Source organism: Artemia franciscana, chromosome 5 (assembly GCF_032884065.1).
Source record: "Artemia franciscana chromosome 5, ASM3288406v1, whole genome shotgun sequence".
Lineage (NCBI taxonomy): Eukaryota > Metazoa > Arthropoda > Branchiopoda > Anostraca > Artemiidae > Artemia > Artemia franciscana.
Window position 1 is genome coordinate 60,483,255 of NC_088867.1, and position 68,818 is coordinate 60,552,072.

Here is a 68,818-nt window from a genome sequence, read left to right on the forward strand (position 1 = left end):
CTATTGTTTTTACCTTGTATTGTTTGTATATATATATATATATATATATATATATATATATATATATATATATATATATATATATATATATATATATATTTATATTTATTATTATTTCAATGGAGTCTTTTCAATCTACTAATCTACTTAAATTAATTTAGTATATTCAATCTATTTATTTTTGTTTTTATTGTTTTTATTTATTTACGTTTTCTTTTCTTCTCCTTTTTGTTCTTCTCTCTGTGAGTAAGTGATTATTTTAATTTTATTATTTTTTCTTATCTGAGTAAGTGACTCGTTTGTCTTCCCCCTTCTTTATAGACCAAAGGACCCGCGGGGGAATAGTAAAGTGTAATATTGTATGCGTATTCCGTGATGAATAAATCCTATCTTATCTAATTATGGAGAATTATGGGATGGCCACCAACATTTCGAGAACGAAAGCCCTACGCTGCTTGCACAAGCCTGAATCACAGGTAAATCTCAGCTTTCAACTCAGTGGAGATATCATTGATTGGGTGGAAGACTTCACCTACCTAGGGAGCTTAATTACTTCTCATAACAACCAACACAAAGACATCAAGAGACGCCTGACACTTGCGAGCTCCAATTTTAAAGCCCTGATGCCCGTCTGATTTATCAACTATTCTCAAAACGAGACTTTTCTACTCCCTCATTATTCCGATTGCCATCCATGCCTTTGAATCCTGGATGCTTAAAGAAGACAACCAGTGTCGCCTAGCTGCCAAAACCCAAATCCCAACCGCAGGGTTGAAACCAAAACCCGGCGATGCATCGCTGGTATCACCTACCACCAAAGAGTCTCCAACTCCAAGCTTCTCCATAATCTGAAAGTCAAACTTACATTACTCGATGAAACAAAACTACAACAACTCAAACGGCTAGCGTATACTCATCGTATGGCTAGCACATGTCTCCCAAAGATAGCTTTCGATGAACGAGTACACAATTCTTGCCCCAGGAGTCGCCCCCCGAAAAGACGCAAAGAAAAATTTTCACCCTAAGACATACCACAACCCCTCTACCTGGCCGACAACGGAAGCACCTACAGGAGGCATATCAATGAACTGGTTAAAGAAGAGGTTCTAAAACCACCTTCGAGGAGGTTTGACTTGAATTTCAGTCAGGTCAAGTTATTACTCTGAAGAATAAAAATATTCCAACAAAATTATATAGATCAAATGTTGGTGAAAAAAAAATAGAAAGGGGTCATTCAGTCACAAATAAAAAATCATATTAACCAAATTAAGGGTCAAAACCTTATGCAAGACCAACAATGGGTCAACACACACTCTTTTAAAATTAGTTTATAGTTTCTGATTTCCAGGGGGCTTGGTCGTCTTGTACTCTCCCCCTCCTTCCTCCTCATTTCGCGTGATTAATGACTTTAAAACAAGCTTTTTAAATTAACACTTGAAGTTTCAAAAATAAATATCGCCAGGAACTTCTAATGTCTCATTCAAGGTCGTATCCAGGATTTTGTTTGGGGTGATGGAGGTTTGGAGGAAAATTTAAAACGGATCAAAAACTTATTTTTATTACGTTTTCCCAAGTCGGTTAAATCTTATTTTATTTTTTTTTTGGGGGGGGAGGTACACCCCCCCCTTTCCTCGAGGACACGGTCGTGGCCTCATTTCTTTATTTCATAAACCACACTTAAAAATTACCTTACCTCTGTTTGAGACCATACGAAAAAAACACTACATAATATGTCAAAATCACGCAATAACCTAGGTCAGCTTTCCACCAAATTCTTCAATCATTTCAAACAGTTCGAGGTAACAAACTGTATAAAGGAATGACCTGGCTCAATAGTAACTGAAACTCTAAAAACGAAATTTTGATACCAATACATACAACAACATAATTGAATTTTTATGCTGATTTTACATATATAGGTTTCATTAAGTTTAGTCTTACAAATCAAAAGCTAGGAGCCTGAGAAAATTTACCTTATTTTTTTTTAAAGGGCAAAACGCCCCCCAAAAGTCATAGAATCTTAATGAAAATCACACCTTCAGATTCAGCGTATTATAGAAACCTACTGTGCAACAATGTGGAATTTTGTATTTTTTGTCTGAGGAAAGATCACAGATGCGTTTTTATTTGTTTTTTTTTTTGTTTTGCATTTTTTTTTTCTAGGGATGATCGTACCGATCCAGTGGTCCTAGAATTTCGCAGAGGGCTCACTCTGACGGAAATAAAAGTTCTAGTGCCCTTTTGAAGTGACAGATAAAATTGGAAGGCTATTAGGCTCCCTTCCACCCAAACCGTCGAAAAATCTACTAAGTATGTCTTTGAGGATGGCTTAATCCCCCACAGTTCCATGGAGAAGGTCTGTAAGTTATGAACTTTGCCCAATGTTTACATATAGTATTGGTTATTGGGAAGTATACAGACGTTTTCATGGAGGATTTTTTCTGGTGGTGGGGGTGGTTACGTGAGAGGATCTTTCTATGGAGGAATTTATCATAGGGGAAAAGAATTTCCATGAAAGGGGCGCTGGATTTTTCAGCAATATCTTAGACAGAGAAAATAAATAAAAAAAAACAATTTTTTTCAACTGAAAGTAAGGAGCGTTATTAAAACTTAAAACGAACAAAAATTATCCCGTACCCGAGGGGATTTGTTGCCTCCTTCATACACAGCTCTTTACGCTATAGTATTTTTAATAATTTCAAAAGAGCTATTTATTCTAATTAAACAGCCTTTGTGATTCAGGAGTCATTCTTAAAAAATTGGAACAAAATTCAAACTTTAGTGTAAAGAACGAGGTATTGACGAGGGGCGAACCCGCTCATACACGTAATAAAAATATACGAATATAGATGTTTGTTACCTAAGTGAATTTGTAAGTTACGTATATTTATTACTAATAAAACTTTTGTAAATAAAATTAAAAGTTCTAGTGGCCTTCTTAAGTAATTAAAAAAATTGGAGGGCAACTAGGTCTTCTCTCCCACCCCTTTTTTCTCCAAAATCGTCCAATCAAAAATTTTAGAAGGCCATTTCGCCAAAAAAATTAAATTAATATGTAAATTCCGTTTTAACTATTCATGTACGGTGAGCCAAAATCAAAACCTGCGTTAATTCAAAAATGTTCAGAAATTAAATAAAATACAAGTTTTTCAAGTGAAAGTAAGGAGCAACATTAAAACTGAATAGGAATAGAACTTATTTCGTGTATGAGGGGGTTAGTTCCCTCCTCAAGACCTCCTTCTTTACGCTAAAGTATTTTTAGTAATTTTAAAAGAGCTATTTATTCTAATTAAACGACCTATGTGATTCAGAGGTTATTCTTAAAGAATTGACGTATGGAACTGACGTATGAAAAATAAAAAGAAAAAATTCAAATACAAACAATACAATAGCCTACAAAAACAATACAATACAAAAAACAATAGCCTACTTACAAAAGCTAAGATATAAACCCCCAGCATTCAGTTATCAAACAGTTTTTGGTAACGAAAAGGAGCGACCCGGCTTAATAGTAACCGATTTACCCATCAAAAGCTACGAGCCTGATAAAATTTGCCTTGTTTTAGAAAATAGGGGGAAACAACCCCTGAAAGTCATGGAATCTCAACGAAAACCACACCATCAAAGTCAGCATATCAGAGAACCCTTCTGTAGAACTTTTCGGCTCCCATCTACAAAAATGTGGAATTTTGAATTTTTGCCAGAAGACAGATCACGGATCATGTTTAATTTTTTTTTTCCAGAGGTGATCATATTGATCCAGTGATCATGCAATGTTACAAGAGAGCTCATTTTAACCGAAGTTAAAAGTTCTAGTACCCTTTTTAAGTGACCAAAAAAATTGGAGGATACCTAGGCCCCCCCAGGCTCATTTTTTCCCAAAGTCACCGGACCGAAATTCTGAGATAGGCATTTTGTTCAGCATAGTCGAAAAACCTAATAATTATGTCTTTTGGGACGACTTCATCCCCCCCAGTCCCCGAGGGAGAGGCTGCAAGTTACAAACTTTGACCATTGTTTACATATAGCAATAGTTATTGGGAAGTGTACATATGATTTCAGGAGAATTTTTCGTGTTGAAGGGGGGAGAGGTTGGTCGGGGGAGTGAGATTCTTTGGAGAATCTTTGCATGGAGGAATTTATCATGAGGGAAGAGAATTTCCTTGAAGGGACTGCAGGATTTTCTAGCATTATTTATCATTATTCTTATTTAGCATTATTTCTATCATTATTTATTTGTTTTTTTAAATTACTCCGTATGTGAAAGGGGTAGTTCCCTTTTCAATGCCTCGCTCTTTACGCTAAGGTTTTTTTTTTTTATTTTTTTAATAAGTGGAGTTGTGAGAAAGAGTTAAACTTTAGCGTAAAGAGCCAGCTGTTGAGGATGGGACAATCCCCTTTAATATACGAAATAATTTCTGTTCGTTTTAAGTTTTAATGTCGCTTTAACTGCTTAACTTGCAGTTAAAAAGCTTGTTTTTTATTTAATGTTGAGCAAGGCTGAAGCGTTGGACGGGTATTCTTTAACAATGTCGACAGTTTTGAACTTGGTTATCAAACACCAAATATTTAATGCCTTTAGACTGAATTGTTTATTAAAAGTAACGCATTATCAAAGTAGTTTGTTAAAAGTAAAACATTAGAATTACTAGAAAATAGGGGTATACACCCCTTAAAAGTCATACGATCTTAAAGAAAATCACACCGTCAGATTCAGCGTATCAGAGAACCTTAATGTAGAAGTTTCAAGCCCCTATCCACAAAATTGTGGAAATTAAGAAAATCGAAGATTTTTTTTTTAATTGAATATTTTTATTCTAATTTTGAATACCGAAAACCAATATATTCGACGCGTTTATACTTGATAACTGTAAAAAAATTAAATCTTTTTCTAAGTAACAACTTGATAAATACAATTACTCCTGGAAAAGAATGATAATAAAACCAAAAAAGCAAAAAAACGTATCCGTTTAGAATGAAAATACAAAAATTCCCAGCGTTCCGTTCAGGAGAAACATTTCTGATTATAGTGGCTTCATATATCAGCTCATGGGTACTCCTACAATGCAAGCAAAAGTTGGCGGCATATTTTTACCGAAATCATCCCTTATTAAGTTGTTTCCTTGTGTTTTCTATAATTATACGGACTTTCTTGTGAACTAATTACTAATAAACAAACACATATTTAGGATCACCTTAAAAAGCTGATTCTTTGATTGAATGTTGTCAATAGTTAGGCTCTTATACTTCCGCTATTGACAAGGATCTGTATTTACTGACCATCCATTTCTACAATTTTTTTTTGGCTCCAACCATATCATATAAAACAAATGTTTGTGCCAAACTGGAAAGGAGTCACTCAGTCACAAACTAGAACTTATATGTTCCTTATTATGGATAAAAGTCTATTAGCAGGCAGCCAAAAAGGGAGCACACATTTTTTCGATGGTTTTTCCCTATTCAGTTCTTTTTCCTTTCGTTTCCTTATATTTACTTAATAGTCTCAAATTTCTAGGGGGCCGATGATCAGCCCAGCCCCTGCCGGTACCCATGGTACTGAGAAGGGGGCAACCCCCTCATATTTGCAATAATTTCTGTTTGTTTTAAGTTTTAATGCTGTTCCTTACTTTCAGTTGGAAAAAAACTTTTTTTTTTACTAACAACCACAAGCCGAAGACATACGATATCTATCATTTTTTATCACGTAAAATCATAATTAAGAAGCTGCTTATGATAATTATAAATGCTAGGATTGGCCGAAAAATAACATAAACAAATTACTGTTTATATCGGCCATTACTCAACGAAATTCTACCTTTAGCGTAAAGAACGAGGTATTGACGAGGGGAAGAAACTCCCTCATATAGGTAATAAGAAGGGGGCTCAACCCCTGGTCAATACTTTGCTCCTTATGCTAAAGTTCGAATTTTGTTCCAATTCTTTAAGAATGCCCCCTGAACCCCAAAAGCCTTTAATTAGAATATATAGCTCTTTTGAAATTACTAAAATACTTTAGCGCAAAGAGCGAGGTATTTTCGAGGGGGTTAAACACCTCATACACTTAATAATTTATGTTCGTTTTGACTTTTAATTTTGCTCTTTACTTTCAGTTGAAAAAACTTTTATTTTTAATTTAATTTCTGATTATTTTTAAATAATGCTGGGAAATCCATTGCCCCCTTCATGGAAATTCTCTTTCCCCATGAAAAAATTTCCCCTGCCAAGATCCTCCGAGGTAATCCTCTCCCCCCGACCCCTCACCAGAAAAAATCCACCCTAAAAATGTCTGTATACTTCGCAGTAATCAATACTATATGTGAGCAATGGTTTAAGTTCATAACTTGCACTCCTTCCACCGGGGACTTTAGGGAATTCTGTCGTCCTCAAAGACGTAGTTATTGGATTTTTCGACTATGCTGAAAAAATGGCTGTCTCACAATTTTTGACCCAGTGAATTTGGGACAAAATGAGCGTGGGAGGGGGCCTAGTTGCCCTCCAATTTTTTGGGTTCTTTAAAAGGGGCACTAGAACTTTTAATTTCCATTCAAATGAGCCCTATTACGACATTTTAGGACCATTGAGTCAATACAAACACCCCCTAGAAAAAGAAAAAAAAAACAAATTAAACACGCACCAGTGATCTTTCTTGTGGCAAAAAATACAAAATTCCACTTTTTTGCAAACAGGAGTTTGAAACCTGTGTAGTAGGGTTTTCTGATACGCTGAATCTGATGATAATATTTTCATTAAGATTATATAGCCTTTAAGGCATGTTTCACCCTTTTTTCGAAAATAAATCAATTTTTCCTAGCATGTAACTTTTGATGAGTAAGACTAAAATTGATGAAACTTGTATATTTAAAATTGCCATAAAAATATAATTCTTTTGATGTATCTATTCGTATCAAAATTTCGTTTTTTTTTGAGTTTCGGTTACTATTGAGCTGAGTCGCTCCTTAGTTACAATTCGTTACCACGCACTGTTTGAAACGCAAGTTAAATAGATTTTGGCTTCCTAGGTCGATTTTAGACACAGTTTTTAACAAGTTTTAATAGCAGTTTTTCATTATGGAATTTTGTTTAGTTGAGGATGTGAATCTTACTCAAACAAATGAAACGGAAATTTCCTTTTATCTATAGAGCTGAAGACAATCTGACCCCCCCTTCTGTTCAAACTGTGAAAAGAGACGAATATTAATTCATCATCTTATTACAGAAGATTTATTGGCTTATACTCTTTTTTACTGCTAGTTTATTTAAATAATTATATCTTGGTCTTACTGAATCAAATTCTATATTCTTGGCAAAAGCATTTTAATTACCCATGGTGGGGGGGGAGTCTAAGTATGTTCCCCTTGATAAGGGTGTTATTTTCATTTCAAAAATATACTACCACTACTAACAACAACTCAACGCAGCACCATGCCACCTGAGGTCAACACTACTGCCCATATTCGTCCTCCATCCCAATCTCAAAGCCTCCCTTCCAGAAAGTTCCCGTTTCCTTTAAATCTTTCCTTATGATATCCTCCCACCCAAGCCACGGATAGCCTGCTCTCTTTTTAACCCTAGACGGTTGGCCAAAATGGACGATCTTCGGCAATCTGTCAACCTTCATCTGCAGAGCTTGCCCTATCCATTTCAACCTTTCTGTGATTATAGCGCTAGAAAGCGGGATTAAACCACATTTTACGCCTGAATAATTAGTCTTATAGACATGCAGATATTTTCGGGGGAGGGGTTTACAAAGAACTCTAAAAACGCATCAAAGTTTTTTTCTTATATTCATTTTTGTTACATTTCTACGAGTCGGACAGTCTCTTCGAGGGGTTCAAACCCTCTACCTACCCCTTTGGATACGGTCTTGAGTATGTTGTTCAATTTCAGTTTTTTCAGCTCAATTGGCTAAAATTAATGTACAAGAGGAACGGCTTGCCAGTTTATATATCAACTTCAAATTCAGTTTTCTAAGCTCACTTGTCTATTTTTGCGTTTCAACTGAAAAGAAATTTAAATTAATCACCCCCATGCTCTTTTGTATCTGAAACATTCATACCATATGAGTGTCTCTTATTGGGATTAAATAAGAAATCTAGTTTTTTTAACTTAAAGTAAGGAGCGACATTAAAACTTAACATGAACAGAAATTACTCCGGATATAAAATGGGTTGTCCCCTCCACAATCCTTTGCTCTTTACGGTAAAGTTTTTAATTGTTTTAAAAAGTAGAATTGTGGCAAAGAGTCAAACTTTAGCGTAAAGAGCGAGGGATTGTGGAGGGGACAGCCCATTTCATATACGGAGTAATTTCCGTTCGTTTTAAGTTTTAATGTCGCTCCTTACTTTCAGTTAAAAAAACTATATTTTTTTATTTAATTTCTGAACATTTTTGAATTAATGCAAGTTTGATTTTGCTCTCCGCACATAAATTATTAAAATGAAATTTGCATATTAATTCTTTTTTGGCTAAATGGTTTTTTCTTAGTTTTGATCAGACGATTTTGAGAAATAAGGGGTGGGGAAGGAGGCCTAGTTGCCCTCCAATTTTTCGGTCACTTAAAAAGGCAACTAGAACTTTTAATTTTTAACGAACGTTTTTATTAGTAAAAAATATACGTTACTTAAGAATTAACTTACGTAACAAACTTTTATATTCTTATATTTTATTATGTATATGAGGGGTTTTATCCCCTCGTTAATACCTCGCGCTTTACACTAAATCTTAAGTTTTATCCCAATTCTTTAAGAATGATCCCTAAATCAGAAAGGCCTTAGAATAAATAGTTGAAATTAGAAAAAATACTTTTGCATAAAGAGCGAGGTATTTATCTCCTCCTAAATACCTCGCTCTTTATGCTGAAGTATTTTTAGAACCCCTCATATGCGTAACAATCTCTGTTCGTTTTAAGTTTTAATGCTACTAAGCAAAAAAGCAAACTTTCGCATGCAAACCGATTAGGGTTCGCGTAGCGCAGGTGCCGATCTCCTGATTCTCAGCCCTCGGCCGGGGTGCAATGCGTGGTTGGGGGCAAGCCATCCGACGCTTTCCCGTGCTTTTCCCTAGATTTCTCTAGGTACCCATTTGAAGCTGGGTGGACTTTTGGCTTGTCTTACGGGGAAACGCCACTAACCCTCGTCCTAAACCAAACGGTCGGCACCACCGAGATTCGAACCAGCGACCCTTCGCTTGTGAGTTCGGCGCGTTAACCACTCGGCCATGGACGGACAGTCCATGCTACTCCTTACTTTCAATTGAAAAAACTTTTTCCTGTTTATTTTTTCATTGTTTTTTTTTATAGTAATGCTAGAAAATCCAGCGTCATTTTCATTGAATTTCTCTTCCCCCCTGACATATTCCTCCAAGGAAAGATCCTCCCACATATCCCCCTCCCCTCAACCCCACCCTCAAATCAAAAAATCCCCCTGAAAACGTCTGTACACTTCCCAATAACCATTACTATATGCAAACACTGGTCAAAGTTTGTAACTTGCAGCCCCTCCCCCAGGGAATTGTGGGGGAGTAAGACATCCCCAAAGACATAGTTATTATGGTTTTCGACTATGTTGAACAAAATGGCGATCTCAAAATTTTGATCCGTTGACTTTGAGAAAAAATGAGCGTGGGAGGGGGCCTAGATGCCCTCCAATTTTAAAAAGGGCACTAGAACTTTTCATTTCCGTTAGAATGAGCCCTCTTGCGACATTCTAGGACCACTTGGTCGATGCGATGACCCCTGGGAAAAAAAACAAAAAAACAAATAAACACGCACCCGTGATTTGTCTTCTGGCAAAAAATACAAAATTCCACATTTTTACAGATAGGAGCTTGAAACTTCTACAGTAGGGTTCTCTGATGGTGTCATTTTCGTTAAGATCCTACGACTTTTAGGGGGTGTTTCCCCTTATTTTCCTAAATAAGGCAAATTTTCTCAGGCTCGTAACTTTTTATGGGTAGGACTAAACTTGATGAAACTTATATATTTGAAATCAGCATTAAAATACGATTCTTTTGATGTAGCTATTGATATCAAAATTCATTTTTTTAGAGTTTTGGTTACTATTGAGCCGGGTCGCTCCTTACTACAGTTCGTAGCCACGAACTGTTTGATTACAAGGGGCTTAAACAGCCAAACAGGGGCTTAAACTCTTTCATATACGGGGTAATTTCTGTTCGTTTTAAGTTTAGATCTTTCTCCTTACTTTGAGTTAAAAAAAAAGCTTTTTTTTATTTAATTTCTGAACATTTTTTGAATTTAAGCAAATTTTGATTTTGGCCCTCCGCACATGAATACTTAGAACGAAATTTGCATATTTTTTTTGGCTAAATAGCTTTTTCTTAGTTTTGATCGGACGATTTTGAGAAAAATGAATAGGGGAGGGGGCTTAGTTGTCTTTCAATCTGTTGGTTACTTAAAAGGGCAACTAGAACTTTTAATTTTTTACGAACGTTTTTATTAATAAAAAACATTCGCAACTTCCGAATTAAGTTTCGTAACGAACTTCTATATTCGTATATTTTTATCACGTGTATGAGGGGGTTTGGACTCTCTTTAAGACCTTGTTCTTTGCACCAAAGCTTAAATTTTGTCCCAATTCTTTAAGAATGACCCCTGAATCACAAAGGCCGTAGAAGAAATAGTTGAAATTACTAAAAGTACTTTAGCGTAAAGAGCAGGTATTTAGGAGGAGATGAACCCCTCATATGCGTAAAAATTTCTGTTCGTTTTGTTTTAATGCTACTTCTTACTTTCAGTTGAAAAAACTTTTTCATATTTATCTTTTCATTGTTTTAAATAATATTAGAAAACCCTGCGCCCCCTTCAAGGAAATTCTCTCCTCCCATGAAAAATTCCTCCATGGAAAGATCCTCCCAACTAAGCCCTCCTCTCAACCCCCTCCCCTATCCAAGAAAAAATTCCCCTGAATAACCATTCCTATATGTAAACACTGCTAAAAGTTTGTAACTTGTAGCCTCTCCCCCGGGGACTTTGAGGGAGTAAGTCATCCCCAAAGACATAGTTGTAAGGTTTTTCGACTACGTTGAATAAAATGGCTCTCTCAGAATTTTGATCCGGTGACTTTGGGAAAATAATTAGCGTGGGAGGGGGCCTAGGTGCCCTCCAATTTTTTTGGTCACTTAAAAAGGGCACTAGAACTTTTGATTTCTGTTAGAATGAGCCCTCTCGCAATATTCTAGGGCCAATCGGACGATACAATCACCCCTGGGGACAAGAAAAAAACCAAATAAACACGCACCCGTTATCAGTCTTCTGGCATAAAATATGAAATTCCACATTTTTGTAGATAGGAGCTCGAAAATTCTACAGTAGGATTCTCTAATACGCTGAATGTGATGGTGTTATTTTCGTCAAGATTCTATGACTTTTATGGGGTGTTTCTCCCTATTTTCCAAAATAACGCAAATTTTCTCAGGCAGGGAACTTTTGATAAGTAACACTAAATTTGATGAAACTTATATATTTTAAATCAGCGTAAAAATCCGATTCTTTTGACGTATCTATTAGTATCAAAATCCCATTTTTAAAGTTTCGTTTACTATTGAGCCGGATCGCTCCTTACTACAGTTCGTAACCACGAACTGTTTGATTACAAGGGGCTTAAACAGCCAAACAGTTTTCTTGACTACATTATGGTACTTTATGAACAGAGAAAAGAATTTGTGAACAATGACAGAGCCTACTAAATTTTTGTGTTCCAGTTGGGCCCTTATTTCGTAGCCCAAACAAAACTTTAAAGATACATTTCAAACAATTTGCCGAAGCGAACTAGCAGCGAGTAGTAACCGAAAGTCTAAAAAACTGAACTTTGACATCAATAGGATGTCAAACTCAATGTATTGAGTCAATTGTCAGTGTATGTCAATTGTATGTCATTGTATGTCATTGACAGAGTCATTGTATGTCAAGATGCAAGCTCTTTTTAAGGTAAAACGGAAGATTTTTTTTATAATATGGACTTTAACCAGCCTGATACTGAAAAACATGAAAACTCATTTAAAACCTCAAGTTTAGCAGGCTTTGAATAGATTGGGTTGGAGGAAGAGCGTTCGTAGCTGTGTTGGTCTCAGGCAGCTTAATGCTGCAGTGTATTGTGAGTAGTATTTCCTGAATCGATTTAAATGAGTTAAGTGAATACTCAGCAATATCTTGCTTCTTAATCGTTTGTATCTATTTTTCAATCAGTGCTCGCATTTTGACATCCCAAGAAACCATAAGATCTTTCTCACATTGTTAAGATTACCTGCTTATGATCCCCAGTGCCCATAGCACAGTTTTATTGTGACACCATTCCCAGTCGATTGCTTACTCCTTTCCAATTTACATTCGTTTATAGATAGAATACCCCCCCCCCCCCAAAAAAAAAGCTATAGACGAAATCAAAACGAAGATTCTTGCAAAAGAGTGCCCTTAAAGTCTTAAACAATTGAACAAGGGACAAAGATTCAGACCTACACGATTTAAACCAATGACACTTTATCCCTTAGTATCACAAGCTTTAAACAGAAAACACATGATATTGCCTGGCTAAACTGCAATGAAACCAGAAGTTGAGAGCGCACAACATGCGCAAATGTAATCAGAGAAGATAGGGGGATCCATTCAGCCAACTTCATCATATAATGCAATGGAAAATATCTATTCATAGTTAAACACAGAGTCCCCCCCCCAAAAAAAATGAGTTGGACCCTCCTTGAATGGAATTCTTGATACATACCTATAACCTCTTCTACAATACAAAACTGATGAATTATTTTGCTGATTGAGCGGGTCGTACAGCATTACATTTGGACAACCCAGATGGGTTGGTCTTGGGCCTAGAAGGTCAATTACGGTCAATTGTCAACATCCTATACCAACCAAAATAAAGAAAGGTGAATTTGAAAAGGGTATATTTGTCAAAACAATGGAAAAATGCGGCAACAAAACGATGGACAAACAAATCAGAAAAAAGAGATAAAAAGATACAGTTAGAGTTACCAACTAAAGGAGGTCACCAACTTAAAACACTGGAACACTTACAGAACTGTCGTTTCTGTCTCGCTTGGCCGTCAATGTAGGAAGGCTGGCATCAGATGGTCGCTTTCTAATCTTAGTATCGACCTAAAAAGAGAAAAGAAAATTATATAAATTTATATATATATATATATATATATATATATATATATATATATATATATATATATATATATATATATATATATATATATATATATATATATATATATATATATATATATATATATATATATATATAAGTAAATGAATTTAAATCAATTTGAATAACAAATGCAACAAACACGAAACCCAGGAAACTCGATAATCTCCCACCCCTCCCCTTTGAAAGGACTTGAACAAACTCAAGATTTCAGTAAAAAGTTCTCTATAAGAAACAAATGGTACAACCTCCGACTAAACCTGTCAAAAACCTTCCAGTTGACTCAAAACTTACTAGCAACTGCTCTATTTTCTAGCCTAACCTGCCCTGCTTTCTTATGAAAAGTCTTTCTTTTTGTCTTTAAAACCAAATGTATGTTATACCACAAAACAGTAACTATTTTTACGAAGATGTATGCCATATTTAAGGATTAACTTTAAAATTTAGATATAAAACCATTACATTTTGCCTAGTTTAGAAATTCTATCTTTTTTTATAATAAAAGAAAAGATTAAAGAAGACACGAAAACCCTATTCATGTCAACTAACTACGAAGAAATTTATTCATCGGTTTACGCAAAACATGAGATGCCTGTGGAAACCAAAAGGCATCTAAAAGAAGAAGGTCATATCTATATTCAATACTAGTTAGAGGAATTTAATTAAAGTACGGTTGGGTCCAAAACCAAAGACCGCATTGTGCTTTTATCGTCAGAATGCCTTAAAAAGAAATTATTTTGGAAATAGAATAGAAGCCTCATTTTCTTTCATGATTATAAAAATGTCACATTCAACCTCTTGTGTTTGGCCAAGATAATAAACATTAGTTTTTGCGATCGCTCTATGTCACTTGGTAGATTCCAAGTGCCATAAAAATAAAAATAAAGCAGCTTACGCCTGGGGGTGTTCCTGAGGGTAGAGTCGCTTCTGACTGTCTATGGCCAATATCACTAGTTGAACTACTGACCGATATGGAGGAAGATACCGCCTGCAAAAATTAAATATACTTATTAAGAAAAAGAATAATAATAATAAAAGCTCACCATTGATAAAACAATTTTGATAACGGATTCTGTTTGTGTGTTCGAGTTTGTGATATTTATTAGTTCGCTCTCAGCTACATTATTTAAAATAGGTAACACAATGTTTTATGGATAAATAAAATGGCTAAGCCAAAAATTAAAATATGATTTCGTTAGCAAAAAACAAAAGTTTTGTGAAATATTTAGAGCTGTTTTCACAATCTACTTGGATATGAGGAACCTAGCGATACAAAAGTCGATTTGAATAGAATTTAGGGTTATTCTTACATTCTTTTCAGTAAGAGAAACTTAGCCATACGAAAGTCGTGGTGAAAGACATCTAGATACATTTTCTGCAAACTGCTCTGATGAGAGGATTTTTGAGATGGACATTTTCCTCAGTATGGTAAAAAAAATCTAATAACTATGTTTTGAGAATGAATTGACCCCCCCTGAGCCCGAGGGGAAGGGCTGCAATTTATGAATTTTTTCCATCACCTACATGTAGCATTGGCTCTTGAGAAGCATAAAGATACATAAGGAAGGGAGGATTTTCCGGTGGAGGTGCTTACGTGGGAAGATCCATCCATAGAGGAGTTTTTGCAGGGGAAGGAAACGAAAGGGAGGCTTTCCATGAGGAAGGGGGGGGGTGTATTTCCCAGCACTAATTAAAAAACTATTAGAAATTAAATAAAAAAACACTTTTTTGAACCAAAAGTAAGGAGCAACATTAAAACTTAAAACAAATAGAGACTATAACGTATACGAAAGGGTTGCCCCCTCTTCAGTACCTCGCTTTTTACGCTAAAGTGTTGTTGAATTTGTAAAATGTTTATCATTCTCATTAAACATTCCTTATGTATCAGGTGTCATTATTAGATAAATGGAACAAAAAGCCAAACTAGCGTAAAGAGCGAGGTACTGAGGAGGGGCAGCCCTTTCGTATACGTAATAATTTGTTTTCGTTTTAAGTTTTAATGTTGCTCCTTACTTTCAGTTATAAAACTTGGTTGTTTTAACTATGGATGCATTCTATAGAATCTAAAAGTAGAAGAATATCAACAAATTCATATTATATTTGACGTTTACTAACAAGAACCAAATAATGAAAATATTCTCTTATACAAAAAATATAAAAAATGGTTTAAATACAATGCTTTTAATTTAAAAAACAAATTCTTGTTACTGAGTAGTATCACAAAAAAGAAACTGTCCACTTGGTTTTTGGTCTCGTAGAGATTACCTAATTTCTGTCCTCGTCTATGGCCCAAAAACGTTTCTTGACTACAGTGATCCTTATACCGGCCCTGCGGAAGTTAGAAACGAATTTCAGACCCTATGTTCAGGCACAGACCAATCCACAGTGCCACCATAGGCTTTCATTTGCTGTTTGAACAATTGAGTCTTCTTTTCAAAATACACAGGACAAAATAAGATTTTATATATAGATTTTATATATAGTCTATGTATGTGCATAGACAAGAAAAATATTTGGGAAAGTGCCTATATATTGCTAATTGAAGCATTTCTTTGGCTAATAAAAATAATGAATAAACTAAAACAAGATTTTAGTCGTGATTTAGAAATGATTATACGTTAGACAGTTATTGTCCTAGTCCAATTATTTAGCATTAAATGAATATTACAGCTTAGTAGTTCCCAGTCTAATTTCCCAAATATATGGTAAAAGGCCAAATTTTATAAATCTTAAAAAGCAGAACTATGAAGTCAGAAGTGATGTAGCTTGTCTATACTAACAGTACTATACTACTAGAGTACTTACCAGTTTTTTATGCCTTTGTAGCACGGATATGGGTAGGTACTTCACCAATTCTTTCCTCTTTACATATTTGGCATCTATCTTCATTCCTTCTTTGAATTTTTGTTGCTGAGCAGCGGACTTATGTACTGCAACAAATAAATGATAATAAGTAAAAATAGAACTTTCTGGAAGCTAAAAAATTCAAGTTTGAATTACAGATAGATAAAAACTTCTTGGAGACTTGATATATAACTTGAAAGTGGCTATTAATTTCACTCCCGAGCTTTCAGTGATCCCGGTCTGGGACAGTGCAAAGGAGATGGGATCCTCTAAATATTTTTGCCTTCTAAATTACCTTGTATTTAGAAGAGAAGGGACCCACAGATTCCCACAGATATATATATATATATATATATATATTATATATATATATATATATATATATATATATATATATATATATATATATATATATATATATATATATATATATATATATATATATATATATATATATGTATATATATATATGTATATATATATATATATATATTTATATATGTATATATATGTATATATATATATATATATATATGTATATATATGTATATATATGTATATATATATATATATATATATATATATATATATATATATATATATATATATATATATATATATATATATATATATATATATATATATATATATATATATATATATATATATATATATATATATATATATATATATATATATATATATATATATATATATATATATATATATATATATATATATATATATATATATATATATATATATATATATATATATATATATATATATATATATATATATATATATATATATATATATATATATATATATATATATGTATATATATGTATATATATATATATATATATATATATATATATATATATATATATATATATATATATATATATATATATATATATATATATATATATATATATATATATATATATATATATATATATATATATATATATATATATATATGTAGGAATTCTAAAAGATTAGGTGCCTGATGAGACCGTTTAATAACACGATCCTTTTCGCTAAAAAGGTTTTTAACAAGTTCTTTATCAGCCATTTTATACCAGTCGATTTAGTAACATTTACCTCATGGATACACCGTCTGTTTGGTAGTCTATCAGCTAGAGTAGGTGAATTATTCTGTACAATCACTTTCTATCTCTCCCTCCTCCTTTCTCTAAGCCTCTTATGAAGAATATATGCTTTTACAAGAGAAAGCTGATTTTACTTTTAGCAAAGCAAATCAGGAGATATGGTAAGCCTACATTATACAGCATCCTAGAGTATAATCAACCGATCGGATATAAAAAAGATGCGAGTCAGATGTTATTAAGAGGTTTTTCACTGAATTGTTGAGTAACGACAGACAAAAATAGATAGCTTACCTAGCTGAATGAAATTCTGAATATCAAAGGACAGATCTATGCTAAGATTTTCAGTTTTCTCAAACTCGAGGCCAATGAACCATATTGTTGTGACTGAATCCCTGAAAAGAAAATGAACTTTTTACTAAAGCTACTATATAAGGCTTCAAGTACAAAGTCACCCAAGACTGAGACACCAGCAACTTTTCCAACACCATCCTCGTCGCCCCAGTCGATAATTCCACTGCCTTCCCAATAATCAGCCAAAGTATTTTATTTAATTTTTCCCGAATCTCATCCTTTTAAAAATCTATTTAATCTCATAAACCACTCTGGATATTCATAAATAACAAGAATTATAAATAAAAACAAAATCGGTACACACTTGCGATCTCGCATTGGATTACGCAGAAACGCGCAATTTTTTGCCTTTAACACCGATTATGTAATAATTGGCCAGAAATGGGATATTTGGAGCTGAGTACTATTTTCTGATAAAGTGACTAATTTTCTGAATTATTGCAAAATTTATGAAAAAGCTCAGTTGCACCCTTAGAGCTTCGAAAATTCCCAAAACATATATAAAGAAAGAAAAAATTCCAGGTGAAAAGAACATTTTATCGAGTTTTGACCCATCTCTGAAAATGATTGGCTTGGGTCATACTCCTCCCCATCACAATAATACAAATTTAAATGGAACTTTTTAGAAATATTATTAATATTTATATAGACATATTATAATCAGACAATTTTGTGCTTTTTAGAAATATCAGAAATATTTTTATGTTTAAGCAAAATTAAACAAGTAGAAATAGCCTTAAACTAGAGAATTTAAATAAGAGCCACTGTATCTAAAATAAGGACTAAGAAAGAGACCCAAAGCGATGTTTTTTCTTGTCTCAATCGTTCTTTATTTTTCTTACTGATTCTTTTACATGATTTTGGCTTTTTTGTGTTTTTTTCCTCGTTGAGCATTTTTTTATTTATCTAAAAAAAAACAGGAAAAATATAAACAGTTCCATTCTATAAAAACAAAACGACAATCGAGCCCCAAGTATTCGCGCACACATAAAGACAGAAAAAAACCCAGAAAATAAAGTAAAGCAGACAGAAAGTACAACACACGAAAGGGCTAAGAAATTAAAATGAGAACTACAGAGAAACAATAACTCACTTTTCAGATTCCAGAGGTTCAAATTGTTCAGTATTGATATGTGCCAGTTTGATAGCGGAATTTCTGTCTAAGGTTTGAATCAGGATCCGAATCTTAGATTCAACAAGACCCACCCATTCCAGGAGGTTTTCTTGAGTTAAGGCGCTTGCTAACAGCACCACGAAATGCCTAAAAAAAGTATTAAAGGTTTAAATAGTCTTTTTTCTTTCCTGATAAACAAATTTCTAAGAAAGAAGAAGAATTATTATAAGATCTATGTTCCCTTTGAAACACGCTATTTTGCACCAAACCTACCACTACAATTATGTACCAAAAGGATCAAATACTAATCCGATTCTATTTATCAAACAGATCGTGTTAACGAACTGTAGTAAGGAGCGACCCGGCTCAGTAGTAACCAAAACTCCAAAAAATTTTAAGAAAATTTGTCTTATTTTAGAAAATAGGAGGAAACAACCCCTAAAAGTCATAGGATCTTAACGAAAACCACAGCATTCAGCGTAATTGAGAACCCTGTTGTAGAAGTTTCAAGCTCCTATCTACAAAAATGTGGAATTTTGTATTTTTTGCCAGAAGGAAGATCACGGATGCTTGTTTGTTTGTTTGTTTTTTTTGTCTTTTTTTCCCAGGGGTGATGGTATCGACCCAGTGGCCCTAGAATCTTGCGAGGGGGCTCTTCTGAGATAACCATTTTATTCAGCGCAGTAGAAAAACCTTATAACTATATCTTTGGGGACGACGTACTCCCCCACAGTCCCCGTGGGAGGGGCTACAAGTTACAACCTTTGACCATTGCTTACATATAGTAATGGTTATTTGGAAGTGTACAGACGTTTTCAGGGGTATTTATTGGTTTGGGCGGGGAATTGAGAAGAGGGGAATATATTGGGTGAACTTTCCTTGGTGGAATTTATCATGGGGGAAGAGTGGGGGAACTTATCATGGGAGAGCTTTCCATCGAGGCATTTGTCATGGGGGAAGAAAATTTCCATGAAGGGAGCTCAGGATTTTCCAGCATTATTTAAAAAAAAACAATGAAAAAATAAATATGAAAAAGTTTTTTCAACTGAAAGCAAGGAACAGAATCAAAACTTAAAACGAACAGAAATTATTGCGCATATGATGGGCTCACCTCCTCCTAATACCTCGCTTTTTAAGCTAAAGTATTTTTAGTAATATCAACTATTTATTCTACGTCTTTTGAGATTCAGGGGCCATTCTTAAGAAATTGGGACAAAATTAAGCTTTAGTGTAAAGAGCGAGGTACTGACGAGGGGGTCAAAATCAAAACATGCATTCATTAAAAAATATTCAGAAATTAAATAAAAAACAAGTTTTTTTAACGGAAAGTAAGGATCGACATTGAAACTTAAAACGAACAGATATTACTTCGTATGTGATAGGGGCTGCTTCCTCATCAACGCTCCGCTCTTTACGCTAAAGGTTTTACTGTTTTAAAAAGTAGAGTTAAGAGAAAGAGTCCAAGTAAGGAACAACATTAAAACTTAAAAAGAACATAAATTATTCTGTGTATAAAAGGGGTTCAACCCCCCCACCTCAACGTCTCGCTCATTACGCTAAAGTTTTTTATTGTTTTAAAAAGTATAGTTGTGAGGAAGAGTCAAACTTTAGCGTAAAGAGAGAGACGTTGAGGAGGGGCGAACCCCTTTTATATACGGAATAATTTCGGTTCTTTTTAAGTTTTAATGTTGCTCCTTACTTGCAGTTAAAAAACTTGTTTTTTAGATAATTAATTTTAGATCTATCCGCTTACTAAGCCAGAATCGAGGTATGGTAAAGACGTTTTGTCAGAAATTAATCTAAACATGCTTAGAAGAAAAATTTGTCTATCTTACGATGAAACATTAAAACCAAAGGATAGCCGAAAAAATACTTGTATAGGGAAGAAAAACCTTAATTATACGATTTGGACCAAGAAACGAAAATAAAATTGCAGAAATTTGTCATTACACGCAAAAGGAAGAAAAATAGCGTTCGATAACCATAAAAAACAAAAGGGTGATGAACAACAACAACAAAAAATGATCAACAAATCAGAAAATTTTTTGATCTTTTAAAAACAAACCAAAGAAAGGCTAGGCTAATTAAACAGAGTATGATCTTAAAGGTCTTATTTATGTAACTAAAATAAGTAACATTTCGAGTTCAGCATTAAAAAAATCTCCAGGACAAATAAATTTACCAGTTTATATACGCGCCCTCGGTCAATACATGTGAAACGAATCAAACAGTTCGTGATAACGAACTTTGGTAAGGAGCGACCCGGCCCAATAGTAGCTGAAACTCTAAAAAAAAAGAATTTTGATACCAATAATTACATCAAAGTTTTATCAAGTTTAATCTTACTCATCAAAAGTTACAAGCCTGAGAAAATTTACCTTATTTTAGAAAATAGGGAAAAACACCCCCCTAAAATTCATAAAATTTTAACGAAAATCAAACCATCAGATTCAGTGCATCAGAGAACCTTACTATAGAAGTTTCAAGCTCCTATATACAAAAATGTGAAATTTTGTATTTTTTGCCAGAAGACAGATCACGGATGCGGGTTTGGAAGAGAATCTCCATGAAGGGGGCGCAGAATTTTCTAGCATTATTTAAAAAAACAATGGGGAAAAAAACTTCTTTCAACTGGAAGTAAGGAGACGCACTAAAACTTACAGAAATTATTACGTATAAATGGACGTTCGTCTCCTCCTTAATACCTCGCTCTTTACACTAAAGTATTTTTAGTAATTTCAATTATTTATTCTACGGCCTTTGTGATTCAGGCGCCATTCTTAAGGAAATGGGACACAATTCAAGCTTTAGTGTAAAGAGCGAGTTATTGACGAGGGAGTGAGGCCCTTCACATACGTAATAAAAATATACAGATATAGAAGTTCGTTACGTAAGTTAATTCGTAAGTTACGTATATCTATCACTAATAAAAAACGTTCGTAAAAAAGGCTCTCGTTGCATTTTTAAGTTACCAAAAATTGGAGGGCAACTAGGCCTCCTCCCCCACTCCTTTTTGTTATCAAAATCGTCCAGTCAAAACTATGAAAAGCCATTTAGCCAAAAAAATTAAAATTCAAACTTCGTTTTAGTTCTTCATGTGCGGTGAGCCGAAATCAAAACATACATGAATTAAAAAACGTTCAGAAATTAAATAACAAAAACAAGTTTTTCTCAAATGAAAGCAAGGAGCTACATTAAAACTTAAAACGAATAGAGATTATTCCATATATGAAAGGGGATGTCCCCTCCTCAACGTCCCGCTCTTTACGCTAAAGTTTTTCTTGTTTTAATAGTAAAACCGTAAAAAAGAGTCAAACTTCAGCGTAAAGATCGAGACGTTGAGGGGAGAATAGCCCCTTTCATATAAGGAATAATATATGCTCGTTTTAAGTTTTAATGTCGCTCCTTACTTTCAGTTGAAAAAACTCGTTTTTTTTTAAATTTGATTTTCGTTAAAAACCTGCTTCTTAAATTTTTGCTACTATAATTCTTTGCATACTCTTAACTAGATTGTAACTAATGTAGCAACAACAATCTTTTAAATGGATTTGAACTATTTTAAAGACAAAAATTATTATTTCAGGCAATTTTCCTTACCTGTATCTGAAGAAAAATGTGGTTGGCTCAAGCAAGTTCTCCCATGTTATTCCTGGTTTTTCAATCATTATGTTTTCCGTCACAGCCAATGCATTTCTAAAAGCTTCTTGAATAACTGTTCGGTTGCTTAGCGTGACGTTAAATGTTGAATTTTGCTGAGGATATGCTGGCGTTATTATAGGCATGACGTGACTTCTATCACCGAGATTAACCTGGAAAAGATAAATCATATTGAGGAGGCTTCCAATGCATAGTTTTATATTATTTCTCTCATGAAACTTTGGCGAAATTTCACATTGTAATTCAATCCAATTATTTTCAAATCCTAAAAAGAGAGCTAAAACTTTTAATTTCCGATTGACTGAGTCCTGAATATTTTTTTCAGTAAACGTGAGAAATACTGTGTAATTTTTTCTTATTCAAATCCCTAAACTAAAAAATTCATTTAAAATGGAACTTTTCTAAATATTCTCGAAGACTAAGGCATTTTCCGAAAGGTGACAATACTAGATAAGTATTATTTTGTTTTAAAATAAAACATTTTGAGACTATAATGGTGAAATGAATATTAGTGGTTTTGAAAATTTGATGTTTTATCATTAATTTTCAAAATGTAAAGACACGAGGTATATTACTGCATAAGTATTTTTCTTCTCTTCTTTTAAAATAAAATATTTTGAGACTATAATGGTGAAATGAGTCTTAGTAGTTTCGAAAATTCGATGTTTTATCATTCATTTTTAAAATGTAAAGACACGAGGAAATTTCCTAGTCAATATCTTCACTTACCTAGTTGGCACTATTGGCAAGTAAGGTCAGGATATCTGAGGATAAAAGAAGGAGAATGACCAGGGAATCGTTTTTTTTTCGAATTTGAAGAAAAATTAGAAGAAAAGGACTATAAATTGTAAATTCAAACTTGGATGCTAGAAGCAGCGGTAAGAGCACTTGGCAAGCATGTCTAGAAAATCATGGTACTTCAAAAAGTTAAAGAGAAAAAATTTCTACAAAATTGGGTTGGGACTGTTTTATGTACAAATCAGCTCCTTTTCCCTTGGCAAAACCTTATAAATAACAATAAAAAAATGAACAAGTAACAAACTTTAAAAAACCTTCATAAAATGGAGCGGATTGTTTCTGGGAGTTATTTGTTGTATATGTACAATCATTTAATAGACTACAGTTAGCTCTTTCGATTTTACTCTAGTATGAATAATAATTATTTCCAATATTAGAAACAAAAGTATAATATAAAAAATTACTCTATTCTAGATTAATTTGCATGGTTCAAAACCATCTTCATGATAAATCCGTAATAGACCTTTAGAAAACATAACTTTGGATTCGTAAATTCCGTCGTAAATACCTTTCATGATAAACGAGGGAACAGTTCCTTAGTAATTGAATTTTTAACAAATCAGATCTTTGATTATTTGCCACATTTCTAGCAACTTATCTCAAAATAAAGATAATAATAATAACTTATAACAATAATGAATGACTTACCCTGGGATCCCAGACAGGGAAACCTAGGTCAGTGTTATCGGGCTGCTTTAGCAGAACGGGTTGTGGCCATTTCCACTTAGAAAACACCAAGAAAAATTTGTGGACCAAAGTTGCAGCTGCAGCATTTGGATAGAGTTGACAGGTTCGAGCAACTAGCATAGCCCAAGAAACGCCACCCAAATAACCAAGAACGTTGCTGTAAATTCCTTGTCCTGAAAATAAAAATATTTTAAGGCCTAAGAATCGAAATTCTTTTTAAAAGAAAGGCGCCAAATATTGAAGCCGATCAGGTTCACAAGGTCTTACAAAATTCTAGCCTACTACAACAAATTCATTGAAGTATTAAAACACACGAGGGTTGAATTCTTTGGGGGGGGTTCTCTATCCCACCCTTTTAGCTTATCCTTTGGTCAAAATTTCAAAGGTCGCACTTATAGACCAAAAAGAAGGTCTGTCAAGAATTGTTCTCAAAATATCCCCTTTCTAATTAATCGGTTTATTTTTCCGGTTTTTAAAATAGAGTTATTTTTTCCAGATTTGAAATTATTCAAATGGAAAGTTCAAATGGAATGGCTACAACTTACAATACTTCCACACACTAATTTCTATCATCTCACTACCTGTATTTAAAGTTTTTAACGTTTTGTTTCTCTTTAGACAATTGAGACAATATTGGGTCTACTCTATAAAAGTAAAAAAAAAACTCACTCTTGGCCCACAATTTAACTGCCCTAAGAGCCAATCTAAAAGCTTCTTTGTTTGGAACCAATCTGAGGATTTCGTCTGTGACTCGACAACCATTTAAGCTACGTACACACTTTGGATCCAGGTTCTTCAAGAGGTTGTCATCTCTCAAGTCCTAGAAACAAAATATTATTTAATCAGAAAAAAATACAAAAGAAATTAAATGAAGATTCCTATAAAATTGGATCTTAAACTCTCGACAGAAATATATATTTTATTTGGTTAAAAACAAACTTTTGTATTTTTGCTTCTCCAAAATGCATTGTTTCATCACTTTTTGCTTACAAAAATACATAGAAAATGTTTCTTTGAAGAAAACAGAATGAAAAGTTTATCATCTTGTCAAAAAGAAAAGCTTGTCATAATTAACAGCAAGAGAATCAGGAATTTTTTCGCATTCTTGTTTCTGTAGTGTAGATTTGCGTTCTATAGTTAAAGGCTACCAGAATTATTGCAGCTTAAGAGATGCAGAATTGGATAGATAGTTCAACATTTTAAAGTTTTGTTGGAAGTTAACTTTTTTAATTAAAAAATCAACAAAAATCTGGGTCCCTCTTCTAAAAATATTATTGCTTTTTTGTTTTGTTTTTTTAGGAACGACTGCGTCTTCAGTATCTTATTTTTTGAAATTATTTCTTATTTTTTGAAAATTATTAAAGTGCATGTTTATTGTTAGATTAAGTTGCTGTTCGATAACAGTGGATAATAAATGCAATAACAAACTTATATATTAAAAACCTGTTGTCTTATATATGATTCAATTAGTTCAATAACTCTTCCTCCAGTTCAGTTGTCTACTTTAAAGTCAAAGTATACAGCCCTCCCCTACACAAAATCGGGTAGTTGGCACAAATAGTCAAACAATCACTTGAGAGTTTTAAACTCATTTTTGGACAATCAATTCTATGTAAGTGCAGTCATCTGTGACAATTTAACAAAACCAAATGGCAAAAGATTTGCTTTTTCGCTGAAAGTAAGCTTCACTCTGTCAATAACATATTTCAATGTCTTAAGCAATTAAAGATCTAACTTAGGTCCTTGGGCAGACCAAACAAATTTGCTTGTACAATTCAGAATTACTCCCCACCCCCGGGTATTTTCTCGATTGTATAAACATTAACTTATTCTTGGGAAATACGTCAAACTCCCTTTAATTTCTTGCACAGTATCCATATATACAAAAGAAAGCAAAACGACAACTTAACAAGTCCTTCGGGAATTTCCTTCAATGCAAAAACATATTTTAATATCTTAAGTAATTAAAGACAACTTAGATCATTGGGCAGACCCAACAAATTTGCTTGTAAAATGCAGAATGCCACTCGGGTATTTTCTCGACTGCATAAATTTTCGGGAAATACTTCAGACCCCTTTTAATTTCTAGTACAGTATATAAATATACAAAAGAAAGGCAAATGACAACTTACCAAGTCCTCGGGAATTTCCTTCAATGCAAGTCTAGCAAAGAGCATATCAATTTCAATACCACTAAATTTCATTTTGATGACAGGGACAAACGCTTCTTCGACAGCTCGGAGCTCAGTTACTTTTGACTGCTCTTTCAGCAGCTCGAAAAACGAGGTAAAGTAATCAGACCTATCCATGTGTCTGGGTGCGATGCATAGCGCATCTATATCTGCACCTTTGCCATGTACACCAAGCCTGAAATGTAAAAATATATATTTCGCTTATACTCAGTATCACAGTATCGTAATATATATCTCTTGTATACACAGAAACTTCTATCGTATTTTAACATTATAGGGATGGAAAGTTCAAACCCTTAAAGAAATGAGAGATACAGGAGGGAGAAGGGGGCTCGAAACGATAAAACAAAAAACGTCCTCATGGACAAGAATTTTCATGACTTTCAAATGATCAGTCTAGTAAACTTTTTTTTTACTCAAATACAGTTCTAACCTTATTTTTTTTTCTATTTTTGTTTTTAAAAAAGCTGAAAAGGCAAATAAGTGGGGTGAATGGTTCGTATTCTATATTGCCTAAAGCTATTACAATAAATGCAGCTTATGGTAACTATTAGAGCATCCTGTTTTTTTAGGGGGGGGGGCTTGATGGCCTTTTAGCCTGTGTTATTAAGACAAATCTACAAGTAGCATAAACAAGTCTTAGTTTTTTTGCACTTTTATAGTCAATTTAAATATCAGAGATATTTCTAGGGTTTTGATACCAAGTAACTGCCTCCTCCCCCTTTATATGCCTTTAGTGGTAACTACCAAGGCTAGCACATGAAAACAAAAGGAAAATGAAAGAAGTCTTTTTTAAACAAGCGCCACAACAAGATTTATAGCCAGATCATTATTATTATAAGGTGGAACTTATTTATCACAAACAAAATCTTACCTGTAAGACCCAAAGGTATGAATTTTTCCACCAACATTCTCCACTACTGCAGCGGGAAGGTTTTTCACATTTTCTGATATGTCTCTAATCCAATCTTTAACCAGATCATTTAGCTTAGAAAGAACTTCAACTCTATGCCTGAATTCATCATCTGATTCAAAACAGCCATGGGTTTTGAGTGTTTCTTCAAGCTCTGTAGTTTGCTGTATATCAAATGGCTTTGGTCCATCTAGGCTAATTGCTGAAGTCACTCCAAAGGTTTTTGGATGCTCATTTGGAACAACGGCTTTGCTGTGTAAAATATTCCCAGATGATGAACGATGAAAAGAATGCGTGTTCCACAACTTCTTCTCTATAAAAACAAATATGACAATAAACAGCTTTAAAATTTTGAAGCAAATAATGGAGTCCAAGATTATAAAAAAATCACACTTCTAACTTTTGGTTTCCGAAAATACTTCATACACAAATTTAATTCACGAAGATGAATTAAGGAAAATATGATGGTTTGAAAACATTAATTTAGACTTGGAGATCGTTTTTGTGATGTAATGTTTTAGCGTTTCCCGAATTCTTAAGTTCTGCTGTCTATTTTCAATCTTAGAAGATTATACATAGTTTTAGTTTTTAACTTTTATATCCTTTACTTTACTATTTATTGTTTACCTGTATGAATATCCACGAGCAATTTTTTTCAGAGAGATAAGGTCAAAAACTGTTATATGTGTTTCATCAAGAGATCCATTGAGCTTGAGGGTCGTGTTTGATTGATATTAAATAAAAAAAAAACAAGTTTTTTCAACTGAAAGTAAGGAGTGACATCAAAACTTAAAACGCACAGAAATTACTTCGTATATGAAAGAGGCTGCTTCCTCATCAACGCCCCGCTCTTTACGCTAAAGTTTGACTCTTTCTCTCAATTCTTCTTTCTAAAACAGTAAAAAACTTTAGCGTAAAGAGCGGGGCGTTGATGAGGAAGCAGCCTCTTTCATATACGAAGTAATTTCTGTGCGTTTTAAGTTTTGATGTCACTCCTTACTTTCAGTTGAAAAAACTTGTTTTTTTTTATTTAATTTCTGAACGTTTTTGAATCAATGCATGTTTTGATTTTGGCTCTCCGCAGAGGAATGATCAAAACGAAATTTGCATATTTTTTTTGGCTCAATAGCTTTCTCATAATTTTGATCGAATGATTTTGAGAAAAAAAGAGCGGGGGACGAAGCCTAGTTGCCCCCCGATTTTTTGGTTAATTAAAAAGGCAACTAGAACTTTTAATTTTTTACGAATCTTTTTATTGGTAAAAGATTTACGTAACTTATAAATTAGCTTACGTAAAGAACTTTTGTATTCTCATGTTTTTATTACTTACATGAGGGGATTCGCCCCATCGTCAGTACCTCGCTCTTTACACTAAAGCTTAAATTTTATCCCATTTCATTAAGAATGACCCCCTGAATCACAAAAGCCGTAGAATAAGTAGTTGAAATTACCGAAAATACTTTAGCGTAAAGAGCGAGGTATTAGAAGGAGGTGAGCCCCTCATATGGGTAATAATTTCTGTTTGTTTTCAGTTTTATTGCTGTTCCTTACTTCCAGCTGAAAAAGCTTTTTCACTTTTATTTTTAATTGTTTTTTTTTTAATAATGCTAGTAAATCCTGCTCTCCCTTCATGGAAATTTTCTTCTCCCATTACAAATTCTCGAAGGAAAGTTCCCCCAGCATATCCCCCTCTTCTCAACCCCTCCCCCAAACAAAAAAAAATCCTCCTGAAAACGCCTGTATACTTCCCAATAACCATTACTATATGTAAGCACAGGTCAAAGTTTGTAACTTGTTGCCCCTCCCACGGGGACTGTGGGGGAGTAAGTCGTCCCCAAAGACATAGTTATAAGGTTTTTCGACTACGATGAATAAAATGGCTATCTCAGAATTTTGATCCGTTGACTTTGGGAAAATAATTAGCGTGGGAGGGGGCCTAGGTGCCCTCCAATTTTTTTGGTCACTTAAAAAGGGCACTAGAACTTTTCATTTCCGTTAGAATGAGCCCTCTTGCAACATTCTAGGACAACTGGGTCGATACGATCACCCCTGGGGAAAAGAAAAAAAAAACAAAAAAACAAAAAAACAAAAAAACAAATAAACACGCATCCGTGATCTGCCTTCTGGCAAAAAATGCAAAATTCCACATTTTTGTAGATAGGAGCTCGAAACTTCTACAGTAGGGTTATCTGATACGCTGAATCTGATGGTGTGATTTTCGTTAAGATTCTATGACTTTTAGGGGGCGTTTCCCCCTATTTTCTAAAATAACGCAAATTTTCTCAGGCTCGTAACTTTTGATGGGTAAGACTAAACTTGATGAAACTTATATATTTAAAACCAACATTAAAATGCGATTCTTTTGATGTAGCTATTGGTATCAAAATTCCATTTTTTAGAGTTTTGGTTACTATTGAGCCGGGTCGCTCCTTACTACAGTTCGTTACCACGAACTGTTTGATAATAAGATTAAACGTGTCGCGGATTTTAATATTAGTATATCTGGTTATTGTTTAAAGGACCATATTATTTTTTCGCTTTAATTGTAAGGATAATAAGAATAATATTCATTAAGTGGTAATTTAGAACCGAGAAAAGGCGATTCGTAATTACTTTAGGATACAAATAATTATTGTTAATTTTTTTAGCGTTTTCCGAGTTTAAGTTCTGCTGCCTTTTAAATTTTTCAAGATTAAATAGAGTTCTAGTTTTTAACTATTTATATCCATGTCTTTACGATTTATTATATACTTTTTATTAATATCCAGAAACAATTTTTTTCAGAGAAACAAAGTCAATAATTATTATGTGCGTTCCATCAAGAAATCCATTGAGTTTGAGTTTCGTGTGTAACTGAGAGATGATAAGCTTAAACCTGTAGGGCGTTTTAATATTAGCGTATCTGGTTATCAAACAGTTCGTGGTAACCAACTGTAGTAAGGAGCGACTTGGCTCAATAGTAACCGAAACTAAAAGATGGAAGTTTGATACCAATAGTTACATCAAAAGAGTCACAATTCAATGCTAATTTTAAATATATAAGTTTCATCAAGATCAGTTATACCCATCGAAAGTTATGAGCCTGAGAAAATTTTGCCTCATTTTAGCAAATAGGGAAAAACACCCTTTAAAAGTCATACAAACTTAACAAAATCACGCCATCAGATTCAGTGTATGAGAGAACCATATTGTAGACGTTTCAAGCGCCTATCTACAAAAATTTGGAATTTCACATTTTTTGCCAGAAGCACAGGTCACGGATGCATGTTTATTTGTTTTTTGTTTGTTTGTTTGTTTTTTCCCTAGGGGTGATCGTATCGACTGAGTGGTCCTAGAATGTCGCAAGAGGGCTCGTTCTTATGGAAAGGAAAGGTTATAGTGCCCTTTTTAAGTGACCTAAAAAATTGAAGGGCACCTAGGCCCCCTCCCACGCTCATTTTTCCCAAAAGTCACCTGATCCAAATTCTGAGATAGCCATTTTTTCACCATAGTCGAAAAACCTAGTAAATATATCTTTCAGGACGACTTAATACTTGCTTGCTTGTTCAAATTTGTTAATACTTGCTTGTTCACTCCCCACAGTCCCCGTGGGAGGGGCTGGAAGTTACAAACTTTGACCTGTATTAACATATAGTAATGGTTACTGGCAAGTGTACAGACGTTTTCAGGGATATTTTTGTGGTTTAGGGGAAAGAGTTGGGAAGGGGGGTTACGTGGGAGGGTATTTCCATGGAGGAACTTTTCATGGGGGAAGAGAATTCCAATGAAGAGTGCGCGGCACTTTCTAGCATTATTTAAAAAAACAGTGAAAAAATAAATATGAAAAGTTTTTTCTACTGAAAGTCAGGAGCAGCATTAAAACTTAAACGAACAAAAATTGCTACGCATATGAGGGGTTTACCTCCTCGTTATACCTCACTCTTTACGCTAAAGTATTTTTAGTAATTTCAACTATTTATTCTATGGCCTTTGTGATTCAAAGGTCATTCTTGAATTGGGACATTTAAGCTTTAGTGTAAAGAGCGAGGTATCGACGAGGGTTGAACCTTCTCATATACGCAATAAAAACATACGAATATAGAAGTTCATTACGTAAGTTACGTATAATTTTTTACCAATGGAAAAGTTTGTAAAAAATTAAAAGTTCTAGTTGCCTTTTTAAGTAATCAAAAAATTGGAGGGGAACTAGGCCTCCTCCTTCACTCTTTTTTCAAAGTCTTCCGATTAATTGCAATTAATTAATATGCAAATTTTGCTTTAATTATTTATGTGCGGAGAGCCAAGATCAAAACATGCATTAATTCAAAAATGTCCAGAAATTAAATAAAAAAAAGTTTTTTAAAATGAAAGTAAGGAGCAACATTAAAACTTAAAACGAACAGAAATTATTCCTTCATAGGATCTCATGGATATTTTTAACTAGAATGTTTTACTTTTATTAATAGAAACCTCAGGGAACCAACTTAAACTTAAGGAAATGAATAAATTTATCAACAGCTTGCATTTAAAAACATGAAAATGATGCACTTTGTTTACATTTGAGTCAGGATGTCGAGGAGGCGGGGACAAATATTCTTTTTGATTGTTTAATGTAGACACAAAATTGAACACTATTGTGTAAATGTAATGTCTTAAGTTTTTTTACCTCTTTTTTTTCCACGGCCATAATCATAAAGTCACAGAGTCTATCATTTTCCATTTTCAATCACACATTACCCTACACACTCCCTAATTCTGAAAAAGTGGGTTCATTGCTTATACTGGTCACACGCAAAGTAGAGACTAGATTCATTTGTTTTAGCACTGCAGAATAAGCAATTGGAATGTCAGATAAAATTTCGGTAATTTGGAGAAGATCCATTTTTTTTTTTTTTTTTTTTTTTTTTTTTTTTTTTTTACAAATGCATTTTTGCAAGAGAAAGATGGAACTCTATAGCACCGTCGTCGACACCAATAACGCCTCGATAATGACACTCAACCCTTTCCACTTTCAAAAATTCAAGAAAATCCAACAGTAAGGGATCAAAGTCAGTCAAAGCGTTGAGTATAGGCATACTCTGTCAAATCAAAATTTGGTGGGTCAAGTCCAGGCAAAGTGGCTATTACCCTGAAGTACTGAAGTTTATCGGACTGTGACAGCACTCTAAAATGCAATCAGTAAAGCACTAGATGAACCCTGTTGGCAAAGGGAGGAGGGAGGGGGTTGGAAATCAGATGAAACTAATCCAAAGGAAGAAAATAAGATGTCCTCAATAGATGCGTAACTAATGGTTTGTGGTTAACGTTAAAAAGCATCAACATTGCTGTATTTTGAAGCATTTGAAAAGTTAAGAAAAAAGATGAAAAAGTAAATATTCAACCATCAAAACAACAGGGAAAATGTTGGTGAATGAAATTAAGCGTAAAGACTGTAACAAACTACAAAAATCAGCTTAATCTTGAATGTAATTTAACTTACTTTAAAACAAATCATCCTATAGGAGTGATTATGTACGTTTTAATCACTTTAATTCTTATTGAAGTATTGAACAAAACGCTTACGTCTAGAGTAGCCTATTAAAACAAATTGTTTTTGAAGCATAGAAATAGGCTTAATAGATCTGTTTATGGAAGGCGATTACAAAGATAAAAACATACAAATGTTATTTAGAATATAGATTACTGGACATGAGTGGTCCTTTGACAAGGGTCCCATCCCCAAGCCCACTTTCTTCAGGGATGATTTTTCGCCTTTCTACTGATAACACCTATGAAGATGTTGAACTCGTGTGAAATATGTGCTCAAGGTGTTTTAGCGAATTTTTGCCACCCTCAACTTTGTAAGATGAGGCAAAAAAGGAATATGCAAGGGAGTTCCATCCCTAAGTTCTAAAGAGGTCAATTTACAAAAACATAGGGAATTGGGATCTTTCAATATTTAATGAACGTGGTAGTTCATTTGTTTTTTCTTCAGAATAACTAAAAAGAGAGCGGTTTTTCAGTGAAACTTAAAACGGACAATTTTAAAATCTAGTTGGGGGATTACCCTCGTCCAGTTGACGTACCTGCTTTGTATACATAATCTGAATACTTAGCTATACTTATACTATTGTTTGATTTCGGAAAAATCCAGTTTTGGAGGAGGAAGTAACAAGGGGACAAGTTCTTTTTAGCCATAATATATATTCAGGAGATAAATTTTTACATAGATCATTATAAGTTTCTGGGGAGGGAGATCTCCCAAGATCTCTTTTTATTCTCTGGACACTTAGGGCTTAAACACTGTTCAAACAACAATCTCTTTTGGCATTTTCTGGATTAGTAACTGCAGCTTTAGACAGTGTACTAAATAGACATTTTAGAGGGTGCAATAAATAAGTGAGCAAAACTTACTCATCATTATAAACAAATTGCTTGCTTGTTCACTGTCAGGAAGACTTTGACACTAAAAACTGAAAAAGTAGCAAATTGTTGAATGGCTTTACTAGCCTGTTCTGACAGATTCAAAATCTAAATCCAAACTGTTATTTATTATATGAAGACACAGCAATTACCCCAATTTAAAGCGGAAATTGAATTAGCAAAAAGTCTTATTACCCTACCGGGTAATGGAGGTCAATCAAAAATTCAGATGGCCTTAGTCAAATTATCCACATTCTTTGCATTTAAATAGGGTTCAATTAACATGATATGGTTTATTTTTTGGGGCTATCATATTGTAATTATGAGCGCTACAGAACTTATTGCATAATTAGCATAAAGGAAGTGATCAAATGACATATTATTTAGCATAATTTAAAACAGGGAAAAAAGGAAGAATTATTTAAAAATATTGGGAATCCTGACAAAAAATCTAAAGTGCCCGATTCTGTCTCAGATTATCGTACCCCCTTGAGGTACCACTGACGGGACCGTATCGAGATTTTTCTTAGGGGAGGGACTTAAAAAACGCATGAAAATTTGATTAGCTGTGTTTTCGTATACGACTCAGGCATACTCCAAACAGCGTAAAAAGCGGAGTTGAAGTGAAAAATATAAGAAATTATGACATGGATCTAAAAATAATGAGAATTCAGGGGCATACTCCTGGATTCGAAACAGAGGCGGATACAAAAAAAGTTGGGGTGGAAAGCACCGACAGTAATTTGGCTCTACCATTGGTGCATTTTGCCCTTTCAAACCTTTTAATGCAACTTTATACCTTTTTTGGGGGGAGAGGGTGGAGCAAGTGCCCGAATACCACTCCCTGCTAACATACCCAACCCAAACTAGAGCAAGTGGTCTCAAGCAAAAATCCACCATTACGTCAGGGGGGTGCCCCACTAGATCCGCCACTGGTATGGGAGACACAAAAAAGTTTGTCTAATTCTTGCTTATGTTAAAAATTAGTCATAATCTTCATTATTTTTATTCCTATTTATTACAAAGGCCATGCATGTATCCGCACTGGCATGCGTAAAAGTATTACCTGGTACTCACACACTTTTGAGCAGGGTAACCACCAGACACAAGGTGAAAAATAAAACCCTGAAATCTTGACAAAAATCAACAGATTTGCAAAAAAGACTAATTGTAAAATTTGCCTGCTTTCTTCTTGAATACGATAGAAAAGTGTAGTTTTTCAACAATTTTTGTCTTTAAGAAAAGATTAAGGCACAATTGTATTGGATATACGATACAAGACCATATCTACAGAAGAAGAGAAAATATACAGCTGACTTTCCTCCCTCCCCCCCAAAAAAAGTTCGAGTGGATCATAAGTAACAAAAATACATATACTTCTGCTCCCCTCTCCGGAGCAAAATTCTGGATACCCTCCTTCGACTAATAGATACATAAAAAGAATTGGATTCTATGCTGATTTTAAATATATTTATCAAATTAAGCCTTACCAACAAAAGTTACGAGCCTGAGAAAATTCGCCTTATCTTAAAAAATAGGAGGTAGTACCCCATAAAAGTCATGGAATCTTAACAAAAATCCTACAATCACGTTCAGCGTATCAGAGAATTATATTTAATAGTTTCAAGCTCCTATCTACAAAAATGTGGAACTTCGTTTTTTTTTGCCAGAAGACCGATCACGGGTGCGTATTTCTTAGTTTTTTTTTCCAGGGGTGATCATATGGGACCAATGGTCCTAGAATGTCGAATGTCAAAATTTTGAAATAGCCATTCTTTTCAGCGTAGTCGAAAACCTTATTAACATGTCTTTAGGGATGACTTACTCCCCCAGTCCCCGGGAGAGGGGCTAGAAGTTACAAACTTTGACCAGTGTTTACTCACAGTAAGGGTTATTGGGAACTTAAATGAACAGAAATTATTACGCATATGAGGGATCCTTCTCCTCCTAAATACCTCGCTCTTTACGTTTAAAGTATTTTTAGTAATTTCAACTATTTATTCGACGGCCTTTGTGATTCAGGGGTCATTCTTAAAGAATTGGGACAAAATTTCAGCTTTAGTGTAAAGAGCGAGGTATTAACGAGGGGGCAAACCTCCCTCATATATGTAATAAAAATATACAAATATAGAAGTTCGTTACGTAAGTTCTAGTTGCCTTTTTAAGTAACTAACAAATTGGGTGGAAACTAGGGCTCCTCCCCCCACCCCTTTTTTCTCAAATTCGTCCAATCACAACTAAAAGTAAGTCATTTAGCCAAAAAAATATGCAAATTCAGTTTTGATAATTCATTTCCGGAGAGCCAAAAATCAAACATGCATTAATTCAAAAACGTTCAGAAATAAACTAAAAAACAAGTTTTCAACTGAAATTAAGGAGTGACCTTAAACTTAAAACGAACAAAAATTATTCCGTGCATGAAATGGGATTTCCCCTCCTCAACTCCCCGCTCTTTAAGATATAATTTTTTACTGTTAAAAAAATTAGAATAGAGAAATAGAGTACCATAGTCTACCTCTCAAGTACCATAGTCTACTTCTTAGTTGCATCAACTAAATCAGTAAATCTTCCGTAGACCCCAAAGCCGTGCCGAAATAAAGTTTGGTGTTGGTGGACCCTCTGCAGCTTGTGGTGCCAGTGGCGTCGAAGAATGATCGGTGGTGTACCGTCAACTGTTGGTCGTTTATTACATTTTTTGAATTTTTTGGCCACTTTTAAAAAGTTTTGAAAACTAAATTTGTAATAAAAAAAAGTTTTTTTTTAATGAAAGTAAGGAGCAGCTTTGTAACTTAAATGAAAAGAAATTATCCTGCATATGAGGAGGTTGACCTCTCCATAATAGCGCTCCATGCGCTAAAGTGTGACATTTTGTCCCAGCTCTGTAAGGATGAATAAGGGTCCAGGACACACAAGAGTCGTTTAATTAGTATCGGAACCTTTTTTAAGAGTCCCGAAAAAGATTAACATGAAAAGAATGGCATTGAGGAGGGGGTAACCCCCCTCATATGCAGAATAATTTATGTTGGTTTGTATTTTATTTTTTCAATCCTATTTCTGCTCTATAGAAATCCGACATGAAACTTTTTTGGGTCTATGCGATAAGTTGCTGTACTAGTTCTTTGTCGCCATCCATCTAAGGAAATAGAGACCTTATGTAAAGAGGGAAAAAGAAAATCTTGAGAATGATTATGTGCTTTTTAATCAATTTAATTCCTATTGAACTAATGAAAATTTGTTGGGCTGGTTTAATCTTATCTTGACAAAATATGTCAGGTATAACATATTAATATAATGTATTATATACACAGGAATATATTTTAGTTTATCTGTAGGCTATATAAATTTGTAAAAAATTTGTCAGATAAAAAAAAAATAGTAAAATTTGCATGCAAAATGATACAAGTAATTTACTCAGCTAATTTAAAATGAGAAATTGAGTAAATGAAAGTAAAATGAAAGTAAATGAGTAAAATGAAAAATTTGCATGAGTAATTTATTTGTGTTTTCTTCAAAATTTCCATAAACAGAATGTCTTTTACCTAAAAAGGACATTTCCAAAACCTAATCGGAGGTTTGACCTCCTCCAATTGATGTGCCTAATTGGTATACATAGGTCAAAAACTGAGCTTTGAGCACAATCAAACAGTTCGTGGTAACAAACTGTAGTAAGGAGCGACCCCGCTCAACAGTAAACAAAACTCTAAAAAACTGAATTTTGTTGCTAAAAGATACATCAAAAGAATGTGATTTTCATGCTGATTCTAAATATATAAGTTTAATCAAATTTAGTCTTTGTCATCAAAAGTTACGAACCTGAGAAAATTTGCCTGATTTTGGAAAATAGGAGGAAACACCCCTAATTGTCTCTAGAATCTTAACAAAAATCACACCATCGCATTCGGCGTATCAGAAAATCCTATAGCAAAAAGTTCAAGCTCCTATCTACAAAAATGTGGAATTTCGTATTTTTTGCCAGAAGACAAATCACGGGTGCGTGTTTATTTTTTTCTTATTTTTTTTCCAGGCGTCATCGTATCGACCAAGTGGCCCTAGAATGTCATGGGTGATGAATTAATATGCCATGGGTGAAGAAAAATTCAATGAAAGGGCGCAGGATTTTCTAGCATTACTATAAAAAAAAACAATGAAAAAATAAACATGGAAACTTTTTTTCAGTTGAAAGTAAGGAGCAGCATTGAATCTTAAAACGAACAGAGATTATTACGCATATGAAGGGTTCTAAAAATACTTTAGCATAAAGAGCGAGGTATTTAGGAGGAGATAAAAACCTCACTCTTTATGCTAAAGTATTTTTAGTAATTTTTGACCCTTTCCCACAATTCTACTTTTTAAAACAATTAAAAGCTTTAGCATAAAGAGCGAGGTATTGCGGAGGGTACAACCCATTTCATATACGGAGTAATTTCTGTTCGTTTTAAGTTTTAATGTCGCTCCTTACTTTCAGTTAAAAAACTTTTTTTTTTAGTGTACTAAATAATTGAACAAAACTTACTCATGATTCAAAAGCAAATCGATTCTTTAAGCTCAAGAAAACCTTGATACTAAAAACTTATGATGAATAACTAGTAAATTGCAGGGTGACTTTCTTAGCCTGTCCTGACACATATAACATCTAAATCCAGACTGTCTTTTATTATATGAGCCAACAGCAATAACCCTAATTTAAAGCGGAACTTGAATTAGTGAAAACTCTTATTAATTACCTACCGGGTAATGGAGGTCAATCAAAAATTCAGCTGATCTCGGTCAAATGATCCACATTCCTTGTTTTTAAATAGGATTTAATTTACATGATAGAGTTTATTCTTTGGGGGTTGACATTGTAAAATCGATTATCACAAAGCTTATTCCATAATTAGCAAAAGGAAGTGATCAAGTGCCATATTATTATTATAAGCATAATTTAAAACAAAAACAGAAGACCTGTAAAAAAAAAATGTCGGTAATCCTGACAAAAATCTAAAAAAACTTCTTAAGAATCTTAGAGAAGTCTTAAGTCTCTTAGCGTGTGTGCCTGATTCCATCTACCATGACTACTATTGATTGTAATGGTGTCACTGGCAGGACCGTAACCAGGATTTTTTCTTTGGAGGGTGACTTTAAAAAATATATCAAAGTCTGATTATATGCTTTGCCCTATCTGTACGGATCTTCCAGCGGAACAGCTCCTATAAATGGTTAAGATTTTTTTAGTACTTTCAAAAGCAGCACTTAGAAATTAACCTCAAATCAGAACATTCAAAAACAAATCAGGGACAGATTGAGTAAATATATATATATACATATATATATATATATGGTGGGGGCGCTTCGCGCCCCCCCCCCAAGCCCCCCCGCGCGCGTAAGTCGTTACGCGCCATATTAGTTACGCGCCATTGTAGTTGTGTCCCTATGTCCCACCTGTGAATATAGATATATATATATATATATATATATATATATATATATATATATATATATATATATATATATATATATATATATATATATATATATATATATATATATGTTTTTAACTACGTAAAACTTGCGAATATACAACATTTTTTGCTGTCCCATTGTCTGTGCATATAAATAGATTGTCAGGTTTACCGACTCTTGAACATGTAACATATAATGGTCCATGGGAAAACAATCCGTATTCAGATCTATACCTCATGATTCTAATGATTGCCCTTGAGCTTTGTTGATGGTGATTGCTAATTGACCATTCCCTGAGTCGCCATCGTCATTTATATATCCCCCTGTGCACCCCGGCGTCCCCTTTGTAGTTATGTCCCTGTGTCCCGGTCGTCATTTATATTCCCTGTGTCCCGGTCGTCATTTGTGTCCCGGTGTTCCAGTCTGTGATTTCTCTTTGAGTGTCCCGGGCGTCATTTATATTCCTTGTGTCCCGGTGTCCCGGTCGTCATTTATATCCCCCTGTGCCCCCCGGCGTCCCCATTGTAGTTGTGTCCCTGTGTCCCGGTCGTCATTTATATTCCCTGTGTCCCGGTCGTCATTTGTATCCCGGTGTCCCGGTCTGTATATACATTCGTTTTTTAGTTTTGTTTTTCTCCTTTATTTTTTTCCTTTTTTCTTTTTTTCTTTTTTAGTTTATTTAGATTTTTAGATTTTTTAGTTTTTTTATTAGTTTTTAGTTTTTTTGTAGTTTTTACCATTTTTTTAGTTTTTTTAGTTTTTTTTTTTTACTTATGTCCTGGTCGTCATTTATACTCCCTGTGTCCCGGTCGTCATTTGTGTCTCGGTGCTTTGTTGATTGCTAATTTATATTATATTTATATTTATATTTTTTATATTTATTAATATTTTTTTAGTTTTCTTTTTCTCTTATTTTTCAGTTTTTTCCTTTTTTTTAGTTTTTTCTTTTTTAGTTTTTAGTTTTTTTTTGTTTTTTACCTTTTTTTAGTTTTTTTAGTTTTTTAGCTTTTTTAGTTTTTTTATTAGTTTTTAGTTTTTTTTTAGTTTTTGCCTTTTTTTAGTTTTTTCAGTTTTTTTTAGTTTTTAGTTTTTTACCTTTTTTTAGTTTTTTTTTAGTTTTTTAGCTTTTTTAGTTTTTTTTTCTTTTTAGTTTTTTTTGTAGTTTTTACCTTTTTTAGTTTTTTTTCTTCTTTTGTATTAGTGTGAAATAATTCAGACGTCATATGCGGACAAACACGACGTCACTCGACAGACAGACAGACAGACATAACCCACAAACAACTTATTTTTATATATATTTATTCATTTTTTTTAGTTTTCTTTTTCTCTTTTATTTTTCAGTTTTTTCCTTTTTTTTAGTTTTTTTCTTTTTTAGTTTTTAGTTTTTTTTAGTTTTTTACCTTTTTTTAGTTTTTTTTTAGTTTTTTTAGTTTTTTAGCTTTTTTAGTTTTTTTATTAGTTTTTATTTTTTTTGTAGTTTTTGCCTTTTTTAATTTTTTTCAGTTTTTTTTTAGTTATTAGATTTTTACCTTTTTTTAGTTTTTTTTAGTTTTTTTGCTTTTTTAGTTTTTTTTTTCTTTTTAGTTTTTTTTGTAGTTTTTACCTTTTTTAGTTTTTTTCTTCTTTTGTATTAGTGTGAAATAATTCAGACGTCATATGCGGACAAACATGACGTGTTCCGGTGTCCCGGTCGTCATTTATATCCCCCTGTGCCCCCCGGCGTCCCCATTGTAGTTGTGTCCCTGTGTCCCGGTCGTCATTTATATTCCCTGTGTCCCGGTCGTCATTTGTATCCCGGTGTCCCGGTCTGTATATACATTCGTTTTTTAGTTTTGTTTTTCTCCTTTATTTTTTTCCTTTTTTCTTTTTTTTCTTTTTTAGTTTATTTAGATTTTTAGATTTTTTAGTTTTTTTATTAGTTTTTAGTTTTTTTGTAGTTTTTTTAGTTTTCTTTTTCTCTTTTATTTTTCAGTTTTTTCCTTTTTTTTAGTTTTTTTCTTTTTTACTTTTTAGTTTTTTTTAGTTTTTTACCTTTTTTTAGTTTTTTTTAGTTTTTTTTAGTTTTTTAGCTTTTTTAGTTTTTTTATTAGTTTTTATTTTTTTTGTAGTTTTTGCCTTTTTTTATTTTTTTCAGTTTTTTTTTAGTTATTAGATTTTTACCTTTTTTTAGTTTTTTTTTAGTTTTTTAGCTTTTTTAGTTTTTTTTTCTTTTTAGTTTTTTTTGTAGTTTTTACCTTTTTTAGTTTTTTTCTTCTTGTGTATTAGTGTGAAATAATTCAGACGTCATATGCGGACAAACATGACGTCACCTGATCCACACACAGACAACTTATTTTTATATATATAGATATATATATATATATATATATATATATATATATATATATATATATATATATATATATATATATATATATATATATATATATATATATATATATATATATATATATATATATATATATATATATATATATATATATATATGTATGTATAGTGAAAAAAGGAATCATCAATGCAAAAGCACAGAAACAAATACAAACAACATATCCGGAAAGTCAAACTTTGGCGTAAACAGCTAAAGTTCAAGAAGGGTGCCCCCTCACATAGGTTACGCAAATAATTTTAGTTGGCTTTCAGTTTTAGACCAATAAGAATTTTCTTTTGAAGTACTAAAAAAAAACTTTAGCGCAAAGAGTGAGGTGTTGAAGAGGGGGCAATCCCCTTAAAATACTTAATAAATTTCTGCTCGTTTTAAGTTTTAATGTTGCTCCTTGTTGGATCTAATTAGACCTTGTTGGACATAAAAGCTAGAGGGAAAAGTTTTCTCTCCCGACTTAACTGTACGCAGGGTTAAATAGAACTTCTGTCATTCTATTAATGTGATTTGAAACAACTGAACGATATATACATTCAGAAATTTGATTTTTGCATGGATTTAATGTTTTTTTTTAATTTGGTCAATTATTGGCAGATCAATACTAATTACTCATTCAATTAGGCCATTCAAATATATTCCTAAGTTATTCAATCATTATCTTCAAGACATTTTTTGGTATCTGTGTATTATTCAGAACACATTCGACAAAATTATTTTTGTGGTTCAGGTTAGGTTAAACATGGGAACAGAAGGAACAAAAATGCCCCATCTCGTAAGAGTATAAAGTCATGTTGTATCCATTTACGCACTGTTTTATTGTTGGAAAGAATCCCTTATCCTGGAAAAATATAACTGCCTCTTTTTTAGTCTTTGCAAATCCCAAATCTTCATTTCAAAATCAGACACTCATCTTCAGATAGTGTTCAGACACTATCTTCTATCGCTGTACGTAGCGAACTAAATTGAGTTTTGTCTTTGTGGCTATGAAACCGGTTTTTCTCATAAAATGTACCTGCAACGTAGTTTGTTTCACGAAAGAACCTAACTTATTGATTGTGTTCTGAATAATACACAAATACCTTATTTTTTTTAGCTCTTTTTCTGTCATTTTATTTTTCTTTTTGATAGAAATGAATTTAAAAAAAACATAGACTAAATATAAAATAAAAATTATTTTCAAAAGCAAAGAGGAAAGGTAGTAGAGAGTAAAACTAACAGAAGTTTTAATGAACAAGGAAAAAGTTAAAAAAAATCTTTATTAGACTAAACAGATCAACAATGAACTTATAATGTTCTTTTTAAATACGTATATGTTCATTCTTGATTTTTTTCGTGATCTTGATTGCTGTTGCAATTTTAGTTTTGAATTGTTAAATTTTCTTTTATGCTTAATTAAAAAATGTATTTGGTTTTGTTTGTATTGACATCAATAACAACGTAACAAAGAAAAAAGACATCCAATTGGCTAATCAATGATTACATAAAAATGACACTCTCTTTCACTTTTATTTGGCTATACGAATTTTAAGTTATATTTTATTAAAAATATATGTATTATATTCTTATATGTATCCTCATATATATTTTTATATATCTTATATTATATTATTTCTTACATTTATTTCTAATATGTATTTCTAAGCTGTTAATGTATTTTGAACGGATTACTTTTATAGGTTCATAAATAGGATTTTTTTTGGGGAGGAGTATGATGTTTCCAGGGGTATTTACAAAAAATCCAAAACGTATCAAAATTTCTTTATGTAAATTTTTATTGCTTTTTTTCACATGTCAGACTTTGCTATTGCAGGAGAGAGGGTAAATCCAGTCGCCCCTTTCCTCTGGATAAGGCCTTGAGATTTTATTTGGCAAAACATCAACAAGAAGAAAAAAGGACATAACCTATAAAACATACATTACTAAAAATTACCCATGGGATTGGGAAAACCATTTAATTTCTTAACCAAAATTATTCAACAACGCCCCCTCCAAATAGGTGAGTATAAATTGTCAAAGAAAATAAAGCGCCAGATTTATTTCTCAGTATTTTTAATCCATGTTGACTAAAACAGTGAAGAAGATGATGCATTTTTTCGTTTGAGATCCAAACAGTATTTAATTGAAAGCAATATGCATTTAAAAGGTTCAGTTCTTATAGGGCTATACCTTGGACTTTTTTTTTCAAGGAAGCGGTTTGTTTTGTTTGAGGGGGTTACAAAAAATTGTGATTTTTGTTTTTATAGCCTTTCTACGAGTAAAGTTTAACCTGCGGGTGAAGGGGGGGGGAGCTGATACACAGTAATAGGCTTCACTTTGGGATGATGCCTCAAGTTTTTATTTGAGAAAATATCGATTTTGCAGTGGGCTTTTTCTAGATGGCCCTAAAACCCGTGTTTTTATATTAAGCCCTGTCGTTTAATTGGTGGTATCAAATAGAAGTGGGCGGGTGTCACACTCATTTAGTTGCAGCATCATTCCTATTGGCTAATATTGTAAGTAGAACTAGACATGGCGATAAACCCACCTTTTTATTGTTTAAAGGAGAAATGGGCGCGTCTACACACAATTTATTGCAAAATGTATTTTTATTGGCTAATTACTGGAAGAATCGGGTGGACAATATTTTTTTTCGTGTTTTTGATCTCAAGCTCAGTAACAGAGGAATAAGGATTCTAAAGCATAGTTGAAGAAAGAAAGAAATGAGGCCAAGGCCGTATCCAGGAGGAGGAAGGAGTTAATCATCCCCTCCGCAAATTGTTTTTGTCGGACTCGGAAAAACAAAGCAAAACTGCATATAAAAAACTTTGATCTATTACAAAGTTTCCTCCAAACCTCCCCAAATCAAAAGTAAAATCCTAGATATCCCCTTGAATGAGACATCAGAAGTTCCTGGCGCTCAGTATTTTTAAAACTTTAGGTATTAATTTAAATTGCTTGTTTCATTGTCATTAATACTCCGCAAGGAGAGGAGGGGGTTGCAAGAGGGCCAAGCTCCCCAAAAAATCAGGAAATATAGACTAATTATGAGAAAAGAAAACAAATACAGCAGAACAGGAAAAAAATATGGAAACAATAGCAAACTGAAATAAAATGTGTTTTGGCCCATCGTTGGCCTTCCATTAGGTTTTGACGCTTAATAGGGGCAATATCAGTTTTTATTTGGGACTGAATAACCCATTTCCATTCTTTGAAAAACATTTGATCTGTATGATTTGAGTGGAGTATTTTTATTTTAATTCTTCACAGCAATGAATTGTACGTAAATAGCAATTCTTATCAAAAGCATAACAACCAAAACACAGTTAAAATTAAAACCAAAAAATATGCTGTTAATATAAATGCATTAAATGTATCCGTCTTTAACTGCCAAATCTAAAAGTATTGATGTTAGAAAAGATTGAAGAGTCCAGGGTTAAAGAGGGCACAGCCACGCTTTGTTAGCAAATAATTTCTGTTAATTTTAAGTTTAAAAGCTGTTCCTTCCTTAGTTGAAATAAAACTTTAGTTTTTTTATTCAGTTTCTGATTGTTTTCCAAACCATGCAAGATATAATGTTGAGTACCGACCCCTTGAATATCTAGTTTCTCGCCTTTTCCACTCAGTAGGCATGGGAATATTCCCCTGAAATATAATTTTATGCTATATAGAGAAATGTGGTAATCAATTCCTACTCCCCCTTCCTACGTCTTACTACATTTATCTGAGGGCAAGTGGGAAGTTAGTAGTTAGGGAATTTAAATGTGCTCTCCTAGGCATTGAACCCACTCCTATCTACACAATAATTCCTCTCCCCCCTTGTGATAGCTGATACGCAATTTTGCATCACAAAACGGAGCTTTCAAAATAAAGTGAATAAACGTAGTTAAGTCCAGTACTACCACTATATGCTATTACTTCCTCCGCAACTGGGAAAATAAGATATATTTCGGTACTTGTGTCTTATAGCCACCACACCCAAGTTCTGTCTAGAAGTGAAGTTTGATCAATGCTAGTGAAATAAAGCAAAAAAATAATACTTTATCAACAAAATTATGAAAACTACAACAAAGAACTATAGGAGGGGCCGCCCATGCCGCATTATGTTAAATACGTGACCTAAACTACCCTAACAAAATAACAACTAAATATTTCATTAAAATATAGGTAAACTGTAGTTTCCCCCGAGCCGAACCTGAAATCGGTTATTGACCATGAAAACCGGTTATTGTCTCATGTTCGCGGTAAAAGATCTTCAGTGTGATGACTATAAGATAAAAGTACCTATGTTTCTTTTATACTGTCAAATTGATTAGCTTTTCAGAATTTTCAATTGATTGCATTCTTATCCTCTTTGGGGCAAAATTGTAGCTCTCCTAAGTAAATTGTTTTCATTTCTCAGTCGGTACTTACGTCATATCCCGACCACACTCAAGAAGTTTGATCTGTTTAAAAACGATTTCTCTGTGTGCACTTTCAGATAATCAACTTAGCCTGAGTGTGACTAATAATCGTATAGGTGTATTTGAAATAAATGTTTAATATTTAGTGTTGGTTAGGTTTTTTAACATATTGAATCTAAATGAAACTAACTTGAATGCAGTTACTTGAAAAAAGGTGGGGATTGTAGGTTGGCTGCAGGTACCTGGATGCAGGTAGAAATTGACTGGCTGTTCTGTTGGCTTGTCTCTCTTACTGCACCTGTGTATTTCAGCAGGTGTTTGCTTATTCCAGTTTCTGTCTTTGCCTGAGTTTGTGTGTGTGTATGTGCTTTCGTCTCTCTTACTCTCTGTGCCTGTCTGTCTGTGCGTGTGTTGGCATTTCCCAGTGTCTGTTTGTATATCTGAATGTGTGTGTTTGTATGTGTTTTTGTATCTCTCATTCTCTGCACCTGTGTCTCTAGGCTGGATGTTTGCTTGTCCCTGTGTCTGTCTTTGTTTTTTAGGTTTGAATATGTGGGTTTGTATATGTCTTTATTTCTTTCACTCTATGTGCCTGTGTTTCTAGGTGGATAGTTTCTTATCTTAGTGCCTATCTTTATCTCTCTCTGTCACACACACACACTCTACCTATGTATCTGAACAGCTGTTTGATTGTCTCTCACTATGCCGCTATAAGAGGTGTCGTAAAATCTCTCGTCGATCGTGCCCTAAACATTTGTTCTGATTCCTACATCACAGCTGAACTAGACTTTATCAGGGACATACTTTTTGGAAATGGGTATCCTCTTTTATTTATTAATAATATAATTAACCGTAGAGGGAAAAGACACTCCCATAAAATCAACGATAATTTACCATGTGAGAATCCCGATAAGCCCCAAAACATAATTTACCTCCCATATATCCCAAAAATCACTAGAAATCTTAAAAAAGTATGCACACAAAATAATCTGTATGTTGTATTTACTAATAATTTGAAAATCATAAATCTCCTAAATTCTGGTAAAGATAAGACTCCAGTTACTCGCCAAAGAGGTGTCTATCAAATACCATGCGACTGTGGCAAATTCTATGTAGGGAGAACCCAGCAGAATTTCGAGAAACGCCTACAACAACATAAAGATGATATCATTAAAGCTCTGAATTCTAATGTTACTTCTGTTTCTTTTGATTCTGCTTTAAGCAGTCATTTTTTCGAAAATCCTTGTCACAAAATACTTTTTGAAGAATCCGCCATTATTAGCAATGATCTAGGCATAAAGCAAGTAGTTCGAGAAGTAATTGAAATCAGACTTGAGATTAATAATAATGTCTCCTTAAATAGGGATTTAGGAGAATATTCACTGAATGCTCTATACACAAATTTAATTTAACATGACCTTACGAAATATTATAAAAACACAATAGATATCAACACAGAACCTGTCACAAATAGACCTATGAGATCAGCAGTGAAAAAAGCTAGGCTGGCGTTAAAAGCCTGATTTTTAATCATTTTCTTTCATTTCAATGAATTGCCTCGATTCATCACAATTTATTTATCAGTCCTGGTTGAACTTCGCTGAGGTAAGGATACTGGGACTGTTTCGAAAAACTGTTCATTTTAGTTTTATTGATTTTATCCTTTTTTAAGTTGTTTTTTCTTATTTGTATTGCTGAGGACGGCCCTTGGACATAGGGCCGAAATATTCATTTGTTTTCCACTGTCTTGAGATTTTTCCTATTGTTCTTCTTGTTTTTGGTGTTTGCTCACTATGCCTGTGTGTCTGAGTGGGTGTTTGCATGTTTCCGTGTCTGTCTTTAGGTGTTTGCTTGTGTTTCCTCTCTCTCTCTCTCTCTCTCTCCCTATGCCTGTGTTTCTGATCGGTTGTTTACTTGTCTCTTTCACTAACCCTGTGTGTCTGAGTGGGTGTTTTGCATGTTTCTGTGTTTATCTTTGTGTGTTTTTGTGTCTGACCCTGTGTTCTTTTCTCTCTCTCCCTCTCTCAATATGCCTGTGTGTCTAAGTGACACTAGACATGTTTATACTTTCTGTGTATGTCCAACTTTGTTCTGATGGCCGTGATCTTTTGGGCTTGTGCATTAGTCAATAATGACTTTTAACTTTTTATGGTAGCATACTTTTATGCTTTTCTGAGTTTTTGTGGAGTCAGCGTCGTCTAGCAATATCAGAGCATCCTTCTTCTTCTTCATTGTTTGGAAACTTATGGAGACGGTTTCAGATAATCTTGTAACTGGAATCGAATTCCGGATCTTTCAGCAGGTTCCACAAAGCTTCCTATTTAAAAAGCGACTTTATTTGTATCTTCTTTAGTTTTACCGAATCAAATGTGGGGCTGCGGGCTCCCCTTTACCTTCTTATTTCTATTCAGTCTAAGGTGGAACTTTATAGGAGGTGAAGTATAATTCCTTTTATCAGTCTGGGGTCCGAACTAGTATCAGCTCCTCTTTAGAAGTGGACGTCTATCAAAAGAAAATACCATTTTCTATGAATAGGCAATTCGATTTTGAGTTAGCCTTCCAGATAAGTTTTTACCTTCCAGAAAGTGCTCTTTTTATTTATTTATTATCATTATCATATTATTTATTATTTATTTATTTATTATTTATATCATATTATTTATTATTTATTTATTTATTATCATTTATGGGTTGTAGTGCATATGTCCGCTGCTCAGCAACAGAAATTTAACGAAGAGATGAAAATAGATGTCAAATATATAAAGAGGAAAGAGTTGGTAAAGTATCCACCCATATCCGTGCTACTAAGGCATAAAAGCTGGTAGGTACTCAACTAGTCTAGTACATCACTTCTGACTTCATAATTCTGTTTTTTTTAAGATTGATAAAGTTAGGCTTTTCAACATCTATTTGGGAAATTAGGCTGGGAAATACTAAGCTGTAATATTCATTTGATGCTAAATAGCTGAACCAGGACAATAACTGTCTAACCTGCAATAATTTCTAACGTACAACTAGAAGTCTGTTTTAGTTAATTTATCATTCTCATTAGCTAAAAGAAATACTTCAGTTAGCAACATTTTATCTTAGCAATTACATGTAGGCGGTTTCCCAAATATTATCCTTGTCTTTGCGCATAGATACACAATACCATAAAATCTTATTTTGTACTATGTATTTTGAAGATAACATACCAATGTTAGAACACAAAATGAAAGCCTATGGTGGCCCTGTGGAATGATCTGTGCTCGGCAAATAAGGGTCTGAAGTTCACTTCCGACTTCTATAGGGCCGATGCAGGAGTTATTTCAGTCAAGAAACGTTTTGGGGCCATAAAGGAGGACACAAATTGGAATATCTATACGAAACCAAAAACTAAGAGAAAAGATTCTTTTTCGCGATATTGCTAAATAATAGGAGTGGATCTAGAGCAAAATCTTGGGAGAGGCCCAATGTCACAAAGGTGCCAATTAGCAAAATATTGAGGGAGGTGGTACGAAATAAAGGTGGCAATAATTGACCGAAGTGACATATCTATTCTAAAAAAGAGTTTTTATCAAACAGTTCGTGGTAACGAACTGTAGTAAGGAGCGACCCGGCTCAATAGTAACCAAAACTCTAAAAAATAGAATTTGGATACCAATACCTACATCAAAAGAATCGCATTTTAATGCTGATTTTAAATATATAAGTTTCATCAAGTTTAGTCTTACCCATCAAAAGTTAAGAGCCTCAGAAAATTTGCGTTATTTTAGAAAATAGGGGGAAACGCCCCCTAGAAGTCATAGAACATTAACGAAAATCACACCATCAGATTCAGCATATTAGAGAACCGTACTGTAGAAGTTTCAAGCTCCTATCTACAAAAATGTGGAATTTTGTATTTTTTGCCAGAAGGCAGATCACGGATGCGTGTTTATTTGTTTTTTTTCCCAGGGGTGATCGTATCGACCCAGTTGTCCTAGAATGTTGCAAGAGGGCTCATTCTAACGGAAATGAAAAGTTCTAGTGCCCTTTTTAAGTGACCAAAAAATTGGAGGGCACCTAGGCCCCCTCCCACGCTAATTATTTTACCAAAGTCAACGAAACAAAATTCCGAGATAGCCATTTTATTCAGCGTAGTCGAAAAACCTTATAACTATGTCTTTGGGGATGACTTACTCCCCCACAGTCCCCATGGGAGGGGCAACAAGTTACAAATTTTGACCAATGCTTACATATAGTAATGGTTATTGGGAAGTATACAGGCGTTTTCAGGAGGATTTTTTGGTTGGGGAGGGGTTGAGAAGAGGGGGATATGCTGGGGGAACTCTCCATCGATAATTTGTCATGGGGGAAGAAAATCTCCATGAAGGGAGCGCAGGACTTACTAGCATTATTTAAAAACACAATGAAAAAATAAATATGAAAAAATCTTTCAGCTGGAAGTAAGGAACAGCATTAAAACTTAAAACAAACAGAAATTATTACCCATTTGAGGGGCTCACCTCCTCCTAATACCTCGCTCTGTTAAAAAAACAAGTTTTTTTTAACTGAAAGTAAGGAGCGACATTAAAACTTAAAACGAACAGAAATTACTTCGTATATGAAAGAGGCTGCTTCCTCATCAACGCCCCGCTCTTTACGCTACAGTTTTTTACTGTTTTAAAAAGAAGAATTGAGAGACAGAGTCAAACTTTAGCATAAAGAGCGGGGCGTTGATGAGGAAGCAGCCTCTTTCATATACGAAGTAATTTCTGTTCGTTTTAAGTTTTAATGTCGCTCCTTACTTTCAGTTAAAAAAACTTGTTTTTTTATTTAATAAATACAAGAGGGCATCAGAAAAACCTTGGCGAGGAAGGGGGTTCGGGTTCCTCTCTCCCCCATGAATCCACCAGTGCTCATTAGGACGAATTTTGTTTGAAATATAAGTATATTTAACAACAGTTTTCATATTTTTTCATAAGAGAATATTCTCATTATTTTGTTCTTGAAAATAAACGTCAAATACAATTGGAATTTTCAATATTTCACTTCTTTTAGAGTTTTGTGTATGTCGTCTATAATGCGATTAAAAAAAAAAAAAATCTATTGAAACATTAAGAGCTAAAAAAAGGATAAAAAAAGGATAAAGATCCTCCAGAGCCATTGCTGGCGCATAGGGCGTCGAATCGACGTTTCAGTTGCTGAGTGTTTTTACAGGAACAAGTAGCAAGCTTGTCGCTCAAACTTGCTGCGGCGGGGATCGAACCCTGGGCCCCGTATTGCCAAGCAGAGCACCAATCCACTGTGCTACAACAGGTTAGAGCTAAAACCAACACAAATTATTATGTACATGAGGGGGTTGTCCTTTCTCAATAGCACACTCTTTGCGCTAAAGTTTGACTTTTTGTTCCAATTAATTAAGAAAGACTCATGATATACAAGGACCGTTTAATTAGAATAATAAACTTTTTACAAATTCAAAAACACATTAGCGTAAAGAAGTACTGTCGGTAAAAGAACGGGGTGGAAGGGGGACTGACTGTCCTCCATTATTTTTGGTCACTTAAAAAGGGCAGTGGAACTTTTTGTTTCCAATCAAATGAGTCTTCTCCCGGTCCTTTAGGATCACTGGTTTGATGCGATCAGCCATAGGGAAAAAAAAAAACACCTTTCCGTCATCTTCTCCATTTTCGTATAGAGCAGCTTCAAACCTCCACAGTAGGGTTTTCTGATATTCTGTATTTCATGGTGTGATTTTCATTAAGATCACTTGATTTCATAGGGGTGTTCCCCCTTTTTTAAAAACTAGGCATAAATAAGCATCAAAATTCGATTCTTTTGATGTATCTATTAATATCAAGATTACGCTTCTTATAGCTTTGGTTACTACTGAGCCATGTCATTTCTTAATTTACAGTTCGTTACCACGAACTGTTGGAATATGTGGTTGGAATGAACGGTACTTCTACTGAACGTATCTTTCTTTTTTCTTTCATTGTTCATGTGAAAATGCGGAAACAAGAAACTTGGATTAATATTATTACAATTACTTCCCTGCTATCTAACAGTTCATGGGAAATCAATGTGGCAGTGGTCAGCTGCCACATTGGCTTTTTGTGCGTTTTCAAACTGTTCGTGGTAACGAACTGTAGTAAGGAGCGACCCGGCTCAATAGTAAACGAAACTATAAAAAACGGAAAATCGATACTAAAAGATACATCAAAATAATTGGATTTTCATGCTGATTTTAAATACTATAAGTTTCATCGAATTTAGTTCTTTTTCATCAAAAGTTACAAGCCTGAGAAAATTTGCCCTATTTTCGAAAATAGGGGAAAACATCCCCAAGAAGTCATAGAATCCTAACGAAAATCACACCATCGCATTCAGCGTATCAGAGAACCCTACTGCAAAACTTTCAATTTCGTATTTTTTGTCAGAAGACAGGTCACGGGTGCGTGTTTATTTGTTTGTTTTTTTCTCCAGGGGTCATCATATCGACCAAGCGGTTCTAGAATGTCGCAAGAGGGCTCATTGTAACGGAAATGAAAAGTTCTAGTTCCCCTTTTAAGAGACCAAAAAATTGTAGGGCACCTAGGCCCCCTCCCACGCTCATTTTTTACCCAAATTCAACGGATCAAAATTTTGAGATAGCCATTTTGTTCAACATAGTCAAAAACCTTAATAACTCTATCTTTGGGGATGAATCACTACACCACAGTCCCCTAGGGAGGGGCTGCAAGTTACAAACTTTGACCATTGTTTACATACAGTAATGGTTATTGGGACGTGTACAGACGTTTTCAGGTTTTTTTTTGGTTGGGGAATAGAGGGGAGGGGGCTATGTGGGAGGATCTCTCCTTGGAGGAATATATCATGGGGGAAGAGAAATTCAATGAAAAGGGCGCAGGATTTTCTAGCATAACTATAAAAAAAACAATGAAAAAATGAACATGAAAAAGTCTTTTCAATTGAAAGTAAGGAGTAGTACTAAAACTTAAAACTAAAAGAGATTATTACGCATATGACGGGTTCTTCTCCTCCTAAACACCTCGCTCTTTATGCTAAAGTATCTTTAGTAATTTCAATTATTTATTCTACGGATTTTCTGATTCAGGGGTGGGTCATTCTTAAAGAATTGGGACAAAACTTAAGCTTTAGTGTAAAGAGCGAGGCCTTAACTAGGGGACAAACCCCCTTATATACATAATAAAGATATAAGAATGTACAAGTTTGTTACGTAAGTTAATTCTTAAGTTACGTATATTTTTTACTAATAAAAACGTTCGTTAAAAATTAAATGTTCTAGTTGCCTTTTTAAGTTACCAAAAAATTGGAGGGCAACTAGGCCTCCTTCTTCAACCCTTATTTCTCAGAATCGTCTGATCTAAACTAAGAGAACCTTTTTTGTGCAGAGAGCCAAAATAAAATATCCATTAATTCAAAAACGTTTAGAAATTAAATATTAAAAAACTAGTTTTTCTAACTGAAAGTAAGGAGCGACATTAAAACTTAAAACGAACAGAAATTACTCCGTATATGAAATGGGTTTTCCCCTCCGCAATCCCTCGCTCTTTACGCTAAAGTTTTTGTAATTAACCTGTTGTAATTAAAATTTAAAGGTATCAAATAAAACTTTCAAAAATATTCCTCAATTTCTTCTTCCAAGAATTTAGATGAGGCAAGGTCAGACTCCCTGCATACCCCCCTCGTTCCACGGCAGGAGCAAAAGCTGCATCATCCCTTCGTTTTTGAGCAGCTACAGTCTTTGCAGCATCTTCCACTTTTGCATCTGCAGTAAACTTCCAAGATTGATTCTCTTTGCAGCTTGAGACGACCGCATCTACTCCCCCTTCAGCCATCTTCCATCCATGGAGGAGTGGATCTGGTATGCTCGGCCGAGGCTGTACTGACGACAAGATTGAGAATGTGGCGAATATGGCTCTTTGTATTTATTGCTCGAAGGTGGCAGTCTTCTCACATCTTTTTTTTGGCACCAAATGTAAGCCCTTACACTGGCCAGTGAATTGAATCCGGCCTGTTTACCGTACATTTCAATGACCAGCAATTTTGATAGGTCGTAAACTTCTCTAAACGCGTCGACTGAAAGCTGCCCTTCTGCATCCTTGATCCGCTACGTCACAGACACCATTTTTGAGGCAAAAGTTGGAGACATCGTGGTGTTTAAGAAAGAAGCTTTCCCGACGCCGAAGAAAAAGTTCGTTTTGTCATACCCTGACAGACAGTGCACGAACAGTAACATAAAATGCTCCTCTTTGGACAAGTGGACTCCATCCGCCAGCTCCTGTACTGGGATAATGTAAGTCAGGAACTTCAAGAAAATTTCGCTCAGTCCTTCAGCTTTAAGCTCTTCAAAAAATTAACACAGGCTACTGCCACGTCTGTGTCGTAGGCATGCACAGCGGTGCTACAAGCATAACGGCTAGCGTACATGGCATGTGTCATAAGGCGTTGGTCCACCTCTTCGTGGCTGGAGGACAAGCATTCCTCGTAGTCACAGTGTTCTGGTAAAATTGGACTGTAGCCACACTTGACCAGAGACACTTTGAATCTCTCATCGAACCCACCTGAGAGAAAAAGGTTGAGTGCGTTCGGAAGCTGATCACCCATCTGCTCCCAGGTTTCACACAAAATTTCGAGGAGCCGGCTGTTAGACTCTGAGCTTGCAAGTAAGGCATCCCATTCTTTAATTGTGCTAAGAGCGGAAATCTGGAGGTTTTTCCCTTTCCCTCGTCGGAGTCTGCATGCTGATTTCAAGGAGATCGACTCTCAGGTGTCCGTGAGCTTCACAAAAATCCTGTTGTACTGATCTGCGACAATGTGGACTTCAGGAATACCCACTGGATGATCATTCAGCCATGATAGAAGCAATCTTTCCACGAATGATTTGACTGTTTCAAACCTATCAGGCCGACATAACCTTATCTTGGACATTAGATCAATGATGTGCACTGTAGCTGATGTTGTTTCTTTGGATTTCAAGGTCACTGGCCAAGCTGAAAGTTTTCCTTGTTTCTTAGCCAGTTCAACAGCAGAGCTTTGTTCCTCGTCCTCATTTTCCAGCCAGAGGATGTCTTGGTTGATTGTTGCAGAAGATGTTTAAAAACAGACGGAGGGAAAGGAAAATCTCATTTGTGAGGATCTTTAAAACGGATTTCTCCTATTATTCGCCGTAGCTCAACTGAGCAGTAATGATTCTCTTCAAGGTTGATACTTCACAGCTCAGGAGATCGGTTCTAGGGACACACTTCACTTTCTCAGTTTTTCTCTATGAAGGGAAAGTTCGGGGTGCAATCTTTTTCACATCGTCTTTCCTTTTACACAGAAAGTCCTCAACCACCTCTTTTCCTTTTGTGGCTACGCAATTAATATCAGAAAAAAATATTCTCATCGTCCACACTTCTGACGTCACAATATTCACTAGGTCGAAGTCCAATCTGCTGAACGGATTGCCAAAAGTTGAGAGAATGTCTCGAACTCTATTTCGCAAAAGTTGTAATCGCGTCGTCGTCGACTGATTGTCTTCGTGATGTTTCAATGTCTCTGTGGATACGTTAACTACTTGCAGGAAACCATTGCTGATGGCAGCGGAAATTGGTAAGGTAAGAATCCAAGCTTCAGTCTGTCTCTCATCCATTTGTTCTCCTATTATTCTGGTCGTCGCCTTTGCATCCTTGTTCACTGTACATTCCAGTATCTGATCGGAACATGTGGGGGTGAACCTTGTGTGTGTTCTTCACTGTGAAGTATCATTTCATGAGTCTTCTGTGTACGTCAGGAAAGGTTTGTGACTTCGCATGTCTGATAGGTACTGTATGAGACATATTGTATACTGAGGATGGTCAGCCGCCGCCAAGTATGGCAACATTTGAGCAGTTGCTGTCAAATGAGACTCCCAGTCATACTCTCGTTCAGCATGAATGAATTGCATCGCTATTTCAAGTATTTCCAAGAACTGCCACCAGAAAGCAAACGTGGGCGATGCATTTCGCAGGGTATCGAAGGCATTCATTATGGAAGCCAAAGTGATTAAGGCATCGTTTGCCTCCTGAAGTGCAGTTCCCGCGTTAGCAACGTTTGCCAATGAAGTCCTGAACAACTCAATGGCACTACCCAGCTGGTCCAGGCGGGATAAGTCTTCTTGTACTTCGGAGTAATACTCTTCCAAGAACTCCCAGTAGAGGGCTAGCAAGACATCGTACAGTAAACAGTAGGCATTGATAGCTTGGTAGTAGCCTTTCCCTTGAAATACCTTTTTGAAAGTACCAGGAAGCAACAGCTTTGCCTGCACTATAATCTCTTTGAGTCCGGAGCTGTCCATTATCTTACCAATTGCCTTGAGATAGTTGAGCAGGAGGTGGAAGCCTCCCATCCGTAGGATTCCGTTTTTGAAGTGATCCGGGTATTTACTTTTCACTCCCTGTGCTAGCTGATAAATGGAGAGATCTTTCGTGACTACCGTATCGCCACAACTGACAGCTTTAATTATCGCCATGAACGGTCGCAGAGATTTTTCGATTGTTGCATGGTTGTTTTTTGTACTTCGCGAAGGAAAGGCAAGATATTAGATTAAATATTGACAAATCAATTTCAAATCAAAGATGTTCCATTTGAAAAGCAGTCCCACAGGTTTTCACTAGAACTGGAAGTTCTAATACTAAATCTGATTGATCAATGTAACATGCCTTTTTATCAGTCCTTACAAATCTAAAGGAGTCAGTATCACCTAGTTTCTTGTGATATTTAATTTTGTAAACTGCTTTCATTAAGTCTCTTACTTCCGTAAAAAAGATTTTTGCACTCATTTTTCCAGTCAAATTTACTCCACCTAAAGTGCTTTTAAAAATTCTATATCTTTTAATTTTTTTTTGATATTCCAAATTTGTGTCATATTCTTCATTACCATGCATCAGCAAATCAGTATTTGCGTTAGAATCACGTGTCAAATCAACCTGAAGTAACTGTTTTTTTTTTGTTTTGGCCTACCTGACTCACTTTTCTTTTTCATCTTCTGCTTAGCTTATCAATCAACTTCCCGCTAGGTAGCAGGTTACTAAACAAAATTCCTATTATCGGGTTCACTTGCTAAAAAAGTTGCAGAACCCCCAGATACAATAATTTAAACTTCTTTTCTTAGCTGAATGTGTTTGGAATTAAACGGGCTTTCTTTTTTAATATAAAAAAGTATTATTTTATAACTTTATCTTGAAAAGTTTCGAGTTTTTAGCTTTTCTGTTAGAAATTTTTTAACAAAAATCTGATTTTTTTTTAAATTGCAGTAAAAACTGTACTTTTTTTTATTTTTTTTTTTTTACAAACAAAAATCATATTCGTGTAGCCCCAAGTCTTTCCTCTCTATTGATGTAAGAGCACACTAGATTTGACCAATCTCATCTGTAAAAAAAAAAAAAAAAAAAAAAAAAAAAAAAAAAAAAAAAAAAAAAAAAAAAAAAAAAATAGAATCGTCGAACCCCATTATAGGCCAAATTTGGTGTTTTTGGCCAATATTTCAGAAACGCCCCAACGGCGAACATGCGCCCTTCGATATTAGTTTTCAGCATGGTCGACTACCATGGGATCCCCCCGTAACAATTTTGTACCTTCCGGTAAGTGTACTAATCGAAATAAGCGAGATATAGAATCTGGCGCTCTGACTATAATTATCTGCATGTCTATAAGACTAATGATAAGCAAACGATAAGAAAACTATCTCTGAAATAATAATAGCATTGAAAACATGCAAAGATACCTCTTCCCTCCTGGCTAAAGATTACAGAGGTTTTTTAATGAAGCTGCTCAAATGGAATTATTTATATATTATTGTTTATTGTTTATTTATTTATATATGTATAAATAATTAATATATAAATTATAATGTATAAAGAATTATTTATTCATATTATTTATTTCAACAGTCAAATCACATCTCATGAAAAAAAATCCTGTAACAAAATGATATATCTAATGTTCGTCTCTGATCACAGTATGGAAAAATTATATTGGCTACAGCTCTGTAGAAGACATAAAATTATGCAGATTTTCCATCACCTCATTTCATTAATATTAACGCAAAAATTCTACCGCCCAAATTTCTATAACGAAACTTGTTTTGAAAACTGGTCGAAACTGTGGCTAAAATCAAAATAGCAAACCAGAATCAATTGCAATTCACCTTGGAATTCTTGATAAGAGACCCTCAAATGGGACCAATATTTTATATACGAAGTATGGGCGCGATTAATTTAAATTTTCTTTCAATTAAAATATCAAATTGAGATGAGCCAATTAAAATCGGATGAAGTATTTATTGATGAAATTAAAAAAAAACTACTTCCAAGGCCATATTGCCCAGGAGAGGGCAGTTAAGTGTTATAGCCCCTCCCCCTGCCAAAGTGTTTTTCCAAATCTCAAAAACGTAAAAAGTGAATATAAACAAATATCACGTGTTTTTTGTAGTTATTTTTTAAAAAAGAATGGAAAAAATCCTTTGGTGAAACACCCCCGGGAAAAAATCCAGGATATGGCCCTGACAATGCATTTAATGAAAAAATTAAACTTAATTGAAACTAAATACTCAACAGATGGAACATAAATTTAAGCTCTAAGCAATGAAAACTATCTTCTTATGTGTCAGCCATTTTTTCCACCTTTTGTCCCCCAATTCCTGAATACACCTCACGGCCATAAAATTTGCTGACTTAAAGCAAAACACGTTTTGAAAATACGCTGGCCAAGTGTAAAAAAGAAACAGTTTTACATTTCCTAAACCCGCATAAAGCTTCATTACTTTTGTGTCACAGCTCTGATGAGTAATCACTAATGTGAAAAAAAACTGCCAATAATCTGATTCAATGATTAATAGATTACCTGATTTTAATCCATCTGGTGATACATACTATACTTCAGATTAAAATGAATTAATATACTGTAACTATCCTCATGTCTGTAAGACTGATCATACATAAAATACAAGGCATTTTGTTTCTGAAATAAACAAATTGACTTCAGCACGGGAAACATTCTTATACTCTCCCCCCACCATGGTAAATAAAACACTTCTGTCTAAGAATATATAATCCTTTTTAAAATTACATAAAAAAAACTAATTTTTTTAGCTGAAAGTAAGGAGCGACATTAAAACTTAAAACGAACAGAAATTACTCCGTATATGATATGAGTTGTCCCCTCCGCAATCCCTCGCTCTTTACGCTAAAGCTTTTAATTGTTTTAAAAAGTAGAATTGTGGCAAAGAGTCAAACTTTAGCGTAAAGAGCGAGTGATTGCGGAGGGGACAACTCATTTCATATACGGAGTAATTTCTGTTCGTTTTAAGTTTTAATGTCGCTCCTTATTTTCAGCTAAAAAAAATAGTTTTTTCATTTAATTTCCGAACGTTTTTGAATTAATGCATGTTTGGTTTTGGCTCTCTGCACATAAATTATTAAAATGAAATTTGTATATTAATTCTTTTTTTGGCTAAATGGCTTTCTCTTAGTTTTGATTAGACGATTTTGAGAAATAAGGGGTGGAGAAGGAGGCCTAGTTGCCCTCCAATTTTTCGGTTACTTATAAAGGCAACTAGAACTTTTAATTTTTAACGAACGTTTATATTAGTAAAAAATATACGCAACTTAAGAGTTAACTTACGTAACAAACTTTCATAACCTTATATTTTTATTATGTATACGAGGGGGTTTGTACCCTCTTTAATACCTTGCTCTTTACACTAAATCGTAAGTTTTATCCCAATTCTTTAAGAATGATCCCTGAATCAGAAAGGCCGTAGAATAAATAGTTGAAATTACTAAAAATACTTTAGCATAAAGAGCAAGGTTTTTATCTCCTCCTAAACACCTCGCTCTTTATGCTAAAGTATTTTTAGAACCCCTCATATGCGTAACAATCTCTGTTCATTTTAAGTTTCAATGCTACTTCTTCCTTTCATTTGAAAAAACGTTTTCATGTTTATTTTTCATTGTTTTCTTATAGTAATGCTAGAGAATCCTGAGCCCCTGTCATTGAATTTTTCTTCCCCCATGACAGATTCCTCCAAGGAAAGATCCTCCAACATAGCCCCCTCTCCTCAGCCCCACCCCCCAAAAAATAAAATCCCCCTGAAAACGTCTGTACACTTCCCAATAATCATTACTATATGTAAACACTGGACAAAGTTTGTAACTTGCAGCCCCTCCCCCAGGGATTGTGGGGGAGTAAATCATCCCCAGAGAAATAGGTATTATGGTTTTCGACTATGCTGAACAAAATGGCTATCTCAAAATTTTGATCCGTTGACTTTGGGGAAAAAATGAGCATGGGAGGGGGCCTAGATGCCCTCCAATTTTTTGGTCACCTTAAAAAGGGCACTAGAACTTTTCATTTCCGTTAGAATGAGCCCTCTTGCGACATTCTAGGACCACTTGGTCGATACGATTACCCCTGGAAAAAAAACAAACAAATAAACACGCACCCGTGATTTGTCTTCTGTCAAAAATACAAAATTCCACATTTTTTAGATAGGAGCTTGAAACTTCTACAGTATGGTTCTCTGATACGCTGAATCTGATGGTTTCATTTTCGTTAAGATCCTACGACTTTAGGGGGTGTTTCCCCCTTTTTTCCAAAATAGGCAAATTTTCTCAGGCTCGTAACTTTTGATGGGTAAGACTAAACTTGATGAAACTTATATATTTAAACTCAGCATTAAAATGCGATTCTTTTGATGTAGCTATTGATATCAATATTCAATTTTTTAGAGTTTTGGTTACAATTGAGCCGGGTCGCTCCTTACTACAGTTCGTTACCACGAACTGTTTGATAATTCATCAAGTTTATTCTTACTAATCCAAGGTTACGAGTCTCAGACAATTTGCCTTATTTAAAAAAAGGTTGAAAAACCCCTAAAAGTCACAGAATCTTAATGAAAGTTACATCATCAAATTCAGCGCATTAGAAAACGCTTTTTTGGAGGTCTCAAGCTTCTATATGCAAAAATGTAGAATTTTGTATTTTTGTCAGAAGAAAGATCACAGGCACGTTTTATTTTTTTTCTTTTTATCCCAGAGGTGATCGTTTTGAATCAGTGGTCCTACAATATTTTGAGAGGGCTTATTAAGCGGAAATTAAAAATTCTGGGACCCTCTATAAGTGAACAAAAAGATTAGAGGGCGAATAGAACTCCTCCCCCACACCTTTCCTCCAAAAATGAGCTGGTTAAAATTTCGGGATAGCCATTTTCTTCATCATAGTTTTAATGCATATAACTTGACCGCACAACAGCCGCATGGGAAAGATCTTTAAGTTATTGGGAGTTTTAGTTTGACTCCTTCTCACGATTGTACTTTTTAAAACAATAAAAAACTTTAGTGTAAAGAACGGGGCGATGAGGAGGGGACAGCTCCCTTCATATGCGGAGTAATCTCTGTTCGTTTTAAGTTTTAATGTTACCCCTCACTTTCTTTAAAAAAAAAAAACAACTTGTTCTTCTTTATTTAATTTTACGAGTAAAGATCTTAAGGGTATTGCCCTGGGTAAAATTTCACCGAGATTGAACTATAAAAAAGGATATATCTGCGGGGAGAGTATTTTCCCAGGAAGATGGGGCAAGACTACCCGGGATTACTTAAAAGGTCAGAAATTAAATAAAAAAAGACAAGCTTTTCAACTGAAAGTAGAGAACAACATTAATATTTAAAACGAACATAAATTATTACTTCTATTAAGGGGGTTGCCTCCTCCTCAACACATCGCTTTTACATTAAAGTTTGACTTGTGTCCCAATTATTTGAGAACGACTTATTATACATAAGGACTGCTTAATTAGAATAATAGACTTGCATAAACTGGAACACAAGGTCCATCTAATTGGAACAAAAAGAAGCCTTTTTTTTCAGAAGTGTTAAAAAAATAGCGTAAATAGTAAGGGGTTGAGGAGGAGGCAACCCCCCTTCATTCACGTAATAATTTCTGTTCGTTTTAATTAGTAACGTTGCTCCTTATTTTCAGCTGAAAAAACTTGTTTTTATTATTTGTTAAATAAAAAAATATAATTTTGTTCAGTTACAATGAACAAAATAATTATCTCAAAATTTTTATCAGACGATTTTGGGAAAAAAGAATGCGTGAGGGGGCTTAGTTCCACTCGAATTAATTGGTCACTTAAAAAGTGCACTAGAGCTCTTAATTTACATTAGAATGAATCCTCTGCCAATAACCTAGAACCATTTGGCCAATACGATCACCCCTTGAAAAAACAACAACAAATAAACATGTATCCTTAACCTTTCTTCTGACAAAAAATTGAAAAGTTTTCATTTTGTCAGATAGGAGGCTGAGACTTCTACAAAAATGTTGTGTGATACTCTGAATCTGATGGCGTGAATTTAATTATGATTTTTTGTCTTTTAAGGGATGTTTCACCCCACTCCTTTTTTAAAATTAGACAATTTTTATTAGGCTCGTAGCCCACCCCAGGATTCTCAGTATCCAGGTAAATCCTGGCTCTAATCAGAATCCAGGCCTAGGGTCGGTTGGGCCTGCAACCCTCCACCTGAAATCGATTGCAATGAATAGCTTAGCAAATGCCTCGGATGACCGATCTTCTTTTATCCCATCACGACCCTTGCTCGCCCCTGGACTGAGAAGTGACCAGCGTTTGAATCTCCTTGACCATGGTGGCCTCCGGATTGCCACCTGGAATGTATTGACATTGAACTTTCCAGGAGCAAAGACGCTTCTGGCGATGGAACTGAAGCGATTCCGCATCTCTATTGCTGGAATAACAGAAACCCACCTAGTCGGGAATGGGACTGATCCCATAGGTGAGGGATACCACCTTCTATGGTCTGGTCAGACAACGACTAGGAGAAATGGGGTCGGACTAGTACTTGATAACAAGTCCATAAAGTGTCTACTGTCATTTACTCCCGTCTCGGATAGAATAGCTAATGCTCGACTGAGTCATAAGCAAGGAAAAATGACAGTCCTTGTCTGCTATGCTCCGACAAATGAAGCCGACGACGAAGCAAAAGAAACTTTCTACTCTGCCCTGGCTAATGAACTGTCCAAGATATCCCCCCACGATATTGTCATCCTTTTGGGTGATATGAATGCAACAGAGAGCGACAACCACGACCTATGGCGGCAAGTCATCGGACCAGTTATTCCGGACCCTCTAAATGACAATGGGCTAAGGCTCCTTCAACTGTGCAGCATGCATAACCTTGTCATTACGAACACGCTGTTCGCAAGGAAGGATATCCACAAATACACATGGTACAGCAACGACGGCCGTACCAAAAAAATGATCGACTATATCATTGTCTCACAGAGATGGAGATCCTCGATTAGTAACTGCAGGACGTACAGGTCAGCCGAGATTGGTAACACTGACCATCGCCTCGTTGCAGCTAATATGCGACTGAGGCTCCAAGCCCAGCGCTCGCAACCTAGACCGACCAAGATTGATGTCTCTCGTCTCTCCGATCAAGAGATACGGTCCAAGTATGCCATTGATGTCTCGAACCACTTCGACGCACTCCTGCCATTTGAAAGTTCTGAGGACGCATGGATCTCGTTTAAGAAGAATGTCCTGGAGTCAGCGACCGCAAATATTGGAAGGGCGAAGCGTTCTAAGAAAGCGTGGGTTCAGTTCGATACGCTTGACGTCATTGAGCAGAGACGCAAGGCAAGGCTTCTGGGCGACATGCCGACCTACAGGCGCCTCAATGGTGTCCGCAACAAGCTGATACAGCAAGACAAGAAACTGTTTGTGGAAAGGAAGGCAAACGAGCTGGAGGGCGCAGCCATGAAAGGGGACGTCGGGAGCCTCTACAAGCACCTCCGTGACCTCTCAAGCGACAAAGCCCCCTCAGTTGCATCTGTTGTCTCTGCGGACGGCCAGCCACTTAGTGACGAGGCCGCTCAGGTCAGTCGATGGAAAGACCACTTCTCAAGTCTCCTCAATGCCGATGCTGTAGCACAGACTGACCAGGAACTCGCACGCCTAGCTGCCAGCACTCAGGAAGTGCCGTCAAATGAACCAGAGACTTCCTTCACGACAGCAGAAATCCACTCTGCTTTGAAACGTCTAAAGAATAACAAAGCGGCAGGCGTATGCGGAGTATCCGCTGAGCTCCTGAAGTATGCTGGACCGGCGATTTTACTTTGGCTGCAAATGCTGTTTTCCGTGGTGTGGCGCACAGAATGGGTCCCGAAGGACTGGCGACTTGGCATAATCCTGCCCCTTTGGAAGAGAAAGGGGAGCAAGAGCATCTGCTCTAATTACAGAGGTATAACCCTTCTCTCAGTCCCTGGAAAGCTCTTTGCCATGACCCTGCTAGACAGATGCACGAGTATCCTCCGAAGAAAAAGGAGAGTTCAGCAGGCCGGATTTATGCCAGGGAGGTCCACTGTCGAACAAATCTTCACTATGCGCCAGTTAATTGAGAAAACTAGACAATTCAGGAGGAACGCATACGTGGCCTTCGTAGACTTCAAAGCTGCTTTTGACTCCGTCGATCGCAACTCTGTTTGGCTAATACTTAGATCGACGGGTCTACCTGATAAATACTGCAAGCTTTTTGAAAAGCTGTACGAAGAGGCCGAGAGTTGCGTCCAAGTCAACGGAAAACGGAGCACGACATTCAATATCAAAACTGGCGTTCGCCAAGGGTGTGCCGCCGCCCCGGAATTGTTCAATTGTGTGATAGACTATGTGATGACAAGAACTACAAATCGCCTGCACTTTGGTCTGCAGTTTGGAGATCGCATTCTGACGGATGCGGACTTCGCAGACGATCTTGCTCTCGTTGCCGACTCAATCGACCAGCTGACCGACGCTCTGGAAGTCCTGAAGGAAGAGGCAGCAAAAGTGGGGCTGAAAATCAACTGGCTCAAAACTAAGATTATGACAATTGAACCCCCAGGTCCAGTCTCGCACCCTGATACCATAACTGTCTGCGGAACACTTGTTGAAGTCGTTAAAAACTTCACTTACCTCGGCTCTGTGCTGTCCAATGATGGCTCCTTAGACGAAGAGGTATGCAGCCGAATATCGAAAGCCTCTTCCATCGTCGGTAGACTCAACAGTCTATGGAGAATGCCGCACATCTCAAGGCGTACGAAAATGCGAATTTATAACGCATCCGTAAGCTCCGTCCTGCTCTACGCGGCGGAAACCTGGCCCCTCAAATCAACCATCCTTAAAATGATAGACGTCTGTCAGACGAAACAGCTTCGCCGGATCGAGGGATTCCGGTGGGATGATTTTGTAAGCAACGCAAGGTTGCTTACTCTCACCTCCCAGGTGCCATTCTCCGTCCAGATAGCGCAGAGGTCTCTCAGATGGTTCGGACACCTCCTACGAATGCCGACATCAACGCCAGCCCGAATAGTGTACGACTTCGACCCAAAAGCCCATGGCTGGTCTCGCCCGAGGGGCAGACCTCGGACAAGGTGGAAAGACAGCCTCGACAAATTCTTGGTGATGGCCAACATTGCTGTCGACGAGGCGCCTCATTTAGCAGCAGACCGGTCCGCCTGGAGAAGTCAAGTTGCGAAGCTCTCTACGCCGCACCCCATGCGGCAGGAGCCTTAAGTCAAGTCAAGTCGTAGCATTTGATGGGTAACAACAAATTTAATATGACTCATATATTTGAAATCCACATAATAAGCACACTCTTTTGCTTTATATATTGGTATTAAAAATAGGGTTTTTTTTTATAGAGTTTCGGTTACTATTGCGCAGCGTTACTCCTTGGTTACAGTCCATTAATAAATATTGTTTGAAAACTGATCAAACTACATTTATTTAAACAAAATATCAGTAAAAAAAAGGTCCAAGTCAATAAATCCTCTATAATAAGATGATGAATCAATATTCACCTCTGTTTACGGCTTGAACAGAATGGGGGTCAGTTTGTCTTCATTCCTATAACAGAAATAAAATTGTACAATTTTCCGTTTAATTTATTTGAGTAAAATTCATATCTTCAACCTTCAAAATTCCATTATAAAACTACAATTAAAACTTGTTAAAAACTGTGTCTAAAACTGACCTAGGAAGCTAAAGCCTATTTAACTTAACTTTCCCCAACAAGACACGCTCTTATAGTACAGTCAATGTAGGGTTTAACCTAGAAAAAATTGCAATAGTTTTCATTTGGGTACAATTCAAACTGAAAAAAAATCGGCCAAAATCGGACGAAGTGAAATTGACTGTTTTTCGTCTATTCTTCTAAAATGATGACTTTTTAAAAACAACTTGATTTGCACGCATAGAAATCCGATAATACGTGATTCAGGTGCGTAGATCACGATCATGTACTTCGTTTTTTTTAACGCTCATTTTCAGTTCCCACCCCTCCCACCCATAAATCCAGCATCGATATAGATCTGAGAGCAAAATTACGCCAAGTTGAATTCATCTAAGAAAAAATTGAACTGCTAATGCAGAATAGAAGTCGTGTCCATGTCAATTTGTCCCTCCAATCTCCAACCAAAACGATACCACCCCGAGTTCTTAGGATCCAATAAGCAACTTCTCATAACTATCTAAATCATTGATTTTGATTTGAACAAAAAAAAATCATAGATAATTGGAAATTGCAAAAGGAGTGAAAATTCATTACATTAATTTGATGTAATCATATGTCTCCTTCATCGTCGATTTGGACCTCAGCATTAAAGCAACTAGTTCCTTTGCATGATTAAATGAAAAAAACAAGTTTTTTTAACTGAAAATAAGGAGAGACATTAAAACTTAAAACGAACAGAAATTACTCCGTATTTGAAAGGGGCTGTTCCGTCCACAACGCCCTGCTCTATATGCTAAGGTTTGACTCTTTATCCTAACTCTACTTTTTAAAACAGTAAAAAACTTTAGCGTAAAGAGCGGGTCGTTGAGGACGGAACAGCCCCTTTCACATACGGAGTAATTTCTGTTCGTTTTAAGATTCAAAGTCACTCCTTACTTTCAGTTTAAAAAAATAGTTTCTTTTATTTAATTACTGAACGTTTTTGAATTAAGATATGCTTTGATTTTGGCTGTCCGCACATAAATAATAAAAAAAAAATTGCATATTAAGTTTTTTGGCTAAATGGCTTTCTCAGAGTTTTAATCGGAAGATTTTGATTAAAAAAGCAGCCATTTTTTTGATTACTTAAAATGGCAACTAAAACATTTAATTTTTTACAAACGTTTTCGTTAGTAAAAGATACGCTTAACTCACGAATTAACTTATGTAACGAACTACTATGTTCGTATTTTTTTAATGCGAATATGAGGGGGTTCACCCCCTCGTCAATACCTTGCTCTTCACGCTAATGCTTTAACTTCGTCCCAATTCCTTAAGAATGACCCCTGAATCACAAAGGCCGTAGAATAAACAGTCAAAATTACTAAAAATACTTTAGCGTAAAGAGCAAGTTATTAGGAGGTGGTGAACCCCTCATATGCGTAATAATTTCTGTTCGTTTTAAGTTTTAATGATGCTCCTTACTTTCACTTGAAAAAAACTTTTCATGTTTATTTTTTATGGTGCCGCCTTAAGATGCATGAGGTATAGGCGTAGAATATACTTAAATTTCGATGCATTTTTTAAAGCCCCCACCCCCCAAGAAATATCCTGGGTACAGTCCTGCTAGTTGTAGGCCTACCTCTTCAATCAATAGTAATCGTGGTAATTTTGAGATAGAATCAGGCACACACCCTACAGGACGTTAATTTTTCTTAAAAGAATCTTTTAGATTTTTGTCAGGATTCCCAACATTTGTTTTACAATTCTTTCGTTTTTTCTATTTTAGATTATGAATATAATATGTCATTTGATCACTTCCTTTATGTTAATTATGGAATAAGCTCTGTTACGATCAATATTACAATATCAAGCCCGGAAAAATAAAATATATCATGTAAATTAAGTCCTATTTAAATAAAAAAAATATGGATCATTTGACTAAAGTCATCTGAATTTTTGATTTAACTCCATTACTCCGTAGGTTATTAGAAGGTAATAAGAGTTTTTCCTAATTCAAGTTCTGTTTTAAATTAGGGTAATTCAAAAGTGCTCTTATAATAAAAGACAGTATTGATTTAGATGTTGCATGTGTCAGAACAGGCTAAGAAAGTCATACTACAATTTACTAGTTATTCGGCATAAGTTTTTAGTGTCAAAGTTTTCTTGAGGGTGAAGAAGCGATTTTGTTTAATTATGAGTAAGTTTTGTTCCATTATGTAGTACATATTGGGCTGTCTATTGAGCTTTTGGGCTGTCTACCGGACCAGGTGCGTCAATTTAAGGAGGGCAATTTAAGGAGGGCAATCCTCCAGCTAGATTTTCAAAATATCATTTATAGGTATTTTCATTGAAATACACATTCTGTTTTTGATAATTTTAACTAAAAAACAAATGAATTACCCCGTCCCTTACATATTGAAGGAATTGATCTCTTGAATATATCTTAACCTTTTAAAGTTTGCTGAGTTTTGTATCATTTTGCATACACATTATATTACTTTTTTTTTATTTGACAATTCTTTCATAAATGCATTTACAAACAAACTTACTACTAAGGAAAAGATATACTAAAATATATTCCTAATAATATATTATAATTGACAATATTTTTTAAGGGACAGAGGCCCTAAAGAAACATCTGCTCCTCCTTCCTGCATCCGTGGCTAGACTTTCCACTATATAGTTTGGAAGCTAAGATTAAACCAGCCCAGCAAATCTTTTGGTTCTTTTATTTATTTATTTTTTTTTTTAATTTTATTCGGTGCTGCTTTGGGGTTTACAGAAGATGTATTGGTAAGAAAGGGACTATGTTACTGGAGCCAGTTTTCAAGGATGATTCCATATACTAAAGGCAAATCATTAGAGGATTGGAAATCGTTCTATTTTTTTTAATTGGGGTCTTCAGAATGGTAGTTCCAAATGTTATGGATGCTGCAATCCTCGATGTTTCTACTTTCCTGGAGCCAGAATACTATTGAACGAAATCCATTGTGTAAAAGATATTTGAAAACTATGAAAGTCTTTCCATAATATTACTACTGCTCGAAGATTCAGGCTGAGAAAAATCTCAATCTCAAAATTATAAATTTTGACTATATCTATTTTTGATTAAAAAAAAAAGATCTTGAAATGATGCAAATGTGAATTTACATCTTTACTTGACAAGCAAAGGTGGGTTATATTTGATATTTTTCTCTTGAAGAACACGAGACGAAATTACTTAAAAAGTCATAGGTCAATTATGCTCTCGAGTTCATATTAAACAGATAACAGAATAGGATATGTTTGGAGAATAAATAGCTTTTTAATGGCTTTTTAACTCAAATTAAAGATTTTCCAGTCAATTTAAGAAACATTAAGGATATAGAAACATAAAAACACAGAAAA

At 34.9% G+C, this 68,818-nt stretch overlaps 1 protein-coding gene across 1 annotated transcript; it reads right to left on the reverse strand.

Annotated features, from left to right (window-relative positions):
• Positions 1 to 12,892: 12,892 nt before the first annotated feature.
• LOC136027780 (poly(A) polymerase type 3-like) lies at positions 12,893 to 53,257 on the reverse strand. The gene is made up of 11 exons (XM_065705242.1): positions 53,089 to 53,257; positions 26,811 to 27,162; positions 25,877 to 26,111; positions 24,414 to 24,564; positions 23,706 to 23,917; positions 22,200 to 22,411; positions 18,582 to 18,749; positions 17,429 to 17,529; positions 15,981 to 16,105; positions 14,071 to 14,163; positions 12,893 to 13,120 (listed from the first exon to the last, which is right to left on the reverse strand). The coding sequence occupies exons 1-11, from the start codon at positions 53,255 to 53,257 to the stop codon at positions 13,019 to 13,021; spliced, it is 1,920 nt and encodes a 639-aa protein (XP_065561314.1). The 3' UTR covers positions 12,893 to 13,018.
• Positions 53,258 to 68,818: the final 15,561 nt, after the last annotated feature.

Bases quoted from the DNA above. Each gene is read 5' to 3' on its own strand.
- LOC136027780 (XM_065705242.1), bottom strand. From the start codon at position 53,257: ATGGCTGAAGGGGGAGTAGATGCGGTCGTCTCAAGCTGCAAAGAGAAT. The intron at 26,112-26,810 runs GTAAGATTTTGT...TTTACATTTCAG, and splicing joins CATACCTTTGGGTCTTACAG to GCTTGGTGTACATGGCAAAG. The intron at 23,918-24,413 runs GTGAGTTTTTTT...TTTTATTTTCAG, and splicing joins AGTTAAATTGTGGGCCAAGA to GACAAGGAATTTACAGCAAC.